The sequence below is a fragment of the Cebidichthys violaceus genome, unplaced genomic scaffold (genome assembly GCF_023349555.1).
Source record: "Cebidichthys violaceus isolate CVI_PGR_0920_01 unplaced genomic scaffold, fCebVio1.0.p SCAF_2, whole genome shotgun sequence".
NCBI classification, from domain to species: domain Eukaryota; kingdom Metazoa; phylum Chordata; class Actinopteri; order Perciformes; family Stichaeidae; genus Cebidichthys; species Cebidichthys violaceus.
The window spans coordinates 13,952,107-14,015,262 of NW_027176372.1; the positions used below are offsets into that span (position 1 = coordinate 13,952,107).

At 43.1% G+C, this 63,156-nt stretch overlaps 2 protein-coding genes across 2 annotated transcripts; one reads left to right on the top strand and one right to left on the bottom strand.

Moving 5' to 3' along the window:
• The first annotated feature begins 24,087 nt into the window (after positions 1–24,087).
• Positions 24,088–28,998, top strand: fgf16 (fibroblast growth factor 16). Its single transcript, XM_068715405.1, has 3 exons — positions 24,088–24,460; positions 26,099–26,202; positions 28,410–28,998. Exons 1-3 carry the CDS (start codon positions 24,157–24,159, stop codon positions 28,653–28,655), a joined length of 654 nt encoding a protein of 217 aa, XP_068571506.1. The 5' UTR covers positions 24,088–24,156; the 3' UTR covers positions 28,656–28,998.
• Positions 28,999–31,652: 2,654 nt separating this feature from the next.
• Positions 31,653–60,700, bottom strand: atrx (ATRX chromatin remodeler). Its single transcript, XM_068714571.1, has 34 exons — positions 60,525–60,700; positions 58,880–58,941; positions 58,684–58,730; positions 58,454–58,575; positions 58,288–58,368; positions 58,015–58,124; positions 57,826–57,893; positions 55,241–57,513; positions 54,373–54,442; positions 53,688–53,854; positions 53,430–53,594; positions 53,184–53,298; positions 52,961–53,072; positions 52,501–52,674; positions 51,854–52,004; positions 51,459–51,568; positions 50,996–51,142; positions 50,714–50,891; positions 50,011–50,148; positions 49,741–49,916; positions 49,531–49,648; positions 47,816–47,946; positions 47,426–47,520; positions 47,162–47,301; positions 46,716–46,866; positions 46,480–46,580; positions 45,558–45,666; positions 45,248–45,425; positions 44,975–45,166; positions 36,663–36,812; positions 34,956–35,072; positions 33,742–33,837; positions 33,457–33,585; positions 31,653–33,274 (listed from the first exon to the last, which is right to left on the bottom strand). The coding sequence occupies exons 2-34, from the start codon at positions 58,934–58,936 to the stop codon at positions 33,044–33,046; spliced, it is 6,399 nt and encodes a 2,132-aa protein (XP_068570672.1). The 5' UTR covers positions 58,937–58,941; positions 60,525–60,700; the 3' UTR covers positions 31,653–33,043.
• Between the last annotated feature and the right edge of the window lie 2,456 nt (positions 60,701–63,156).

Sequence of the window (63,156 nt, forward strand, 5' to 3'; positions counted from 1 at the left end):
TCTGACAATGAGGAACAAGGTTGTTCAGGGAACCAACTGCTTTGACTGTCATCACTGTTCAGTGATCAGCAACACACTTTTCTTTTCCATGAGCGCTGTAGCTCCAGTACACACAGTCCACATAGCAGCAGTCAGATCAGAGCAGGCTAACAGCTCAGCCTGCAAACACCTCAGATGGGCCGCGTGGACTCGCTCTGTCCACCAGTTCCCACAATTTAACTGCCTGGCGTGCAAGAAAACTCATTACACGGATGTACACTTGAAAGTTAATTTTGATTCCTGAGCTTCACGCGCACTGATTGCCTCATCTCCTACATTAGGGTCATGAGCAGTACTAAAACAGGCTGTAAAATGACAATGTGACTGCAATGTTTAATGCAGTTTCTGAAGTTTGCTGTGCAGTGCAAGACTAAATGTTTCCTTTCTCCGCAGCCAAACCTTCTGTCAGGGCATGCCCCAGTGATCACTTTGCATTTACACTCAGCAGAGGTTTGTTCCAAACACAGACACACATCTAGACTCAAACATCAACTGTGATTGTGTGAGCAGATGGAGACAGATTTTGTAAATTTGCAGCAAACGTAGAGAGGAAGGAAAGCAATGAAATGGGAAAATCAATCAACAACAACATCAATCTGAAGGGCCCAGGTTAAAGCAGCAGAGAGATGCTGACTAGCCCCCAGGGGGCACAGTTCTCTGGATGAATTCAAAACATTGTGTCTCTCTCTGTCTAATATTCTTCGTTTTGCTCAAATATCTCCCTTTCTCATTTCCTACTCTTGTCACTGTTAAAACTAATCTGTAATTTTCACCCCACCTACTTCAAAGATGCATTGACATGGCAGGGAAATAGTCTTAAAAGGGTAAAAAAAAAAATCCAGCAACACTTAATAAACACCTAGTAAAAAGAACGGGGGTGACTGCTAAGTGGAGAGCAGGGCCGCTTTTCAATCAGAGGGTCGGCGGTTCGAGTCTCATGTCATGTCAATGTGTCCTTGAGCAAGACACTTAACCCCAAAATTGCTCCCCTGGCTGCGTCTACGGTGTGTAGATAGATACTGAATTGTAAGTCACTTTGGATAAAAGCATCTGCTAAATGACTGTAATGTAATGTAATGTAATGTAAATGTGCGACCAATGTTACACGAAACTGATGACGGCTACAAGCCAGAAACTCTAGTGTTGGACCCTCAAAAGTCACATCCCTTTTAGACCACAACCCCGGTCATAGTGCATCTATTTACCAATGTATGCAAGAAATCCAGTCATCTTTTTTTCTTGTAAAACAAAATCCGACATGTGTTTACATGAGCTATACCAACCTATTTCAACCAATAATATCATGACACCCATCAATCAATCAATCTGCAACTTTTAGCAACAAGGGAGGTGTGTGAGTGGAGCCGCTGTCCTCTGTAGCTCCATATCATGTTACATTCTTAGCCTGTTGACTTTTTAGCGGTCCAATATAATATGAAGGATTTGATTCAAATCCCTCTTGTAACTGCACTGCTCAAATATTCAGTTTCACTGTAAAATACAGACTGCATCAATTACCTCGAATTACAGCAATGGAACCATGTTACAGTTTACATCCATGTCTCTCCAAAATGTCATCAGTTCCTAATTTGATCCTATTAAATGCTTGTGTTAAATTGCCATTGTTTGCATATTAATCCTTGAGATATGGTCACAAACGTGTCAGTCTGTCTTGAGTCAAAGTTGATGTCAGTGCTAAATTTGAAGAGATTTACTGAAGGCGTTACTGAGATATTACATTGGGACAGAATGGGACAGATTTGACCACAAAACTCTGATCAGTTCGTAGAAATTCCTTCCAGGCGTTTCTGATTTATCGCGTTCACAAGAATGGACCGGCTGTAGGGACGGACGGACAACCCGAAAACATAATACCTCCGGCCACGGCTGTCAGCATAATGAAATAATTCACTGATGCTATAGAGCAGGTATAAGTTAAAAAGACAAACAATTTGGTGTTGCCAGGTCATATAAAATCCTCATCCAGCACAACAGTTGTTTTGACTCTTTGTCTGTTTAGTCTCAATAAGTAAGACCCCTTGAATTAATTTAATACAAGAACTAAATGAGCTGATGTTGATTAAATAGTTAATAGATTGGTGGTCAAAAAGTCCATTTTAGGGTCTTGTTGATTAGGAACCTGGCAACCCAAAAGTCGAAAAAGCATTGGTGAATGATCTTTTAACCATTATTAAAGTTATTAATAAGTAAACCATTTGTAAAGAGTATCTTATCAGTAAGTGGTGACAAAAACTGCCTTGTTTGAAAATGTCAGTCTCGCATGAATCTGCTGTTGTCTTTAAAATTCACCTTATGATGGAGGATTTCATTTTACTTCATTGTGCCTGTGGGACCGCTTAAAATCAATTAACATATTAAAACAATAAACAGCTTCACATGGGCATTTAAAAGAAGACTACACCGATGGCCTTCATCAGTCCAGCACATTAAACGTCTAAACAGAAGGTTTCATACAGCACTCCGACTTCTCCTGAGTCAACGCAAAAATAACAGACGATTATCTGCCGAGGTTAGTCAAGGTCCAGGGGTTCACTTCCAGTTTGCTCTGCTGCCAAACACTAAGACTCTATTAGTTCACACCTTCTAGTGCAATGAAACATGCTTGTGCTAGTTTTACGAGTTTTGGCCAACGGTGCACTGTATCCACACTGACCAGTAAAAATCTCAGAGTGCACAGTGGAAAGACAAGGTAGTTGGCCCATGTGTGCAATCAGACCAGGACAGTCAGGATGGGAGCGATACAGGCTCTCACAGCGCACCAAAACACACAATAATGGCACACAACAGAGAAATGAATCCATGGAAAAGACACCTAATCCTCATTACAAAGGGTTTGGCTTCTCTTTTTATGACACATGTGACTGGCGAACAATTATGTATTCTCTAATCCCATCATCCAGTCAACAGGCAGCCGTCTGGAGGCTTAACCTTTGGCGTAATCAGGGAATCTCCCGATCAAAACAGGAACATGTCAGGTTCCTCACTCTTTTGTCTCTCACACTCGCTGTCCTTATTATGTTACAGCAAGCACCAGTCTGACAAATTAGCTCATGCATAGGCCGGTATGAGGAGAACAATTCACGTGTATCTGAATGCACTTGAACAGGGTAACAGTCAGGAAATGTGATGGTGTCTTGCAGGATTGTATTTGTTCACAGCTCTCTGCTTTCTGTTATTTTTGTGGTTTCTATGGCCACAGATTATTTGAGACATTTCTTGTCAGAATAATAAGGCGAGTGTGAGTGTCTTGCTTTGTTTTAAGGTGGAGTGAAGAGGACAGAAAGGAGAGGAGAGGCTGCCAACAATGGTGGAAAGAAGAAACAGTAAACAGCAACACACTGATGGGCCTCTGCACAATATGAGGATATGTACCGTAAGTATGTGCCATCCTGATAATCTGCACCAAAAATGCATGTATGAGTATCGTCTGAAAGGGATGGGTTTTGCTCAGCGACCCCGTGCAGGGCTCCTCCAGCAGCTTGTCAGGGTTGGCGGCTCCTTCTCTGGGACCTCTGGCTCTCTTATCCATATTGCAGTCAAGCTTCAAAAATAAAGAGCCCCTGAGACCCATTTGCCTCAGCAGGCAAACCCCACACCGACAATGCGTCACAAGCTCCACATTGACACTTTCATGGCCGATTCTTTTTTTCCTCTATTTTCATTTTCGCTCTCTTCTTTTATACATATATTTTAACAGTGCTTTGACCTTTGGAGGATTTTCCCAATTGTTTCCGGCCTCATTCCCTGTTTTCTTCTTCTACACCCCCCCATTATAGTTGTTTTGTTTTTCTGTTTCTTGCTCTGGATTTCTATGGTGACAGTGTGCTTCCCAGGAAATATTGGAGGCTGGGGGATTAGGAGGCGTGAAGGCGGATGGATGGCTTTCTCATAAATAGGTAGGAAACTCCTGGAGCTGGGCGAATGGGATCAGCAGATGTGTGACATGAACTCAGGCTCTAATTGGAGACTTTTCTATCAATCAGATGTAACCAGTAAACATTCACAGAAACAGAAAGAAACACGGGCACCCTCTTGTCCAGACCTTCCTATCATCTCATCTGACCTGAGGGGAAAACGCCTCTTTTACAAGCAAACATAAGGAATGCATGCACTGCATGCACATATGAAGGTGCACAGAAACATCTCCCAAGCTCCTACAGGTAATGACATCATCAGATGCTACTTGCATGTTTCATCACAGCGAGGCGGTGCATGCTGACAGGATCCCATCCAGTGCAGCTCCATAATGGTATGGGAACCACACACACCGCAAAAGCCTCAAGTCAAAACACATCAAAACACACAAGGCAGCAGAACGGGAGGTCGAACAGAAACAAGCTCAGTGTGTTTACAGTCTGATTTGACTTGTTTGGAAGAGAAGTTTGGCCTATTGGAGGGTTCACCGGGATGTTTCGCCGCAGTGTTCAGCAATTCTAACACGGTTTAATGAGGGAGTTGGATTTCGATGTGTGGTTGCGTCAAAGTAAATGCCAACCTCTGTAGTACAGCACTCTTGGCCTTTAGAGAGTGAGAGACAGAGAGTGTAGTGGCTCAGTGTGTGTGTGTGTGTGTGTGTGTGTGTGTGTGTGTGTGTGTGTTTCACAGAGAGCATTCGTGTGGTTGGGAGCCTAAAACATCCAGTGGCTGCTGCGCTCCATACTTGCCTGACCGCGGTAACCACAGGCCAGCCACAGCTAAGCCCCCAAAGCCAATTAAAATGTTATGAATCGGAGTTCCCTTTATTTATTTATTTATTTATTCCTCATGGCGGTGAATAGCCAGGCACTTACTGTAACTGCACGAAACTGGCTGCAAGCGTCAGGCCTCCTCCTCCTGCTGCTGCTGCTGCTGCTGCTGCTGCTGCTGCTGCCTGTGGGAAACATGTGAGTGGGGGTCCTTCTGAGGCCTGGCGGGCCAGACCAAACCTCCGGATTTTTGAACAAGCCTTCTGACAGACGGACAGCGGAGAGGAGAAGGCGTACGAGCCTGGCTGCCATGGAGCAGACATCAGACAGAGGCTACAGGAAAGGCCCCGCCGCGACCTACACGCAGCATAACGAACATATTGCGCAGTGACGCATGGTGCACTGACCACGTAACCCTGCGCAGTCAGAGCTAAAGCCTGTAAGCACCTGTGTGTGTGTGTGTGTGTGTGTGTGTGTGTGTGTGTGTGTGTGCATTATGCAGGAGGGGATCGCCTCCCTTATAAAAACATCCTGCAGGTCCAGCTGAACACACACCGGAGTCCCCAGCAGCCCTAAGCTCTGCACACTGGGCCGCATGGCAAACACCCCAGGAACACACACTTCTTCAGGCCTCACACACATCCCCACCCTCGTCCCCCCCAACATCCTCAAGGGAACCACAACCATGCTTTTCCCAGGCTTTGCTCATATCGTGTGTCACAGGTGTTTAAGTAGAGAAACAGCGGCAACAGGCCTACTGCCGCCGCCAGTCGCAGGCGTGAGGCAACACGCTTGATATTGCCTTGACAACATGTTTATTTCTTTGCTGTTTTGCCTTCGCCTCAACAAAATGCCTCTCCCTGGAGTTCGCAGCGTAAGTCCATGTACAACACCAACACCCTACAAATGACAAGGCATCACCTGAAGTAATACCCAACTCCTGATGTAATCCACCTGGCCTCGCTCCGCAGCACGAGTGTGTCTCTGTTGCCTGTGTGTGTGTGTGTCTGAACAAGAGGAAGAGCTTGTTCTTATTTCTTACACTGTGCGTGTGTGTGTGTGTGTGTATGTGTGTATGTGTATATGTGTGTAGGTGTGTGTGTGTGTCCTGCAATGCAACAGGAGGGATTACAGCTGATTGTCTTCACTGTCTTGGGAGGAAAGATACTGCTGTGAAATTATTCCTTTGTCTTTCGCTTCTCTCTCTCTCTCTTTCACACACACACACACACACACACACACACACACACACACACACACACACACACACACACACACAGAGAGAGACACAGACAATCCTTCAGGGCACCTCAATCTCCTGGCTGAGGAATGTTTTTCTCGCTAACCCATCAACACAGGGGGAAATTGTCCGTGTACGTGCGCATGTCTTTGTGTGTGTGTAGGTGTGTGTGTGTGTGCAGGCTCAGGGGAGACAGCTCGTAGAATACCTTCGAGTGGGGAGACAATATCTCATGTCTTAGCAGGTTGAGGAGACAAAGTAAACAGCAAGTAACATGACAACCTGTTCCTAGATCAGGCGGAAAGTTCCACCGCACACACATCGCTTTCCATCAATTAATCTAGATTGGTATCAGAAAAGATCAAATTCTCCATCATTACCACTTCCCTTGGAAGATGAATAGCATGGAAAACAAATCAGCTGCAAACCAAATAATGCAATGGAAAAAAATCTTTTTCCACATGTAATTGCTGAAAAGACACGCAGCTTGTTTCATCTTTTCAATCACATCGTTGTGTTTTTCGGTAACCACTAGTGGCCGTAGTTTGCTCTGAGAAGCAATTTGTCAAAACAAATAACACGCCCAAGGACGAGGTTATGAGAGGGATGCTCTGAAAGGAATGAAGGAATTCAGATTGCATGTTCGGAAAGAGACATCCAGCTTTATCCGCTCTGTCCTCCGCTGGGTTAAGAATGCCGATGTTAACGGCACTCTTGTGGGATGATGGATGTGTGAAAAGTTGTGTCTCTCCAAGGCCCAAGAGGTTCGCTTCCACACACTCCAAATCCTCCCCAGCCCTTTGATATCCTGTCTTCCTTGCAGCGTGTTTGACCCTGGCCAGTACAGCAACACTTATCCTCCCCTCTGGAAGGATTGGGAATACTTGTATTTGTCAAAATGGTGGAAACATGGAAGCCGGAGAGAGAATTATTCCCACAGACACTCCTTTAGCAACAGCTAAAACCAGAGTGGATGACCGAACTGTATGAGCAAATGCTATTTGGTGTGTCAATAAAGATACCGCTGATGAAAAACAGTTGGCGTCTGAAGAAAAGTGATGGATTGTAAAAGTGTCTGAAAGAGGAGGGAGTTCTTTGGGCTTTGGGACGAATTAAAAGAGTCTCATGTTCTCCAAAAACAGCTAACAGGAAATACCGCAAAGACATAAAGTTGTGTGAGGAGCTGAGAGGCTTCATGTATAATTTGGTCTGCCTTTTGATTTAACGTTCTTGGCTATTCAGGGAATTTTAAAAAAAGAAAGTGGCTTTTTTTTTTTTTATCTCAATACAGAGCTGTAAGTCTGAACTTTGACTTATTTCCCATAAATAAAGAAAGGTACCCATGGCAAAGCAGATATAACAGCTCATATTTTCTTCATAATTATCAAAGGGGGCGGAAGACTGCACCATTGGTACAGGGGGGGCGTAATTCACAAGACCATCTCATATAACAGAACCTCTTTGATCTTCCATGGTAAGAGTGGAGAGGTTTTTCCTTCGCTTGAAAAAACAAACAGTGGCATTCTTTCCAATCGAGTCTACTGTATGTGCAGGCGCATATTTGTTTTCCCTTTTCCTGCTTTTTCTCCCCCCCATCCCAATCAATTCCTGCTGGAATTACCGCATTATTCCATGGAAACTGCCTAACATGAGCAGGTGTTTCAGACTCTCAGGCTGATTGCCAGACAGCGGAGGCCGTGGTGCAGCTGACTGTTAGCGCTAATGAGAAGTGACAGCGCCTCTGAAGCCGGGGAAAGAATAGAGGATCATTCGACTTTCCGGAGCTGCTCTGAGAGTTATCAGGTTAAACACAGGTTAAACACAAATCAGAGAAAACACTTAGATCCAGCATTAATTGTTTTCATACTTGACAAGTTCAATTGAAGTTGCTTAAATGGACAATGCATTTAAAGAAATTACTCTTGCACAATTAAACAAATTATTATTTTATAGCCTCAACTGTGTATCATATTGTTCATTTTACAGATTCGATAACAAATGATGAAAAAGATGGGTAGGATGGGTGCCGGATCAAAGAAATCTGAATTAATAAATGAATTTAAGCACTTTCATCAGTGCTCGAAACGTTACAATACAATAAAAATCCTTCTAATGGGAGCTACTTGGTGCACAGATCCCTCTGTTTTAATTCATTTTACAGATGTAACACTTTATGCAGAGCTACATTTTCAGGAGGTGAAAGTTCAGCATTCTTTGGATCTGCAATAATAAAACAACAAGATAGATTAGTGATATTTCATCCCTGAGTATACTGTATACTGAAAATAGTATAATTTGTCAAGATAACACTTTTTATGAGACTTAAATTAATGATGAATGGGTAGCCTCTATGGCTCCAATGTATCTGTTTTATGAGCAAATATTCACAAATCATATGTCAACCAAGAAATATTTTTCACTTTGTTTTCTTTCCCGTAATTTCTTTTCCTGTTTGACTTTCTTTTGTACGGCGATGTCAGAGACGTGAGAGTATCGGCTTTGATTGGCTGCGGCAGGTGTTTTGAAAGCGGAGAGACACTCCATAAATCCAATGAAGAACATGTTCACAGGCAAACAAAATGTCATCAACCCGACCATCTACCAGGCTTTCGATCTAAAACAGAGACCGGCAAGAATCTCGCCCACATCTGTTTCTTGTGACGGACAAAAGTCATGAAATCACTCACCAGAGAGGCGGGGAGGGACGAAGCAAGAGAAAGAAACAAGAGTTAAGGTGGTTTCAATTAGAGAGCTATAGATAACCCTTCATTTATTTGAGACTTGGCCTCTAAGAACAAACGTTAAATTCACACCATTGGCTAATAGAGTCTTCCCTAATGAAAGCAGATACCTCTATCAGTCCTGGACATCATCAGCTGCCTGCTGTTTTTAGCCAAGTATCCAGCCATGCTGACAGGACGAAGGGTAAACACTGGGAAGGGCGCACGCAAGGCTCGAACCTGTGCACTCTGGACTGAAGCTCTGACAGAGAATAACTGAACGCCTGGAAGAGGAACAGAGAGAGGGCCACATCTGTTAGGCTCATGACTGGGCCGATCCGCAGCGAGTCCGTGCCCCTACGCGGGAGCTGAGACGAAATGCAAAAGTCAGAGCCACCTTCAGACTTCTTCCACACCTCGCCCCCTCATCCCAGCCCATCTAGTTCAAATAATCCTGCATTCATCCCCCCAAAAACATGATATCCCCCAATAAAGACCATGCTGTTTTTTAAATCTTACTGGCCGGTCACCCTGTTGGGACAAAAGCACCTAATATTGCACCACAGAGCAGTCTGCTAAAAGACGACAACACCACTCAGTTTAACTTTTTGTCAGCGTTTTAATATTCCGAGGCGGAGGACGTATGAGTGAAACCTTATGGGCCAGGTGCATCCGCAGAGCAGCGTCAAAGTCTCTGATTGAGACACTGAGAGAGAGAGAAGGCAGACAATAGACGGGCTTTGTGAGGACAATGAAAAATCCATGTGTCAACGTGGGCATTTACAGACCCTGGGGTCAGAGATGTAAAGTTTCATAATGTAGTGATCACTCGGCAAAACCTAAACAAGCCTGTGATTTTAACATTGCTGCTCTCCACCTTCTCTGGAAAATTACTTATGTCTGGACCTCTGGAATGTGTTTATAGACGGCAGTCCACCTGACAAAACCATCGGCAGATATATGAACTACTGTCACCAGTCACTTCAAAGGTTATGCTCATATCTTCCGAAGAAGCTGCGGCTGTGTGTGCGTGTGTGTGTGTGTGTGGTCCCCATTATCCTTATACTGAGTTCAACAGAGGAAAATGTACTCATTATCACCAGGCCTATATTGTCTCCTCTGTTTGCCACAACATATTAAAGTCACCCACTATCAGTACTTTTCTTTATTGCTACCCGACTCTCCATGAATCTCCTCCCATGGTTCCTGCTCTAACGTAAGCTGCAATCGTTAGCATGTCCAGCTAACTAGCTTACTAGTCTGACTCACCAGATGTAGACTGTAGGTAAGCCTACTACTGGCTGCATATTTCACACGACATTCTCCCACCCTTCTGCTACCCATGCTATCTATTTGGCTAAGGGCGCCGTCGCTGCATCCCAGGCTTATCGCCATTCCCAGAAGATTGTGATTCATGACGATTGTGTGTCAGGGTGTTTTTTTTCTTTCCCCAATACCAGAATAATAATGTTTGGATCCAGACCCTTCTTTAGTGCTGACGCAACACTGTTTAGTTAGTTCTTGCTGAGCGGGACTAGCATACCTAAGGTAGCGTTCCCTAATGTTACTTCCAAGGCCAATGAGCACATCCTAACTAGGTAACTAACCAGGTAATTTTCTGGGTAACAGGTTAGGTTATGAAAAACAGAAAGCCCAGGTCATGACTAGCACATCCTCAAAAAGTCACCAGATGATGTCATGGCATCATTTGCATAATGGTGACATCATCACGCATAACTTTGCATAAAGTTAGAGTTAGGGTTGCAGGAAATCCCTTGTAGCCTGTTGCTGTGTCGCTCTTAGAGGGAACACAGCATAAAGGAGTGAAGCTTAATTATCTATCAATCACACAGTGGGCTATGGTAGGGAAACAACTTCTGCACAATTTCTAAAAGTGTAGTAAAACCCAAGTAAATGTTAATCAATCAGGTGCTTCATCAACATCGATTGTCCTATTTCTTCTCAGTCCCTGAGCAGCTTGTGGGAAACACATCACTCTGGAAAGGTCTATTTCTGTCTCTCTTTATATACAAAGCTGCCTGCAAGTCCTCTATGAAATGCAGCTGTTGCCTTTACTAGAGCTCAGAGACTGTGAAAATGAATAACCTCACTTGTGCCTCACACACTTGCAAGCCAATACGAGCATGTTTAAAGTCAAAATACAAACAATGTCATTTCAAATAGTTCAATATTTCATCCATGAAGTTGCTGTTTTGGTCAGCGATGGCCAGCAGACTCTCACATCCAATCTGGTGTGGCTGGCGCGAGCTGGTGCGGAGGCTACTCTGAATTTGATTTGTTTTAACTTTTTGGAAACATCAACTGTGATCGATGATATCAGAGGATTTAAGAGGGATGTTGTCAGACTTTCTGAGCGTGAAAAGGGCGGAGCAACAAAACCACTTGGGAATTTGAGTGTCCTTTTCAGAGATTGGAAAAGCAAATATGCGGACATAGTCCCAAGAATGACAAAAGCAGAAAACATACACATGTATTCTACCTCATCTCTATGCCTTAAATTAGACTGGACTAGTTGTCAAAGGAAATACCTGCTGTCTTTTACCACTTTTCCACATTTTCCTACGAATGTACAGCAACATGAGTGATCGGTGCATTTGCACAAGCCCCTTGCAGTGAAGAACCTGTTTAGGCAACAAAACTAGTTGGTTAGGTTTAGGAAAGGATCATGGTTTGCTTGATAAATAAGTCATTGTTGACTTCTGGTTTCACACAGGACATGAACAGCTGTCTCCTGGGAGAAACTCCTATGCAGACTTAGTGGCTCTTTATACTACGTCACCTGTCACTACTTAACAGTCCTAAATACTTGTGCAGTAGAATCATACATCTATCAGGTCACAGTTTAATAATTAGACATATTGGTAAATACATTTACCGAAAGCTAGAGGAAAATATATGGTTAGCTTAGTATAAAGATTAGAAACTGGGGCAAACAGCTTTCTCTGTCTAAAGGTAGCAAGTTCTGCTGGTTGCTAAATGTATTTACTTTATTCTGATCATAGAAAGAACTGAGATGTAGAATCGTATGATCAGCAGAATATTAAACACTCAATAAAGAGCAGATAAAGAGCATTACATTTGTCATGAATATATGTTTTCAATTACATGAATTTGCATTATCTCTTGATATATTGAATTTCCACAAGGATCTTTTGCTCAAAGTGTTTTTTATTCTTTTGGGGATTGTCTTAATAAATCCATTTGGGTTCTATTAATCTCACCAGATCAATTATTTTTTAATCAATTAATTTGTGGGGGTGTTGAGGTTTTGTTACCTGTGCAAATACATAAACTAAATTAAACTTTTTCTCAGTTAAGCACGGCTTGATCCTAAAGTCCATGAAAACGCTAACCTTCTTGAACTCTCAACTAAACCAATAGTGCAGCATAAAGACACTATTCAAAGCTAAATGGAAAACCAGAACAACCTGCAGGTAAACCAAAGAGCCTTTGTTCCACCACGGTGTGTCTAATAACTACTTTTATCTTTGCCCAAATTCACCCCCCTTAATCCCCTGCACGTCGACTCAAACAAGGAAATAAGAAAAATTCTATTTGATACCATGAATCCATTTGGCACATATACAAGGCCTTCTCTCAGTGTGTGATCCCAAAGAGAGGCAGCGCCTCATCAAATTACTACAGCCATTCATATCTGCCTTTCCTCTACTGGAAAGATTTAGGTAGAACCCAATCCCATCTTTCCTCAACAATCTTCAGTCTCTCTTAATTGTCCACAGTTTAACTACTGGATTAAATAGCGTGAGTCGTACAGCCAGCGGGAGTGAGACAAGGCTTTCTGAATGTAAACTAACTCTAATAAAAATCCTAAAACGCAAACTTCTCTTTAGCAGTCTTTAAACTTTTGTCTCTTTGTTTTCATGGCTCCATACAAGACTAAAGTCTAATTTCCATTACTGATGTTTTGCAGTTGTGCTGTATTAAATGTGTTTACACCAGCCAGAGGGAGGCACAAAGTTTAATTGTAGATTACAATCCAGTTTATTGAGATAAATGTTTAAAAGGAAGTAGGAGAAAGATGCTCTAAAAGCAATTTTCCAACTGTCTAGTATGGACAAATATCTACAAAGCCCAACAAAGCTATTAAAAGATGCCGCAAACTGATGTTTTTTTTATGTATTTAATGCCATTCAAGTTTTAAACCAAACATTATCAAATTCGGATTCAATTTGTTGAACTTGCACATAAGCTTGCAAAGAAATGTCATCGTTGGCCTTCACGAGCTGGCGAAGCCTGGTTGCTGCTCCCCCGAGAAGAAACACAATCGACCAATGTTGTCCAAAAATAATCAATGAAATTACTGCACATGTCATTTCTCATAACAAGTCAAAAGTAAGGGGAAGTAGCCATGAAGCAAGCACCATGGTGTCTTTGCAATAGCAACACGCAAATATCATCTCAGCTTGGCTTCGCTTGCTGACTACAAAATGAATTGTCTGGAGTGTCACAAGGAAAGAAATACATTTCTGACAAATATGGTGTCCAGCAGGTCTTTTCAGCATGAATCAAAGCGAAGTGGTTTTGAAGTGGTTATCACTCTTCATTTTGACACGCTTGTTCAGGGTGGACCACAGGGACGGAGCAGCCAGAAGGTTTTGGAAGACTCCTTTTCTTTTGGAGTTGCACAAAACTGCTGTGAGTTTGAGGACAGTGAGTGCATCCTGGTGTCCTGTAGTTTTCTTCTTGTTTAGAAAATGTATTACTTTACTATGAGCGACTTACAGCTTAGCACTGCATTGGTGTCTAATGTGTGCTGAAGACAGACGGTGAAGGGAAAATCGTATTTTGTTCAAATAGCTTCACAATATTGTGAGGCCCGATGTTATAAATTGTGTGTAATCAGTGCTTTGGCGTTGTTCTCCAATCGCTGCAACTGGCCAAAAGCAAAACACAAGCATGAAAACACATGAAACTTAAAGTGAATACAAGATGGCAGTGTTTGTTTGGCTGCAAACACCTAGATTGATTAAGCCTTTGCATGAGAGCCGAACAACAGGTGTCTTTGTGCATATGAGGCTGCAGCGGGCAGAGAGCGACCGGCGCTTAGGGTTTCACTCTTTGAAAGTGATACGGGTGAGCTGCTTTTCTCAGGCCTAACCCCAAATCTGCCGTTGATGGACAGACCACCCAACTCTCAGCTCTTATGGGCGCACAGTGGGGCCGCTCGCAGCAAAGGCAGCCCCCTGTCATTCTCCTTTGGGAAGGAAATGGATCAGCCGACTGTTTGTCAAGTACACTGTCAGGGTCTCCTTCGCAATCAAACAGCCAGATTTCCTAAACAACGGCATTACACTAATGGATACCTCTGGAATACACGCAGTGCTTTACAAACCCAAACCTTACATCCGTCTTAAGATGGCTTAAAATGTGACAGCAGCGGCACCAACAGAAAATAAAGCAGTCCATGCCTTGGTCTTTGTTGAAGTACAGAAAGGTACCTTGTAGGAAAAGCAGGACAGTTTGATCAGTACAAGTTGAATCCTGGGATGATAAATTACATTTTTATGGAGATCTGTCCCTTTCCCCTGTCTTGTTTGACTTTATTGTGGGACTTTATAGGAAGTTTCTGCCCTGTATTCTGATCAGAGTAAAGATTCCCGCAGGACGTTGTAGTGCCAGAGCCGAGAATGCCAGAGCCATTGGTCAGAGGGCTGGGGGTTAGCCTCGCTGGGCTGCTCAACTGACCGCACTTCTTTGCCAAACGATTCACACCCATTCTCTTCTCTCCAGAAAGATCCCTTCCTTAAAGTCTTCCTGATCAGTCATGGGGCAAACAAAGCCACAGAGAACCCTTGGTTTTGGTTTTCTTTCCCTCAATGACAAGAAGTAAGACTCGAGAACCGCCAAATGTTGAATCAAACCCTGAGCCAAAAACTAGCTTCTCTACTTCTTGTCCTGGCACATCACACCCACTATCTTCTTGGACACAAACCCTACATCTATCTTTCTCCCAAATCTTTTCTGTCGGAAAACATGTTGCTACATACGTACTTGCGCTGCGCGCCCAGTTTGGGAAAGCACACAAGTCGTGTTTGGCTGGTGAAGGGGGCAACCCTGCATGAGTCCAAATCCTAAACATATGTTCCCCCCCTCGCTGGAGGAGATCTGAGATACTGATAATTACTTTCATGGCTTTTCTGTTGTGAGCACTTATGAGGGGACTCCTCCCCAATTAAACTGGGGCCCCATGTGTCTCTCCAATCAATAAAATGGGAACTGGATCGAATAGTTCGGCCAACAAACAACACTATGTAAGCCACAGAAATTAAAACCTATCCTCAAGAATAAAAAAAAAACACAATAGCTGGCCACTGTTAATGCAGCCTTTAGCAAAGTATATAATCCATGTGTTTATGAAAGCGGGAACAAAATATTTGAAGAGGCTTCAATTGGTGACTTTCCTTCAGTAATCCAGCATCTCTGCTCTGAAATAAATCAATCCATCGTCACATAAATCATACTGCATATTACACAATGTGGGTTGAGAAGAAATTAAGCCCATGATTAATTTCGCTGTGGACATTTTTGTCAAAGCGCTTACTTCATCCTACACTTTGTTCATTACTCAAACACATCTGGCTGACAGGTGCCCCGTCTGTTGAACGTTGAGTAATTTCATTCCAGCAAAGAGGAGCAAATGGAGAGGAGTGGAGGATAAGGTACTCTATCTTCTATCTGTGATGACATCAGGGCTTTGAGAGCTTGTTAGTGATGGAGAGTTAAGAGCGGCGTTGCTCACTTGCTACGGACAGTAATCCAGCCCACCGCTGTCAGTGCCCTTTCAAAGCACTGATTACTCCATTTCCAAGGGCCTAATCTCTGTAAACAATCTCTGTTTTCATTATCTTTTAAACTGATTAGCCCTATGAATATAACTTTCCAGCGCTGGACTCAGACAGAAAAAAGAAAAGCACTGCCATATTGATGCCAGCTGTAGCTGCATGACCTTACAAGAGAAATAAAGCTGTGATACAAACACAGATAGGGGAGTGGACTTGGGGGGGAACATATGTGACTAGACGTGCTTGAGAAGCATGACAGACATCGGATAAAAAAAGATTTCCTGAGGGAAAATCCTTAACCTGCTTGTGGTTTTGCACAATTTGCAGCTGGATATTATAGTCAAAACCTGGGAATAAACAAAGTCTCAACCATTTTCTATGAGACTAGATTGACAGTTACTAGACAAGTGCATGAAGAGGTTTTAGTGGTTGCTCTTATTAGTATAGATGATATTTTATTGCAATGCAAATATTAAAATAGATTCTTGATTGATTTCCCTATTATCTCTTTCTCTCTATCTCGATGTCCTTCGTGCCATTGTAAATTAAATGTTGCTTTCCTCCCCGTCATTTTTCCCTCCCCTCCTTCTGGACAAAGTGAGCTAACGTTTGCCAGTACATGTCTCCATCTGTTAACAAACACTTCCAATATGTTGAGAACAACATCTTGGCCCTCAACGTCCTCCATCAGGATGTGATGAACGCCGTGCACCTGTCTCAGCATCCAGCCTCGTTTCTGGCAGTGGAGAGACTCAACCGAACAACTTTACGCCCACATGACATCAAAGACAGAGAAGTTGAAGACTTTGGGTGAAAACAGTCGCTTGCTGTGCTTTCTTTTCCATTTCAGCCTCCCAATACGAATCACAAAAATGAACTCTCTGCCCCCATTAGTTCGTTTGGCGTTTCCTCATTTGCCAAAAATCACTTTGAGTCAATTAAGATGTCTCTGGTGGAGGACCTGTTTAATGTTCATGTGCACACGAAAGACATGCCTTCTGTTAATCCTATTTGGTAAACAAGTTTAAAGCATTCACATGCACAGGCTTACATAGTCACCCCAAACTGTAAATCACTCTAGACAGAAAATTACCTCCACTATTAAACCAGAGTGTTCACTTAAGTCAACTGAGGGGAGAATAACAGCAAAACTACGTCAGAAGCTAAGGAGGCCTTGATTACAAAAACTGAGAAAGAACTCATCCAATCACGCCAAGAGAGTCAGCGAGTTGGACTCTGCCTTCGTATCGTGACATGGAGGAATGTTTAAGAATGAATGTAAAAAAACAAAAAAGGGGACAACCTGTGTCACCCCGCTCTGAACTCCCCACTTTAATTAACTAATGCATCTCCATTTGTCATAGCGTGACATTGCATGATTCTGAGGCAATCTGAGATGTTGGCTGGGCCTAGAAAGGAGAAAACATCAGCACCCTCTACTGACAAGCCGGCCGGCTTCAGGGCCCCAGCGGACTTTGAGTTCATTTCCTTACGCTTACATCAAGGTTGCTTGTCTAATTATCGTCTTATGATAATGCTGCCACTGAGCTTCCTGCTAATGAGTACCAGATCCATCCTCTGAGCTAGAAAGCTCGGTGCTGTTTTGCATAATTTAAATCATTGTGACTGTTATTAAACCCCAAGGATTATGAAAATGGCAATAAAGTCAACAAAAAAGTGTCACAACCTCATAACAACTACACATTTAGGAGCTCCTAAGTGGATAAGTATAGTCTATTCACACTTCTTTCAACCACAATTTGGCTCCTGTTCCTAGGGACTATGTAGAATATTAGAGGGAGGGATGGGGATAGGGTCAGAAAAGGGGGAGGGTTATGTATTTTTTGTTTTAGGGGAGTGAAGGGTAGTTTATATAATAACATATATATAAAAATGGATATGTGAAAATTATTCCTATATTCACATTTAGTAATCAGTGGTGAAAATACCTGTACCATTTTAAGACTGTTATATTGTTTTCAGACATCAAGGGGAATTTGTTGAGGAGGGTCCAAAGAACATATATTAACAATGAGGAGAGCCTTTCTGTTTTATAAAGAGAAACAGTCAGCCTCTCTCTCTCCTCCCCACCCCTATCATTTCTGCACAGTCCCTTAAGTTCTCTGAACTTGAAAGTGAAATCAAATTCAATAACTGACTTTAACAAATGACTTTCCTCCAGCTATGCACATATCAAAGGCCATTCGGGCTAAAATAGAAGTGAAAAGCATTTTATATCAACTCACAAGATTAGTGAGCAAGCAAATATAAACTCCGGTTATAATTATAAATCCTTCCCCCCACATCTGCTTGGACTAGAGGGGACAATAAGTCAGCGTAGCAGGTAGACAACTTTGGGATATATTTGGCTTTTCTGTGAAAGGGAATGACTAAATATAAAGTGTGGGGTAAAGGTTTACGTCAGGACCAAGACATCCTGAGGTACGGGACGCCTGGCCTTTTTCATCTCTGTGTAACTGAACCTGCATCAGTATGTCACTGTCTCCTCGGCTAAACAAATTAGTACATTTGATTGATCAAAGTTTATACGAGAGGGGGTATTTGATTTCAAACAGTGAGGGGAGCGAAGAAGGGAGGAAGAGCGAGAGGGGGAATGTAAATGTAAAGACACAGGCCGAGTGAGAGGGCAAGGGAGGGGGTGAAAGAAAGAGAGGAGAAGAAAAAAGAGACTGAGCAGCTGGATTGCCATGTAAATAGCTGTGCAGATAGGTAGGGTTGGGCTCCGTGCCAAAGACTCTACAAAGGGCTCCTAACATCTGTTTGAGGGTAGATTCCTGCTCTGTGTTGTTGTAAGAATAATAGTCTCGCTCTGAGGGCCTGTTCCCTCATCAGACAGGATCATGATCACGCATATACACTCTCTAACATCAGACCACAGCCCTGCAGAGCTGAGAAACACGAGTCGGGCTGTTATTGATGTTATTACACCGCACCTCAGTCATCAGCGTGGATGGACAGGTGGAACATCGCTCACAAAGCGGAGGCTCCTTTCAGCTAGTCACTTATGAAGCAGGAGCAGGCTAATGTGAGGCTGCAATTAATTAGACAGAACAATCCTAAAGCTGTAAATGCATTGACGACTCAGTCGCAGTGACGATGATCAGAGGAATTAGCAAGTAAAAAGTATCGAAATCTCATGGTTAAGTAGGAAGTTTACACCAAGAAATACAGCATTTAGTGTTCCAGTCTATATTTAAGTCAGCCGACTAATGAAAACAGCAAAACCACAAGTTTGGAGTACGGATAATTAACTGCTAAACCAAAATGTTGGAGACAAACTTAAAATATTCCAACCAATGTTTTCCCATTGAGTAAAAAAAATTAAATCAGTGGGACATCGCTGTTAGTGTGTCATGACAAGGATCCTTTTCCCTCTCCCAAGAACATATGCAAGCAATTTGTACAACAAATGTTGGTTTTAGACTGTGTTCCTTGCATACTAGTGGCTTCTCAAAACCTGCAGGGCTCCATTCGTTAGTGCTTGAAAGCAAAGCAAACAAATTAATTAACACTATCTTTACACGGGGTGGCCAAGGAAAGCAGGCGTTGAAATGTTACACCATTACCTAAATTCACATGCATCTGTCTGTGTCCCCCCCTTCTGCGTACCCCCCCCACCCACCCCTGCCCCGGCGCACACAGTGCCCTTGAACAAGGCCGAAGGACCACCTGCGTGAAAGAGGAGACCCTCTCTGTTATGTCTCTGCTAGGGAATGAAATAACACGGAATCCAGCTCTGCAAATAACTCACAGTGAAGATCATTTTCCACATGCTGCTTGACAAAAGGTAAAATAAGAACAGATGATGTCTCTCTCTCTCTCTCTCTCTCTCTCTCTCTCTCTCTCTCTCTCTCTCTCTCTCTCGCTCTCTCTCTCTCCTCTCGCTCGTTGCTCTGCAGCCATACACTCAACAGTCCTTACGCTCTGTTGTGCTGCTTTGCCAACCGGGAGATGCAGGGGTCTGACCTTTTTAACCGGGTGGTATGAGATACGAGGTCTCATTCCTAATAGCTGCTGACATCGAGTCAGCCGTTTTTTTCATGCCGTCACTTGACTGAGGTTAAGAGGGGTTTGAGGAACCCGATCCCAGATCGGATGATTATGTGTGAGCCATCAGGAGCAGCAGGAGGCCTTCTTCTAAACTGGGCATCCATCACATGAGAGGGAGGCTGCAACTGGCTCCACCATAACCAGTATGAGGGGGTCCCTCTTGTTTCAAGACTTTCACATTCTTTATATGCGGAAGATAACACATTTTTGAGTATCTTTTTGAGGGATTTGCACAAATAATATGCAACGACATCACAGAAGAAATTGCTTAACATTTTGGGAAATACATTTATTTGCTTTCTTGCCAAAAGTTAGACAAGTGGATCGATACCACTGTCATGAAGCTACGGCCAGCAGCTGGTCAGCTTAGAGAGCTTAGAGAGATATGACTTTCTCATCAGTGAGCTTTAGAGATGCTGGTGGGAGCATTTTGTTCCCTTCGGACTGAACCAGGTGAGCCATTTCCAGTTTTTTATGCAAAGCTAACTGGCTGCTGGCTAGCTTCACATTCGTATCGATCTTGTTGTTCAACTCTTGGCAAGAAAGCGTATTTCCCTCAAAACTATTTTTTTAACTTCAACAATGAGTCTGCCAAATACACACAAGCACCTCCATCGTGCTCCAAAGTCAAATCAAACACACCTCAGTCGGTGCAACGTACCGACCTTTGCTCAACCCTCTGAAGAGGACACGTGAAGTTTGTCTAATCCAAATAAACAGGTGAGGCACTTATTAGCCCCCAGTTCCCGCTGCAAGTGTAACTTCATTTTCAATTTTGACTCTGTGGCTGTGACTCATGGGAGAGCAACTTCAAAGCGGCAGCCATGCACTTGAGGTCATTATCTTTATTTCTATATCCTCTGCAGGTTCTCAGCATATGGGAACATTTTAACTCTTTTTTTTTGTCTACAGCCATAAATCTGCCATGTTAACTATAAAATACAACTGACCAGCAACAGATGTCGCTCTAATAGCTAGCAAAAAAAGAAGAAATTAAATCAAAATTTACCACTTCTAGATTTTTATTTTAATACTTAATAGCCTTTAAGATTGATTTCAGTTTTGAACACAGGAGATGGACAGTGAGCAGAAATCCGAACACGCTCAAGAGGAGGGAAGAAAAAGGGGGTTGGGTGTTTCCTTTTCATTTTCTATGACTCTGGTTCACTTGCTCAATCCCTTTCTCTGTTTCTCCGCTTCTCTCTTTTCTTGAATCCCTCTCCTTCCACCCTTCACTGAGACGAATCCTCCTTTCATCCTCTTCTGCAGCGAGGGTCCTGGTGTCCGTTCGCACAAAGCCTGACCATCCCTGACTCCTCGTCAACCCCTTGCCCAATTCATCAAGCTGAGGCCCACGGGCATTCATCACCCCCACCACCTTTCATATCCCGCACCAGCTGAAAGCCACTGTCCCTCCTCTGACTTCAATGCGGCCGTGACACACCCGTAAGATTTATAGTGGCATAATTAGTAGCAGTGAAAAAGGCCTGCGTGCTTTGAAGGGTCAATCATACTGTAACCCGCTCAGAGGAGCTCTCAAAGAAAGTCACATCTGCTTCTAAATAGATGCATAGAATGCACCGCCGCCACATGAGTTGATGAATTAGCCAAAAACAAGAAGCTGAGGGAATTCGTCAAAGCCTCACAGTGACATCAAAACAATCATACATACTTTGGGTAATTTGAACATACTATTTGTCACCATTCATGGAAGAGAGACACCCTCATAACTCCCATTGCTCTGCAGGGAAGCTGCTGCTGCTGCTTGTGATGAGCCGCTCTGAGGAGAGAACTCCCCCTCAAGACGGGGGTTTCTGAAACAGCTTGAAGGAGGTCTAAAATAACATGCCTAATAGTTAAACGGTGTTATTGATGTAATCATGCCCTCCCCTCCCACCCGTCCTGCTGTCACTGATATCTCAAGAACAGTGAACTAATTAAAACGCTCCCGGAGTTTGTTTTCATTTCGCTCTTCACACAGAAATAAAGTCTTCACTAAACAGCTGCGTTTTTCTTTTTTTCTCCCCCTCAAAGCCACAAGTTGGGACCTGTTGCCCCACTGTGCACAGAAGAGATGCAAAATCCCCATTCAATCATAAATTACACCTATTATTTATTATTCCTGTTGTGGTTTCTCTGTGTTCCCTCTCATGTGCATGGGGGCACAGCTCACTGTGCAACTGAAATCACCTGAGGTCAGCTACTTTGGCTTCAGCTGACATTAGATGTGAGGTAATTAGCTCAGTACATTTACTCAAGCAGTATGTTAACCTACAGCTCAGAGATAGGCTACTTGTACTTTACTTGAATATTCAAATGGTATGCCACTTTATATATTATATTCAACTTTATTTTCAGACACCAGTCCAGACAAAAAGTTAAAATTAAAAAAGAAATACAACAACAAATAAATACAATACAATACGAGGGCACCAAGACACAGGTATAATCATTGCAGTTCAAAAGCCCCTCGTGGTTAAAAAAACATAGACATTTGTTCCAATGTTTCCAAACACAAGAGGAATACCTTGTATCACTTTGTGTTGGTTCAGTATATATTTGATGATGTTACTATTACTTTTCAGATGATGTTTTTACATCCAAACAAACTGAGAGCATCGCTCTTGCCTCTCAACCATAGACGGTATGCTCTCTGCGGCTCTCAACATGGCTGGTGCTAACAGCGCTACCAGGGCAAACCCCAACAGTGCTGTCAGCTAACAGTGCTTACCTGAGCAGTGACCCGAAGGTGGGCTTATCAGCTGTAACCACTAACCATTGGGCGACACTCACCTGCACTAACATGCACTGAGGGTGGCCATCCGGGCAGCTGAATTACGAATCCTGCTCAGTCAATTGGCTAGTACTCGTTACCTTGATTGGTTGGATTGGTTAGGTTTCGGCACGTGGAGTGAGATTGGTTAGGGTTTACGGTAAGAATATCGGAGTAAGCCAATCAGAGGAAGAGCATTGCGGTTCATGCCTTTGGTGTTGTAGGATTCGCAATATCGCAGACCGGCTATGTAAACAAAATACAGAGAAACTCGGATTATTATACACAGAGGGAGAACAATGTCATTCTCAGGTAGATATTATTCCACTATATCTTTACATAGCAAATAGTTGTTTTGTGCATTATTAGGCCTTGCATTAATCAGCTTTTTTAGGGTTAGGGTTAGGGTTAGGGTTAGGGTTAGGTTTGTTTTTTTCAACTACTTTGGTAAAATGTTGAATGAAGGACTAGTATTCTTTCAATGCAGTATTGCTACTTTTACTCAAATAAATGATCTGAATACGTCCTCCACCACTAGTGCTAATTCAGGGGGACATTTGTTGTGAATTATAATGGTAAAGTAGTTAAATGTACACTTGAATATCTTTATTTTTGGCAGTGTGGTGCGCTGTCTCTCCCGTTTGATCTAGCTAATTACCCAGTAGCATAACTTAAGCAGCATCTTATTTGTTGCTTTGCACAAAAGTCAGTGGGGTAAATCAACATAATGGAAGATAAATGTCTTAAAAAGAATACATCTAAAAGAACCTCTGATGCCTCCAAAAGTTCATACAGTCTCTGCAGCAGTCAGATTTGATACTACACGTCATCAACATTTGGATTTTCCTTTTTTTTCCCCCCCTTCCTTGCCAGTAGTACAAGTGGTTAAGCTGCTGGTTTGCTGGAGCACATTGCAAACGTTGTGCAGAGGGGCGAGGAAGCACCTGCTTCCAGCAAGGAGGTGGAGAAAATGCTCTCATGAAAAACGTCCAGTGGTTGGCACTGATACTTGTGCAAGAGGTTGGATTGCTCTGAGAAAATGCACAGGTTATTCTGATAATCTAATGGGCTTAAACGTTAGCCTGATGCTTTGTGGTTGTCTTTCTATTTGTTTTTTTGTTTCCAGCAGAGGACATGGTGTGAGCAAAAATCAGTCAGAGCAAATTAAGGATTGCCTTTGTGGTGGAGTGGTTGTTAACCTTTATGATAAATGTAAACTTCTCGGCTTCGCGTCAGCTGCCATTTGTGTTTGAGCAATGATGATATGTGGTTCTTCTACATCTGCGTCGCATTTTAATGCACCACAAACTGTTGCCAGAGTTTCCTGCTGAGAGGATGGGCGATGAGGTTTTATCAGACAGCCTCGGACCGCAAACAGAAGCGCAGAAGCTGTGAGAAGACACTGCTGGACTCGGATTCGCTCAGTCGGGAAGATAGATACGGCTTTCTACGTGAGCGGTGACAAGAAAGTACAGACAGCGGCATCATCGGTGGTAAAAGTTGGACTGAAAGTACACATTCAGTGAAGAAACTGATGCGCGTAAGAAGGGATGCCAGCCAGGCGTGGCTTGTGTGTTTGAATATCCAATGTGAGAATGCGTGGGGAGCATGTATATAATAGAGTCTTTCCATCTGATAAACAGAGATATCAAACTGATGATTATAGCAAAGGACGTCCAATAAACTGAGAGGACGCTGCCTATTTCGGAGGAGCACGGCGCGCCGGGTACGCTTTGGACTTGGTGTAAACTTTTCTCCCAGCTTGAACCACCGAACATTTTAAATGCCGTCGCTTAATTTGACAGCTGTGCACACGATGGCAGAGGTCGGGAGTTTTCTGGGGACACTCGACTTGGATTTACAAAGCTTTCCGGCACTCGGGAATATGCCTTTACCGGAGTCTCCAGTGGGCTTGAATGAGCGGCTGGGGCAGATTGAAGGGAGGCTGCAGCGGGGGTCGCCGACGGATTTCGGGCACCTCAAAGGGATCCTGAGGCGACGGCAGCTCTACTGCAGGACCGGCTTTCAACTGGAGATATTCCCCAATGGGACCGTGCACGGGACAAGACAGGACCACAGCAGATTTGGTGAGGCTATTTCTTCAACATTTTACTTTTTTAGTAAGTATGAGAATTTCTAAATATGGAAGATTATGTCACATAATTTGTCCATCTCCACTGACAGAAATAGGTCTAGTTTTTTTTCATTAATTAACCATCAACAACTTATCAAACACAATTATTGTTAGATACGTCTATGGCATCCAGAAATGTAGAGAAAACAATTATCAATTTCCAAAATGTAATTACAGTTCTGATATCTACTAACACTTCAGGTAGTGGGTGAAGTGAGTTTAATTAAGAGGCTTTTTCCTGTCGCACATCCCCAATGAATACTCATTCGTGCGTCACTGTCACCTGGCGCGCAGGAGAGCAGAGCCACACACCTTTTTCTGACAATCCCCGCTGCGCGTGGGGGGCAGGTGTCTCTCCTGAGGCACAAACAAGCAGTACGCGCGCGCGTCTCGCGGTCACAGTTACAACTAGCGCGCGCGCTCAGCTCTGAAGATTTGGTAATATTAATGTAAATGGAGCGAGGTGCGGCTCGCGGAAGAACGATAAACAAAACGAGGTCGGGGGGGCATATACGCACATGTCTCGCGCCTCATATCCATGCAGTCATCTCACAGGTGCGGGCCGGTCTCGCTCGCTGCGGAAAGAGCCGAATAACCCCAAATTAAAGCATGACCACTGCGGAATTCAGGGAAGGTTTAACGTTCAGACTTCAGCCAAAACAAGCCGGTTTACAGGGATGGGTGGTCCGCGTGTTTGTTTCTGGCTTCACTTAGTTTTTTCAAATGCAAGGTCTTTGTCAGAGCTGCAAGGAAGACATGGATTTGATTAGAGGGATATGAAACACACTCTTCACCCCACAAAAAAAAAAAAAAATTAGAGGGATCTTCTCTGTCATCCTCTGGCATCACATGAGGTCGGGGAGATGGGGACCAGGTGGCTGCACGCTGGCCTCTGCCAGCCGGCACAGCCAGCTGGATCCTCTGACTAACCTCTGCATCACAACAGCCAACAGCTTTTAATTGTACTGGTTGTTTCCCTGCCTTTGAAGTACATGTTCACTTTACTGTAACTTCCAGTGAGTCAGCATCCCACCAAACAACTTACGGACAACTTATGGATCTCAGCTCCATAAAAGTGGCTTCTCAGTCTCTATTAGTAGCTACTGGGAAGTCCCAAAAGACAGGTTGCAGACATTTATAGACACCCACAAACTTTTTGTGATTGATGTATGTTCTTAAGAGCAGACTTTTAAAAGCAAGCTATAAAATCAAATACATCTTTCTCTGATGCATCCAGTCCATGCATGTGTCTTTTCTGCTGCAATCAATGACAAAATGTATGTTATGTAGTGGCCTTAAAACAGCAATTTTTCAAAAGTAGAATGGAGATGCAAGCAGTTTTTTTAACATATAGGAATAATAGTGACTAAAAAGCCACATGGCAGGATTTATTGCGACAATGAGCAGCAAAGCAAAAATTAAGCTCCCAAAACCAGTCAACGGATGTGTAATTTTGACTGGTCTGCTGTCACACTTGTTGCTGGGGAGGGGTGTCTGTTTGTGGGCTTTCCTCACTATTTTTTTTTTTTTTAATATATATATATATATATATATATATATATATATATATATTGTGTGTGTTTGACCTCAGGTATCCTGGAGTTCATCAGTCTGGCTGTGGGTCTGGTCAGCATCAGAGGGGTGGACGTTGGACTTTACCTCGGCATGAATGAGAAGGGAGAGCTCTATGGGTCGGTGAGTCAAAAAACCTCCTCCTCTCATTTACAACTCCGCCCTCATCATGCAGCCCGGGGTCTCATTCACAACATGTCTGGCACTCGACACATGCAACTTGTTTTACAGTCACTCTCACAAAATGCAACTTTCTTTTCTCTTTTTTCTTCTTCTATAATATACGTCAGTACTGAGCTATCAAAAATAAGTTTTCAGGAGCAGTCTGAGAGTCAGTTTGTTATCAAGGTTCCCGTACGTGGCAGATGGGAAAACCACAGTGAGACAAAACAAATATGTTTCTTTTACAGGGTCTCACACTCTCTGTCACATACTTCCCTCTCCTGCGGCTTTCCTTCACTACAGGGAAATTAATAAAGAGAATAACTCCAATAAATAATGACCAAAAACAACAGTAGAAATGTAAAAAAAAAAACTTCACTTGTTTTTTTATGTGAAGGGATTCAAGGGAAAGCAGATTTAGCAGCTTTAGAGAGCAAACCAACCTCTTCATTTAGTTTTGAGATATGCAGAAATATTTACATATTTCCCTAAAGTGGAGACAGGAATGTTTGGACTCTGGATGTGTGTTGTGGGTGAATCTATTGGCGATTACCTCTCTGTGCGCAGCTGGACTCAAGTTTGGACTACGGCGTTAAGCACAGAAGAATATCCTGTGTTCGTAGTATCTAGAGAACATTTAGGTTCATGTCATCCTGGCTGACTTTCTGTCATTTGTGGATGGTATCTGGAGACATGGGAGAGAGGAAAGGGAAGAGATAAAGACAATGAAGGGGAAGTATGCAAGGGTTACCTGTATCAGGTGTCCCAGGGCAATACCTGAGGGCCTCTCAGGGCCCAGACTCCCAGAGGCTACTTTTAAGCACGGCCATTATGTTGAAAGTGCAGATATTGTTACCGCGTGCTATCAGAGTCTGGCATCCTGGAGCTTTGACCCTGGGGGAGGCGGAGGGGGTGTGGGGGGTTGATGGTGGGAGTCAGTGATTTGTGGGGGTGGGGGTAATTGCACACCTGACTGAGTCACCTGACTGACAGGGGGAGCTCCAGACACGTCTGTCTGGAGCTGAGAGGCCAGGAGGTGGAAGGGGGAGGGGAACAGGTAGAAGGGTGCTTCCGTCCCACAACCGCCAGACCTTGACAAGCTTTTGATCCAATGAGGTGGGTGTGTGTGTGTGTGTGTGTGTGTGTGTGTGTGTGTGTGTGTGTGTGTGTGTGTGTGTGTGTGTGTGTGTGTGTCTATTAGGATGGAGCTGGCCCAGTCATGTGCCCTCAGGGTTGTGTTTACAGACAACAGCTTCACCACATAGCCGCAGCCAAGCAGAGCCTGACAGCTCATCAACAAAATTGCTGCTGGAATAAAAACCGAGACTCTTGCAAAGAACACTTGCTAAAACTGTAACGTGCGCTAACGACAGAGACCGATCATGAACATTATCTTGCTTTGTAGAGAAGCCACATCGTACTAACCAAAAAAAACAAACTAGTCCAAGGTGGGAGAATGTGGGAGAGTGGGAGATAGCGACACCCTTCGAAAGGGGCTCACATTTGGCCTTTTGGTTCCTGGGTGATACCGCTGACTCGACTGAGGGTCCAACCCCTCTTGCTGCATGACTGACTGGTCTTGGCAGGAGAGCAGCTCCAGCACTGCTGTCTCTTAATGTTCTCACACACTCACTCAGCCAGCACACTCTCACCTGCTGAACCTGCAGCCATAGCTCACGCTGCTCTGTCAGTGTAGACCGAGGCTTTGAGAGCTGGTGTGTGTGTGTGTGTGTGTGTGTGTGTGTGTGTGTAACAGTGTGAGAGAGCGATGGAAGATTGTACGCCCGCTCGCTGTTGTTGCATCACAGGGAGGAGAATAGTTTTCCATGCACAACGAGAGGTTAACAGGTCTGAGGAATATGTGTGGGGCGTAAAGTGGAAAGCTGCTTGTAATGACTTCCCCTCTTTTGTCATAATGAGCAACCTGCCTTGATGAGTTTCTACGGGTTCATTTCAGTTTTCAGGCACAGTCTGCAACACATAAAGAAATACATAAAAGAGCTCATCAGGAAGAGAGGAATCTGGCATCATCCGTTTCATTCTCAGCTGCATTTTTTTTTTACGTCTATAAAATCATGTCTCTGTTGCAAATGTTCCTTCTTTTCTCACTCAGTGGCACACAAGCAGGACCTCAGTGATTGACTGATGTGTTGTTTTCTCTCCTGCAGAAGAAGCTGACAGCAGAATGCGTGTTCAGGGAGCAGTTTGAGGAGAACTGGTACAACACCTACGCTTCAACTCTGTACAAGCACACAGACACGGGACGCTTCTACTACGTGGCCCTGAACAAAGACGGCTCGCCCAGGGAGGGCAACAGGACTAAAAAACACCAGAAACTCACCCACTTCTTACCCAGGCCAGTGGAGATTGAAAAGATCCCTCAGGCGTACAGGGACCTGTTCCAGGACAGGTGACCAGTGCTTACAGTTGGAGAACTGATTACATTCAGAGGAACAGAAATTTTAAAAAAAGAGAAGAGGGAGCTAGTTGTTGTGGATATTTTGGACGTGGTACAGAACTGTTTACCCTCAGCTCCCCCTGACGTCACTCTGTTTGCGCCTCGGCCCACTGCCAAGCACTGACATAAACATTGTGCATGTTCCTGAATGTCGGGGGGGGGGGGGTTATCTTGTAAAACCACTGCATGGACATGGACCCCGCTGTGGGTTGATCAAAATCAGGTGGCGTGTTTTCTCAATAACCACTTTTTTAGAGGTAAATGCGTAGATACTGAAGCGACATGTGACGACAAATGGATTTGAGTAGCACTAAGCTGGGGGGGGGGGGGGGGGGGGGGTGAATGGCTGACTGTGAGAACACCAAGAAGGGACTTTTACGAGACCAAAATTACGGGGAGGACTGCAGATTATCATATTGTGCATTTGCCGTGCACTGTTAATTGTAAGAAAGTGCACATTCCACGTACACGGCGATAGATGGGAGAAGAAGAAACTATGTTCTACACGCATGTTAAGTGACAGGTCGGGATTGGTCAGGTACTAAAGAAGAAGAAGAATGTCTGTGAGTCAGAGAACAAACTGTTACAAGGCGACCTGGAGTTTTATTAAGTCGACTTCAAAATCAAAGATGAAAGAAGGGAATAAAATCTCTAAGAAGAATGTGTGAGAGATGAAAGAGCACTTACTGCACATCCCCAGTCCCAGCTGTGGGCTCACTCGGTCTCCCTTGTAATCATCGGAGTCTAACGATCTCATTCATCACATTGAAATAAAATATCAAGCGGCGTCGTGTAGGAATTGTATGCAAAACAAGCGACTAAGCTCGGGACAAAAGCACTTCTCTGACTGTGGTTGTAAAGAAATGTGATGGGCTTTTTAAAAAGGGTGGCGACTTGTAATGTTATCAGGAACATTACTAGAAATGCAAGCAGCTGAGGTGTACATATGGGCGATCCTATTTATGAGATGTACAATATATTTATTTTCTACATATAAAGTATAAATATAAATCTATATATTTATTTATTGCAAAGACTTTATTTTGTAATGAACTTGAAGTTATCTGGACTGTAGATTCTACTGAAATTACAAAAAAAACAAAAAAAAAACTGCAATGAACATGACAATAAAATTGTCCTGCTATTGAGAACTCATTGTGAGAGACTATTTTTGCTTGGATGAAAAAAATCTGATGTACCAATTAAAACCAGATATAGAATCTATGTGAATGTTGCATTTCTTTACTTTGATTTTCAGCCATGCTAGCTAGCAGGATGGCCAGTCGGGCTTTGGTCCAAACAACAGTTGGATGGATTGCCATAAAATCTTGTACAAATATTCGTGGTCCCCAGAAGACAAATCTAAATGATATTGGTGATCGTCTGACTTGTCCTTAAGCGCCACTATGAGGTTGACATTTGTGGTTTTCACCTGATAATGAACAGACCCAGTTTAGCGACATTAAAAAGTAGCTTTCTTTTGTCTGGACAAAAACGCTTTAGTCTTTGCTGATTAGTTGTAAGATAAAATGATGTAAGACCAATATTATGCTGCATGCTCATCGAGATTAAAATACCTCAAATGCAATAACTGCGTTTTCTCCTGCTCTCTAAAAGATGGAGGTAAAAAAATACAGCATTTTTTTTTCCCCAGAGGAGAACACAATACAATGCCATGCCAATTTGCCCTCATAAACCCTTTACCAAGTAATGTGCACAGGCCCTCTCTGTCTCCATACGGTCTTAGTCAGCCTACATCCACCGTACAAAATCAGATTCCTTATGCAACTGGATCCCGGCTCCTAATTGGCTTTACACATCAGCATGGGTTTAGCGCAGTGATTGGTTGTTCACTGCAGGGGCCTCACAGACTCCACTACAGACTTTTCAATGGACAGAAACAGCTGCCGGCTGCACAGAGAACCAGCAGGGATGTGCCTGCCGCAAACCTGGAGTGGTGGTAATCTGGGGCTGAGAGGGGATGGGATCAACATTTCAACATCTGCAATAGTTGTAATGTTTCTCCACTGGCAGATATCTGTAAGCTGTGAGAGCAAGCTCCCCTGGGGGGGAGGGAATGGAAAAGTCAAAGACATGCAGGGGAAAACCCTGGCAGACTGAGAAATGAAAACAATACCAGGAGAGGGAAAAATAGATGAAAGATTGAAGGGAGGAGAGAGTGGGACAAAAGGCACTTAGTGCTGTGGGAGGGTGTGAAATACAGGGACGCTGCCTCAGGACGTATCAGCTATCTGCCTTCCAACTGTTAGAGCGTTCTAAATTTTGGGGAAATATGCTTTGCTTTCTTGCAGGGAATTAGATGAGAAGATCAATACCACTCTCTTATCAGTATAAATATGAAGCTGGAGCAAGGAGACAGTTAGCTTAGCTTAGCATAAAGACTGGAAGCAGGGGAAACGGCTCACCTGGTTATGTTGGAAGGTAAAATAAAGCTGTCCATCTTGTATAAATCCTACTCAGAGCACTGAAATTTCCATTTTAGTCTCCAAATGTCCTGCTCTTGGTCCCAATTCTTTAATAATCAAATCAATAGGACCAATATGAAAAACTTGTATTTCGTGTGTCCATGTCCTGAAGGTTTAAAATACTGGCTGTAAACTACAACATCCCTGATATACATCTGGCTTGATTCCTTTGCTGAGTATCATTCCACAGCTCTCTCCACGCATTTCTTCTCATCTTCATCTGACAACAGTCTGATAAAAAGGCATAAAACGCCCCCAAAATACAGGAAAATATTTGGTTATCAGATATTTTTAGGCCCTTAACTACCAATATGTGTATCAGCTTTCAGACATGTTTTCATACAGGTGTATAAAACCGTTTGTGTTGCTAACCAGAAAGACCAAATCTCCCACCAACATTCCTCTTAATACATTCAGTCAGTGCCGAGGAATGCATAGAATACAAATGACTCAAACACAGGACTTGCTCATCCTTTTGGTCACTTTATTAAATGTTATATTAAATACTTATCAAGATAATAGCAGATCAGATTCATGGCAAATAATGTTGGTGCATTTGCTAACACAAAAACATTCTTAGAGGGCAAAAAGGTTTCTTTACGTTTATGAAATACACCTTGTGCAAACACAGGAGCCAACTAGAGACAACATCTCTTTGTGAGAAATGTACATATTCCTCTGGATTAACAGCTACACCAGTTTAAGCATTTAGAAGCAAAAATGTGCCAAAGTAGAATACAGATAGTCTGGGTGCATGCCTGCTGGGACTAGTGTCCAGAAGGCATTTCTCACAAAGCAGAGGACACAAATCAACCAGATATAGAATAAGATTTCCTTCTTTACTCCATCAGATCCACCGGGAAAAAAAAACACATAACTCGAAACTTGACAGACGACGTAAAGGGAAAACATTTGGGCCCTGTGATATCTGGCTGAACTGGTTGTGCTCTGTGAGACCCAGTCACTCACCCAAACTTGGGATCAACACAAGTGGAACATAAGCAATGAACAGGACGCACAGTGCTATGCTAGACAACACGTGACAATGAGAATGATGTTACAAAAAGGTCATAGGAAACCGGGCAGGCAGTTTTGAACAACACAAGCATTCCATTACCATGTTCAGTGACAACTAATGTAAACACTTAAAAGCATAATAGAAAATATTCTCAACCAAATCTCAAATCTTTACAGAGCTTTTTTTTTTTTTAGGAAATGAATATAAGGCCATATTTTTTTTATGCTTTTGTTGACTTATCAATTTCTTCTAACCTCTCCAAAAAAGAGCAGGACTTAGCAGCACCATCAGCGGTCTGCTTTGTTAGAGATTGGTGAAGGAATCTACTGGGGCTAATAATCATTACATCAGTGAGTCCCGTCACCGACGACACTGGTCCCACTCAGGTTTACCTCGGCATTTAAAACAGTATAAAAAACTGAATTCAAACCATAAGGACACCCTCTTTTACGAGAAAAACAATACAATGCTTAAAGCACTGGGGGTAAAATTTGTCTTTAAATACATGAAAAATGAAGATATAGAACTTGAATAACATTAAGGCGGTATATACATTTTCTTCCTGTTGAAATGCCTAATTGACCACTTTTCACACAGTCATTTATACACTATATTCCACCTCCTCTCAGTGAACTACAGAATAAAGAACTGAGAGTCTATCCCACGTGAGGCCCCAGTGGACAGCAGCCTAGTTTCAAAACTACTCCACCCTCTCTGCTTGGTGCACCGGATTGAGCTCTGAGCGGTGGTGTCACAGTGCGTTTGTCACAGAGAACTGGGCCAGCTAGCTGACTGGGGGTGGGGGGGTGGGGGGGGGGGGGAGATGTGGGTCCCTCTGGCCTACAGGCCCTTGGAGGGCCCAGGATTCTTGCCCATGCCTTGAGGGGCGCCCAAGCCGTGGAGCTGCTGGTAAAGCCCCACCAGGTCCATCTGACTGAGCCCGCCGCCTCCCACTCCCATCATGCCGTTCTGCATGGCCAGCTGGTTCAGGTAGTTGGCCTGGTTGGCCATGGCCAGCTGCTGCTCCTGCACCTTCCTGTTAGTCATCAGCTTCTGCACGTACATCATCAGCTGGACAGACACAAGCATAGAGGGACAGGTCAAGTAACTACAGCAAGACAACTAGAATTAAATTTGTAACATGTGAACAATCAAGATACCCCATGTCCAAAGTAAATGTGAAGATAGGTCATGGTGTTCATAGTACTGATCATACAATAACATTTTCTAACGTATACATATGTCCTTCTTACCGCCTGTTGCCTGGTGAGGACTTCCCGGTACACAGCTTCCCTGCGCTTAATCTCCAGCTCCACACTGGCCTGGTGACCCAGAGCCAGAGACTGGACCTGACTCTCTGTGAGTGCTGGGTTCTCCTTCCACTGTGGGGAGAGAGGGGAGCCCACACATGTTAACCTCAACCACCATAAACTATAAATCACTACACTTGTATACAAAAACGTGACCTCATTAAAAGGCACTTCTGTGGGACAAATAAAGATTCCTCTCTAAGAAGACTTATGAACTATATCACTCACCAGTCTGGCGATTGTATCTTCCAGTGACTCTCGTGACACAGTCTTCAGCGAATTTGTTGCTTCAATGACTTTCTGTCGTCCCTGGTTTATAAGGTCCTAAAGACAAATGGGAGGACTGGTTAGCTTTTCTCATTTTTACCAAAAAGCAATGGATACATAACTGTGGCTATTAATAGAAAAACATTTTCTAAGAGTTAACACATTATCAGCCTGGCCAATTATTGTCTTCAACATTCATGATCAGAATCGTTTTTTTTCTCTTTCAAATCCTATTGTCGTTAAAATTAACGTATTTTGAAATGTGCTACTCTAGCTCTGTTGCCTCATTAAGTCTGTAGTCTCCACTCTGTAGTCTCACAAAGTTGCAAAAATGCCCGGTGTTTCCAGTGGAAACATTCTTACTTTTAAAATCTTTTTTAAAAATGTAAAGAGGTGAAGATGAGGGTAGAAAAGAGCGTGGAGATACCCGGCATCTGTTGGCCATTTTGTGCAAAAAATACACTGGGCCTCGTATACATTGCTGGGTACCGGTTTCAGTCATGCTGCAATATCTTGGTTGAATTGTCAATTTTAAATTTGCTTACATGGCATGACAACAATGGTGGAATGAACTTCCCACTGACATCAGGACAGCAGAGTCGCTGCCCATCTTTCGGCGCAGGCTGAAAACCCACCTCTTCAGGAAGTTCTACCCTGAGCCTTCCACTCAGTACTTATTGTATTCATACTAGCTTGTTGTACTTGTACTTTGGCTCTGAGTTATGCTCTGATTCATGCTCTTAGATGCTTGTTTGGAAAAGAAGACGTACTTATGACTTCTGGTGACTAGTAGTTCTTTTGATTACCAATGTTGAATGCACTTATTGTAAGTCGCTTTGGATAAAAGCATCTGCTAAATGACTGTAATGTAACAAGAATTGAAGTCAGCAGACAGTATTTTTACATTTCACCGTCCTCATTGAAAAACACATATTCTTGGAACGTTTATCCGTTCCGTTGTTCAGATGTGCCACAGTGTATAAATAGCTGCTGCCCCAGACACGGCGTATTACGAACTGCTGGTCAGAGGAGCGGGGCAGAGCCAGGAGCGCCGGCTCAGAGACTGTTGTCACAATTAGCAGTTGGGACTGAGGAATTTGGGGCGCCATGCCGTGGGGGGAAGGAGGGGGGAGGAGTGCGAGGCAGGAGAGGGGCATGTGGAGCTCATTACTTACCTCCAGCTGCTGGTTGGTCATGTTGGCCAAAGCCGCTATGTTGAAGTTGAAGTAGTTGGAGTTGCCCATGTCCATCTGGGGGTATGCCGACTGGTAGTTGTTCCTCATGAACACACCCTGAGAGATGAAAGACGGAGACAGAGGGGGGAATTCAAGAGAAGAGCAGGATTAGTGCATTTTGATTGGACAGGTGTTAAGAGCCACCAAGGGCATGATGGGAGAGGCTATGTGCCACCACTGAGTTTGACCTGAGACGACAGATCACGTCAACCTGAGGTAAACAGACTTGTCCCAGTAAAGGCCAGCAGGATGCTGATGTTTGTGTGTAATTGAGCTTCTGCTGCAGATGGTTTTCCTGTGCCCTGTAATCTGGCCATCCGGTATGTGTGTGTGTGTGTGTGTGTGTGTGTGTGTGTGTGTGTGTGTGTGTGTGTGTGTGTGTGTGTGTGTGTGTTGGGGGCCAGTGGGGGGGAGTTTTGGACCTGGTCAGATAGACAGGTGTTCAGGACTAAACAGTACAAAACAACCTCAAAAACACAACACACACACACACACACACACACACACACACACACACACACACACACACACACATACACACAAACGCAGAAACACACTCACTTTTGCGTTTGCTATTAACAAGCAGCCACTCTTGGACCTTAGCTGCAGTCTCAGATGCTCTGCAGACTTCATACATCTTCAGACAGACACAAAATCATTTCCAAAACCAAAAATTTATGACATGAGCCTCTCTAAGCTCTGTACCGAGCTGAAGTCATCCCGGTGAGGTCGAGGGCTCCCGGGTTCAGTTTAGTTTTGGGCGCCTGATCATGTTCTCACAGTTTTTCCCATTTCCTGAGTTGAAAATCTGATATTCATACACATAGCTTTTCCTGGCCACTGTCGGCCAACCCTTAAGTTGTGAAGACATTAGCAGAGGCCAGGTTACTTTCCAGTTGTTTCTCATACAAAGCTCAGAGTATACAACGTGGCTACTTGTGCATCTTTAGTGCACAAGTAGTACATTAGCAAACGTACAGATTGCAGTGATGCAAAGGCAAAGATCTCAGGTGACTGGGAAACCTCTGTTCTCTTGAAAAGCAGAGGAGCTCTGAGTGGAAAAGCCGCTTAAGGCACACAGAGGGCAGAGGAGGGAGAGTGTGTTGGAAAAATAATCATTAGGGTGAATTAGAATCTAGGATTACACAGGGAGGGGGGGGGGGGGACCTGCTCCTGGTCTCTTACAACATCAACCATGTCTCCAAATAAACCCCACTAATTGCTCATTGATTTGTCTCACCAGAAGGAGGAGGGGACAATGGGGGAGGAGATGGAGGAGGAAAGGGGAGAGAAGTCCCTCAGGTCGGTGGACCTGCGTACACTGTTTGGACAACCTCTCAGGGATTTGAATAGTGGATCTCTAGTTTGATGGTGGTCAAAATGACAATCACAGCAGTGGGGAGGTTAGCCCTGTCATCTGCTCTAAGTGATGAAAGGATTGTAGAGATCCAACACACACACACACACACCTTGACGAATAACAGCGGGGCCTCGCTTAGCTCACCTTGCACTTTGAAGTCAATGATTTGGAGAATGATGGACACGAGGGCTAAATGCTGCACGTGTGTACCTTTGATTAAGGAACTGGTGGATATGCTATACGTGTGTGGCATGCACGTCTGTCTGTTGTTTTTTGTCCTCGCCTACCTTTTTCTCTGCTTCATACTCGGCCCAGGCAGCCTTGCGATCCTCCTCGCTCAGGGCTTCTGACTCTGTGTGTTCCAGCAGGGAGTCGTGCTCATGGTAACACACAATCTGGTCCTTATTGTTCTGCAGCATCTCGGCCAGGAAGGGGTCCTACAGCAGAATGATGACACAAAGACAGAAAGGGTCACGGTGTGTTTAAAGCATAGACTGTATATAAGAAGTGGACGCAGTCATCGTGACATCACCCATTGGTTTGTGGCCGTTTTGAAGCCTCGAGTTCGGCAATTTTGCAGTCGCCATCTTGGATTATGGCTGTCGCCACCTTGTTATTTTTTGCTACCGATAAACGGAAGTTACCATAGTTGGAATGCAGAGGAGTGACGTACTGACGGCGTACACGGCTCTAGTAGTGGCAGCGACCTGTCAATCACAGTAGGCCCGCCCTAAAGCATACTCTGCTTTATGGTCTATTTCACTCTAAAAGGAACCATAATTTATTAAATGATCATCATGCTGTATTGAAGAAGACTTGAAACTAGAGATTGAGACCATAAACTCATGTTCACAATGTTTACTGAGGTAATAAATCAAGTGAGAAGTAGAGTCATTTTCTCATAGACTTCTATACAATCGGACTTCTTTTTGCAACCGGGGGAGTCGCCCCCTGCTGGTCAGTATGCATGTTTTAAGACACGTGGCCTCCCTCGGCAGAACCGGAGGTTGCAGCCTGGTTTAATGTCCTCATTGGGACAAGGAGAGATGGCTCTGAAGGAGAATCTAAGTAATGGCGGTTACTGTATATTTATTCGTTCATGACGTTATGCTTCACTTAGTAAATATGCCACCAGTAACGTTACTCAAGTAAAACGGGACGTTTTGTGTGCAAGAAAAAGCACATACCGTCACTGATCTGTCTGGCTAACGTTATGCCGCTAATGGCAGCACATCAATTTAAGGACAGGTTCCCCCCCAATCACTTTAACTGAAAGCGCATTAGGAAGTGATTTCTAAATCGCCAGTATGAACAACTTTGGGTAAAACTGCCCCTTTTTAACACGGGACAAATACCACAAAGAACAACCGTCACGTTCTACATGTGAAAGTGCTAAAAAATTTTATTCAGCAAATTCGTAGACATAGATTGGCAAGGTCTCTCTCCCTACATGTCTGAGCCTTCCCTTCCTCCAGAGCAAGTAATCGATCTACCTTGTGCCAACATTTTTACTGCCCCGGATATTCTGTATCATAGCAACCAGACTCAACCAACGCTGTGACAGCTCTACCTGAGACGCACATAAACTTTTTAACGTGGAAAAATGATTTTAGCTCAATACATAGGTGGATTGAAACCCAACTCAAATTTCTCGATGTGTGCCTCAATATTTCCTCTCAAGACTTTAAATTGTCATTTTAAAATCAATTCAGTTAAAAAAAATTCATTAGTAGTCAAAAGTAGAAAGAAGACAGGAAATGAGGGATAAAAAAAGAGAATGACAAAGATCCCCAAAATGAACTACGGATGTTGCAACCACAGTACATGCGTGTCTCAACAACTGGGCAACATTGCTTTGGTTTAAAGAGCAACAAGATTTTAGTTCTGTATCCATCCTGCACATAGCAGTTTCACGTTCATATTAAATAATGAGGCACCAGTTAGATTGTGTACACCTGCATTGTTACTGCAACAAACACCACAAATAGGTCACCAAGACCTGAACACACAAATCCAACCTCATCTCGCTTCTAATGTTTGGATTTTAGAGAAAAAAAACAAAACATCAGACTTCCCTGTAAGGAGGATTAGAAGGACCTGAAGAATCAACCACATAAAACTAAACCACATAAAACTAAATAAACAAACAAGTGAAGTTTCTTTCTCTGGCTTCCATGACTACAGTGTTATTGAAAAACAATACCTGAGTAAAATTAGGAGAGCTAGACCAGGCTCTGCTCACGCAAACATGGTTTAGATTTCTCCCCCTGCAGCACGTTTGCTTTTCTTTGTCTTGAATTTACATTAAGCTGAACCTTTGCAATCTGGAAACATCGTTATACAGAAGTTGCATCATTAACCTCCACCCCGGCCAACTCACAGACGGGCTCTGCTTTCCTCTCTTCATCTCACTTTGAACTGTGACAATTAGTGAGGCGTTGTTAACTAAATTAATCATAGATGTCGCTGGTATTAAAGGAGGAAAAAAAGAAACACCAACACTAGAAAATTAAGCAGTGATTGCAGACCTCTATTGAATAAACTGAAAATAAACACCAGACAGAGGGAAACTGGATCCCTAGAATAAGGGGGGGGGGGGGGGGGTGAGCTGCACTAAAATAGAAGAACTTATTTTTAGGTCTTACAACTAGACAGTGACAGATAAGGTGGCTAAAACAGGCAGGAGCAGCACACTTGCACACCTACATACTGAACCTGATGATGCTCCTCACTGACGCATGTTGATGTTTCTCTGCCATCACACTCAATCAGGACAGAACCAGGCCACCACTGAACAACCAGACATTTCGGAGCAGCAGCACTGCAAGCAATTCAACTGCTGCTTTGCTCTCTAATTAGGGTATAAAAGCACACAAGAGCCCGTTGGCATCAATCCTGTTCTTTTCTGCCAACACAGGTGAGCAACAGGTCACATAAAGGCCACCGTAGATGCCAGCATAGGAAACGGCAGAAATTGTTACGATCGCATCGTTTGACAAAGTTCAAATCTGACTCTGCGGTGACAATAACGATAATAAGATGACTAGTCAGTTCCCCATAAAAGATACCTTGCCTGTTGTCTGGTCTGAAGTAGGAGAGGGTTGGCAGGTACTTTTGACTACGACACAAAAACAAACAGCCCTCTACGTCACTGAATTAGAAACTTCCATCGCTTGAAAATGATAAACCAATTGCTGCAATATTTTTTTCAGCTTGCAGTTGATTCCTAATTAAACAGATTGAGCTGTATTCATTTTAAAATCAGGTAGAACTACAGCCAACAGACACAACGCCACAACAAGAACTGGCAGCTTCTCCATAAACATCATACTGTGAAAAATACCCCAGTTGCTCACCTCATCTGTAAAAATCTTACTAAAGTCAGACTTGGTAAAAAAAATTTGGTTAATGCTGTAGTTTACTGTTAACTACTAACATTTAAACTATGTATGGAATGAAAGCTGTGTGTAGGTTGTATTCAAATGCATGAAAGAGGAGCACTTTTGACTGTGCACCTGGTCACGGGTCAGTGGAGCTGCAGGTCAAATGACAGTACAGATGCTCACACTGGAACCCAGTGCATTCTGGGATACCCGGGTAATCCCCCACCAGCAAAGGCTCTCGGGTGGTCCGGTCCTTCTCCTTTACCAGTGTGCTAAAAGTGTGTGCGCGTGTGTCCTGAGCCAGCACTAATGACAGTAGGTAAACTGACCTGGGCTATTGTCATCCTTATGGAGCGACACGTTGAAGCCTCCCACTTTACTGCAGGGGAGGAGAGAACGTCAGAGATGCTGGGTGGGCAGACGCTCCGACAGAAAGAGGGAAACTACCCCCTTCAACTTGACTCTGTATTTCTTACCCCTCTTACAAAAACATGGGGAGCAGCACGACTGAGGATAAGCTCTAGACTCGCAGCTAAGACCAAAGAATCTCAGCAGCTTCAGTCTCAATGATGGCTGATAATCTTCTGTCTTGACTCTAAACTGCACTTTTGTGCAAATAGAATGCCTTTTATTCAACAAAGGGTCTGCAAACGTGCCATCAAGTCTTGACTTCAGCCGACTGCTAAACAAAGCAAAAATAAAGTGTCAGCAGAGAAAAAAATATATAATTAGTATACTAATCACACAAGGCATCAGACACTCATGACATTCACCACAGTATGAAATCCTTTCCATTGAGAGAACAATTTATTCACTCCTTCAGCCAATTTCTTGTATACATTATGAAAATGTCTAAACTGCCAGCAGTCCATAAATGATGTAAAGCAGTTTTCAAACTCAGCAGCTCTCACATCAAAAAGATGAAAACTTGGGAGTCAACAAAAGTGGGCCTCATGTAGACTTTACAACTTGGCACGTGCACCGACGTGTACTCTACCAATAGACTTTAGGTGACGCTTAACTGTAAAAGGTCTGATGCAATTAAAGAGCCAGGGTTTTTGGCATCCATATCAAATATTTTCTCGCGCTGAGAACATTCTCAACCATGTTAACCCAATTTCCTGCACCTAAACAGCCACTTATTGTGCAGAGACTGCTTTAACCGTGCTTCTACAGCCATGGGTCTATTTCTGTCACTGCCACAACAATAAACCTCTACTTTACAGAGAAAAACACTACAAAGAAGGAATTAAATGTGCAAGTGTGAAAGTTGGGGAGATGGGATAAAAAACATATGAAGAAGAAAATCAGCCTGAAAGTGGCAAAGTGACAGAAACCCCCACTCGTCCGACTATAGCAACTAGTTACTTGTGTTGTCCAGGAGTTTCTGAATGTATTCAAAGCGTCTGTCACTGCCAAAAACTGCTTTTGACGGACAGGTGCGTTAACCATAGCAACAGTGGGGGACAAAACAGGATCCCGACAGCAGGAATGTGAGTGGCTGAGATATTTGTAATACCTAAACATAGCATGTCAAAACTCTCTCTCGCCCAGCAGCACACCAATGATACACATAACCCTACTGGCCCGCTCTTAACAGTTTCTCAGAGACGCACTCAACTACAGGCGCTGTGCCCGACATCAGGAGGCCCCTAACCTCAGGACCACGCTGTCTTTACACCCTCCAGGACCTGCATACAAGTCACGGGGTTTATCTAGCTGTCAGTCAATTAACAAAGAAACAAAATCATGCATGTCACAAAGGGCTAAACAAAGACAATAAACATAGCACATTCCTATAAAAACAAGCCTCAGCTAGCAGCAGCAGTAGGGGGGTGTATTCCTACAAGAGCTCGCTACCAGGACCAGCCAGACGAAGCTGGACGGGCAAGTCAGGGGGGATTCACAGAGAGTCCATTAGAGCATAACAATGGAACTTTACTGGGAGGCGAAAAGTAAAAACAGAAAAAGGAAATAATTTTGTGGCTAAATCTTAAGTGAGAAGCAGGCTGTGCACTAGTTGTAGTTGATCACAAGGTGTGGGAGTGGAGAGGTGGCGAGGTGTTGTTCCCTATTGACTGGCCAGGCTTATAGTTGCCAGGTTCGGCTGTTTCTCATGAGATGTGCTACAGACTAAGGGCCGCATTATGCTTTAAAATAAGTGGTTCATAAGTTGTGATTGTTTATAGCTGCTACGAACGGGCACACTGGAAGGCGGGGTGAAAAGCCTGCCGTCATAGAGAGGGGGAGATCCAATATTGCTTAAATGCGGATATAATGCCACACAGTTTCAGACAGACAGTCTCTTCTGGAGGGTATTCACAGTATCTGCACAAATGAAAAGTGACAGAAATAGTTAATAAGAAAAGTAGAGAGAGAAGTTCAAACCCCGGCTACTTTCTCAGCCCTGCACAGCTGGCCAATTAGGACGCAAAGTGGGTGTGAATGGCGAATTGTTGGTTTCAGAGAGGATAAAGATATGGGTCGGATACAGAGCCCCAATTTCAATGACGGAAAGGTGTGAGGGGATATCAGAAGGTGTGCGATCATCAGACAACTCCGGAGTATACTGCCGACTTAAGACCCATCAAAATGTAGGCATCTTTGTAGGGCTTCAGTTCAACAACACTGTCGACTGCATTTCTAAGTCCATTTTATTATCTTGTGATGCGTTTCACTTTTTTCTGCTCACTGACAATAAAAACATAAAAACAGCATAGCTAAATAAAATCGGCAACAAACGGTACAAACAACCCCCACTTCACATTACGAAGTTCAACAACCATACAGAGATTCATCTTATACGAGCCAGAGACACCGATATCTCCAAAGGCGGTAGTCTGAGACCAGAAAGCAGGAAATGCTGGGCCATGGCAAGATGAGGGTGGGGAGCCCAGAAAACAAATTTACAAAACTTTCAGCACAAAATAACCCCCGTGATCCACTGAACATCATGGACTGGTATATAATGCTGATATAGAAAGCTTTGAGGATTTTTTTTTTTCCAGGTCAAAGTGACTTCCTACCCCTAATGAGACAAGCATGGTGTGGCTTATTGCTCCAGTCTGCACTGTGGTTCGAGTGCAGCCTCCCCACAGCCCTTCAGCGTACCTGACGGAGCCTAACGACCACTGCAGCCATCACCTGCTGAGAGCACAGACACTGAGCTACGCCCACAGCCTGCCAGCTTGACCCACAAAAACACAGAATGCAGCAACATTTGTAAAGAACGCTGCAGAGTTGTTTCAAAAATTGGCCAAAAACTTTAGTGGTCCCATGCTAGTTGGACGGGACAAGTGTGATTAACTAGAAATGGGTGGGTGGGTGGGTGGGTGGGGGGCTCAGGATGGGTGGGGAGTCAGAAGTCTCATGTCTGGGGCTGCGAGGACCTTCTTTGTCATTAGGAGGAAGTGCTCCTGCTTCCTTTGTCTCCAATTAGTTTTCTCTGAAGAGTGCAGAGACATCTTTAAGAGAGGGGTTTAAATAATGACCCTTCATCATGCAGGCTAGGCCAGAGGGAGAAAAAAACAACTTTACCGAGCTCGCTTTGAACATTCTGAGAGAGTGGCGAGTTAGGCCAACAGATGGTGTAATGGTGGACGGGGAAGAGAGTGAGGACATCAGTAAGGACTATGGGGAGGAGAGAGAAGATAACCATGGCAGGATATTGGCAGGTAGTAGACATAAAGGGGGACCGAAGAAGAGGTAGGTGATAGAGAATCTAAAGAGCTTCTTTACTACAAGGCTTTACACAAGTAAAAGATGGGACCAAAAATAAGTGCTTCTTAAGCGTAAATATCAAAAACTGCCTTAGCGGCCTGTGTGACCCCAGCTTTAGAGTAATATTCCCCGTCTGGAAGGGAGAACAGCACTTCCCAGTGAGAAGAGTTGAGAAGAAGTACAAAACTCTCTCTGCCGTGGCTCCGATCATTCTCTCCTTCTGTGCAGAGCGCTGTTGGCTGAAAGTGATGGAGGGCGTCTGACTCATCTTCACATCATTCCAGACGGCAAATTCCTTCCGTACTACTACAGCCCTGCTGCCACATCATAGTTAACCCCGTGGCCAAAACAGGTCAGCTTGTTAAAGAGCTTGTCAGCCTCTCCGTCTTTAATACTGTGTCACATAAATGTCACCGGGCTCATTAAAAGATCATACACATCTAACAGGCCGCGGCTCAATGAACACATCTTTCCTCTCGAAATCTCATACTGTGCTCCGCTGCACAGCGAGTAGAGCTATTCCTGGTTTAAAGGAATATGGATGGTGAGAGCGATGATATCGGCTGCCGGCTGAGTGGATCCATGCAGCGCTCCTACCTGTTAATGCCCATGAAGGGGATAGCGGGAAAGATCTTTTGACAGTGGAAATGGAAAACAGATTTTCCATCAAGGTGCACCGAAAGGCCTCTCGACTGTCCGTTGAAAGAGCGAGCGAGTTTGATACGCAGTGTTTCTTTTCACCATTCTGTTTACAGCTTTCAGGTCAAACCAAAACAAAGAGTTAAATGATGATGATCTGAATAAGCTCAGGGAATGAAAAAAAAGGGAAGAAGTGGGAAAGGATGGGAGTATTTCAAAGATCAACAGAGAAGTAAAAAGACAGCAGGGAATTAATGAAAAAAAGAGGAGTGCAGGTTTATAACGGGGCAGAAGCAGTGTTGCAATGAGAAGACTATTTAGTAAATAGCAGTAAACACACAGATCTTTGCAGCTGTGCGGGGTTGGATGGCCCATGTAAGGGCTGTGTGTTCTTATTAAACCCCAGGGGGCCCAAATAGTGACACAGCACCTACATTAAGGGGAGAAAAGGTGAGCGTTGGATTATGAAAGGAAACGGATCCCGGACAGGTCAAGTTGGATACAAGCTGGCATTGTGTTTATCCCTGAAGTTTATCACAGAAGTGCTGAACTTCAAAAAGGAACAACATACTGCTTGGTGCAAGTTTGGGAAAAACAAGCTTGGCATTTAAACTGGCATTCTGTGCCATGTTTGTTGAAGGGGAAATATTTTACTACTGTTAATAGGTTTCAGCCTTCTATTCTGCATTTCCTTGGGGGATCAGTCTAAAGAAAACCATGAAATCTCAGTCAATGGTTCGTCAAAGCCCAATAAGATGTTGGATTTATTCAAAATGTAATGTAAAAAATATGCTCGGTCCAACAGCGAATTGAACAATTTAAGAGCATACATGGCATATATGTATGTACATGTTTACCTTAGGGAGCATGGGTGTGGCTTTCTTGCTCTTCTTCCCTGAGGGGTCATCCAGCATGTCTGGCTCAAAGGTGTAGAGCTCTGCCAGCTCCACACCTGTGAAGTGCCTCTCAATCTGCTGCTGGTCCACCACCCGGAAGGACAGAGACTGTTTGGTTACCTGCCGGTCATAAATCTTCTCCTCCATTGTACCCTGGAAGAAGAGGATACAATGAGAAGACAGCCAAGAAAGAAGAATTACAGCTTAAGTACCAAAACGGGTTGAGAAGCTCACCTGGGCCAGGAACCTGTACACAAAAACGGTCCTAATCTGACCAAAGCGGTAGACCCTGAAGATACTCTGGATGTCGTAGGAAGGGTTCCAGGAGGCGTCAAAGATGATGACCCTGTTGGCTGCCACCAGGTTGATACCGAGAGAGCCGGCTCGCGTTGAAATTAGGAACAAACGACCTCTGGGAAGAGAGAGCGTAGAGTTAGTGCTTTTAAATGCATGATGAAACCATTTTCATTTTAAGCATCAAACATTTGGTAATTTGCCATTATTATTGTTGTTCTGTGTTGCTTAAAATTAAACAGTATAATACCTGATGTTAGTGGTGTCGTTAAACTCTTCAGCCCACTTCTTCCTGGTGGTGGCGTTGGTGGAGCCGTCCAGACGATAGTAGTCAATGTTCCTGAACCACTTGCCTTCACCTTCACAGACATATTACAGTTAAGAAATCTTATACGGCTGCTCATCATCTACAGCTATGCTTCACAAAACCTTCAAAACCACACGTGTCACCATCAACTTGGCCTTTTCCTTGACAAAAAGACTTGGTTTGGGTATTAGTAGACAGCGGATAGACTGTTGTGTTGGTTAGAGGCCAGCCGTGTTTAGCTTTCAAGATGGCCAACCCCCTACCAGCCTTCATAACCAACATGTCAGTATGTTTCCAATTACGGCACTGTGATCTTTTCATTACAAATTACAAACCCTTGAGCAAACATTTTTTTGTAGAATAAAAAGTCAAGGTCTAATCATTTTCAAAATGAAAGTAAAAACAGCTGCTGGAGTTTAATTAGGAACATGACCTTACACCAGCGGCGGTGAGTGTGTGTGTGTGTGTGTGTGTTTAAGGGTAATAAGCACACCAGCGTGTACAAAAATACATGTTGCATGAGGTTTCTCTTACAAGTGTGAAACCTGCATCTCCATATGAAAATACTTCTCCAAAGCTAATGTTAACGGGGGGTTTTTATATCTCACACATAGTTGAGTCAGTTCAAAGACAGTGTAAAACCACAAAAGTGAACCGTGAGACACAACTGGGCTCCACAAGATCCATAAGTCAGTAGCTGGCTTAGAATATTGAAAATTGCTGTATGTATTTTAGCACATCATGAAACCAAAAGCAACCATTCAAATCATGACATTAAAGAGGGAAGTTGATCATAGGCGTACGGTTAACACATGGACTGTGTACAATGAGAACTTCTGGAATTAGAGGCCCTGCAGACATTCACCTTTGTATGGAGAGACTTTTTCATCATCTTTAGCTCTGCAAGCCAGCTCCAGGAAGTCCTCGATCAGGTCCAGAGAGATGAGAGACTGACTGAACACCAACCTGATGACGAAAGAGGACAGAAGATGCACCAGTGTCACTTCACCAAAGCTACAGGTCCCTCTGATTAATCCAAACACTGTATAACATAAAAGGCTAAAAAAGGATATTATTTGCATGTAGAATACAGACACTTACACTTTTTCGTCCAATTCCTCTGCCATGCGCAGGATCTCAAACAGGAGCGTCATCTTCCCAGAGTGCTCCAGGATCTCGGCGTCGGCGTCAACGACAAACTCCTTGTGCCAGTCGTGAGTGGGACTACCTGGTGTTGAGCTAGCGGGCCGGGCTGTTTGTGATGCACGGATTAGTTACAGGTTAGTCTTTATGCAGTCTGTATTGTCTCACAACACACTTCAAGGCATCAAGCTTACAATACAGAGCTTTACTATTACATGTTCCTCTGCTGTGCTACAGCTGCAGTATGTGCAGATGTTAGTTGCCAAAACAAGAATGTCATTAATTAAATTCTTTGTAATTTCAGTGAAGTTCCTAAAACCTGCTGTCTTGATTTTAGTTTACGTTTACGTGTTTAAGAGTAATCATTCTGAGCAGATATTCCTGTATGTGTGGAACAAACTTACGTTCTTCTACAATCTCTGGTCTGCTTCGACTCTCTCCGTTTTTGCCCCGAGAGCAGGTGTTCCACTCCTTGATGACCTCCACGTCATCACTGTCCGAGTCATCAGAGCCTCTCTTTTTTCCCTTCCCTTGCTTCTTTTTCCTATTAGGAAGGAGGAGCGGTGGAAGAGACGGGGTCAGTGAGAGTAACAGAAGGGCAGTTAAATGAGGTCATCAATGTATGAATGTACAACAAAAATGGAAATGGGAGTGAAATCTTATTTTACTTTTTGGCCTTCTCGTCCTCAGAGGTCATACTCATGGACGATTCTTCTGTTTCTGAAGCGATGAACTCGTCCATGCTGTCCTCGTCAAAGAAACCCTGCAAGAGAGTGTACGTGTGAGTCTGTGCGACGATACAGGTCAACCCAACAGAGCTGGATCGTGGGCAGCAGAAATGATGCATATGGGAAAATTTCTGCTGCAGTGTCAAGAAGCGTGCCGTTCTCCCCTGCTGCACGACCTGTCAGCACTAAGTTTCTATTGTTTTCCCGCTGTGTGTGTGTGCGTGTGTGTGTGTATATATGTGTGTGTGTGTGTGAGAGATTTGCGCTAATGTATTCCCAGCTTTTGAGTTGGTGTTTAGTGCGGTTTGGTCTCGTCTGCCCGAGCCCTACCCTGTTTTCTTTACTGATGTAGTCCAGCTGAAGGCACCAGGGATGGGTCCAGATTCTGCTGAGCACCTGGAAATCCTGGAAGAGTTTGGTCCCTGCGCGGCCCCGGCCCCCCTCCAAAGCATTCCCCACACCTGCACATGAGGAAAAGAGTGTGAGGAGGAAGACGGATGCAGGTTTGCATTATGAACTTGACAGCGTGTCCTCAATCTCTTCTAACATTTAGACTTATGTGGAAAATGTAATGCAACAAAACTTGAACATTGATATCTGCCTAATCAACTTACTATGGATAAACTGGAGTAAAGTCTATCATTTACACATTCAAATCATAGCCAGTCAGTCTTTGGACTGCAACTACAACCAGACAAAACTACAACCTGTCTAATCTGATCTGTTTAATCAGCGGATTCATGAATTTAACTTAGTGGCAGCTGCTGAAATGTTGATGTTGCAACTGCTCTGTGTGTTGGCCTGCATTGAGCCAGGGATGTCAGAAGTTACGGTAGGTTTACATAAGCAACAGCAAAAGGAGCGAACAATCGTGGCTTTTCCCCTCCTGCTGACCGATTGGTGGTCTTGAGTCCAAAAACACCATTGTGGAGGTCCAGAGCCACAACTTCAGCACTTTGCCATGTGGACAACCTGGCCTAATGAGTCACAGCACACACCACCAACCCCCTCCCAATCACTCCTCTTCATAAATACCGACTCCCCTGTTCTTTGTTTTCGCTTTTGGTGTAAAACCTCTAGCCCCCTTCTCATTCTAAATTTCTTTCCTTTTCCTTTATGCCCCCACATTCCCCCTTTTACCTCCCCACCCTGTTCCCTCTTTCCCAGAGCTCTTCATTAGGGAGACGTGGGAAACTGGGCTTAAACCCTGCCTGCGGCACTCTGCCAGCTGCCACTCTCTCAAACACACACACACACACACACACACACACACACACACACACTAAACGACTTAACAATACAGCATGAGAAAGCGAGACCAGAAAGGCCTTCCATTTATCTCAAACTCTTGTCTTGAGTAAAAGACAGCCAGTCAAGAGAGCACTTTTTAAGAGAAACAAGACTCCTGCAGAAGGGTTTAGTCTAGTCCTAGGCTACGCATGTTTTCCAGTGGAATTCTCAATTGAATTTTGTTCTAGTCTGAGACTCGGCTAAATTCCTGTCTGGGCAATCAGACTTGACACTGTTAAAGCCCTGCTAGCAGCCCCTAGAGGCCCAGCTGCTCCTAACACCTAAAAAGATCAAAGTAGTTTGAAACAGGCAAGCAAGTGGCACTGCCCTTCAACACCTTTGTTACTTTCGAGGCAACACAAATTATAACAAGGTGAAACTTTATTAAGGAATACAGCTAGAACATCGCCTTTTTAGGAACTGCAAAAACTGAAGGGCATAAACTTTGATTGTGTATCTTATCTTATATCACTACAATTTATGAAAACAAAAAGGAACAGTTACATTTGTAGTGAGTCCTGCCATGGTTTGAGATTATTCCAGGTGTGTCAAGCCTCTTCTATTTGCCACGGATGCACAAGACTTCCATAAAGGATACACTGTTTTTCCTCCCCTATAGCTCCTCTAGCAAGCCTCCTCGCTCCCCGACCTAGAGATCTGAAATCGATTTCCAGGTCACAAGCCAGAGCAAGGAGACACAGACTCTGGAAAGGAGAACGGCCCCGTGTTCCTGTTCATAAGAGCGTGGTTCTCACCTGTGAAGTGCTCCAGGTAGTACCTGTAGAGTTTACACTGAATTGGAGTCACTCTGATCGACAACACATACTCGTGTTTAGGTGGCAGGAACTTAGTGAGCGCTGTGTAATCTTTCCTCTGTGGGAAGCAGAAAAAAAATATAATTTTTAGGAAGCAGAGAGGGAGGTCAAAGAGAGCAAGAGTCAATTCTTCCGGACATTTTTCTTTACCTGGACACAGCCGGCCAACATCTCATAGAGGATGTGAGCCCTCTTCTTCATGATCCGGACATCTTGTAGCGTGGAGTCGGCACACTGACCATTTTGAATGGGGTTTATGAAGCGGTTCCTGAACTCCTTAATGGACCCAAGCAGGTTCTCCTTGATGAAGTTCACCATGCAGTGGTCTGGTAAACAGAGAAAAATCACAAGTTTTAGATACATTCACACCACCCCATGAAATGTTGGTCTGACATCACCTATATAACCAGGCAGTCTCACATTCAACAAGGTTATTTTGCAGAGGCGTTCCAGTGAGCACAATCCTCCTCCTCGTCCTGATAGAATTCATCGCTTTGGACACAGCAGATGCCTCGTTCTTCAGGATGTGACCTTCATCACAGATCACCAAGTCTGGACCTGGAGGGAGGAAAAAAAAGAAAGAAAGTTTAACACGGGTGGAAATACAGCCTGAGACAGAATTGAAAAAACTGACACACATGTACCAACAACAATATCAAAGTCATTTCCTCTAGCAAGTGCATGCAGATGAAACAAACATATCAAAATGGAGACTAATTTGACCAATGCCACATGAATGTATAATGGATGCCAGCTGAGAATTTGCAATAAAATTATAACAAAATGCTTTTGAACGCTGACCGGCCCCATTTTATTTAATCATTAGTTGGAAAAACTTTCACAGCTGTCCATATTTTTTACTAGCACAACCAATATTGTGTATGCTGAACCAACAAGCAAGGAAGTGTAATGAAAGTAATCTTGGTGGGATTAAAGTTGCATCAATTAAAGATGTGACTGTTCAGACTGAGACCACCATGCTATAAAAGTGAAAGTGTCACCCATCAGCATTGAAAAAAATGTTTTCCGTTCACTCTCATTGGGAAAAAAAACAACTCGTACATAAGAGGGATGTTTTAAATTGATGTCTACTTAAACTTGCAGTTCAAACACAGCACTGTACCTGGATCTACCAGTGACTTCTGAAAGATCTCTTTGAGCTTCTTGCTCTTGATGTTCCTGCCCTGCGTCAGGTTTCTGTACATCTCGTAGCCGATGATCATGACGCCGCCCATATCTTGCCATCGCTGGAGGGCATATGCTCGCTCCTGTGGCCTCTTCACTGTGGCCAGCTCAATCACCTGGTAGACACAAGATAGACAGAGAAACCATACATCAGGAGTGAAATGGAAGCACACAAGAAACAATGGCACCGCTGTCAAATAGTAACAAGGCAGCTCCTTACCTCTAAACTCTCGTCATCCTTCAGTCCTACTTGCCACTTCTCAAACTCGTTGAGCCAATTAAGGACAGTGTTCAGAGGACAAACCACCAGTGCTGTGGTGAACTCGAGCTTCTCACAAAGCAGCAAAGTGTGAAGTAACGTCACCACCTACAGGGCAAAAACAGAACTACAGTCAAATGTGGCTTACGGTGTTGAACCACATAGGTCTGCAAGCACCAATTAACTCATCAGGGTTTAAGAGGCTCATGGTGGCAGATTATATATACACAATTCTTTCATGCACTATCGCAGGTTTGAGGAACCCAAATTCATTCACTGAAAATTAAATATACAATTCCAGGTACATCAATATGTGCCAAATTGTGTGAGAGGGGTAGAAACACAGCCCTAGTGTTGCCTTTTTTCATATCAAACAGATTAAGATTCATATTGCACAGCTTTAGTGTTGCTCTCTCCTGCATACCTGCAGAGTTTTCCCCAGACCCATGCAATGGGCGAGAATGCAGCCGGAGCCAGAAGACTTCTTGATCTTCTTCACAGATTCACAGCAACAGTCCCACATGAACTGCACCCCTGAGATGAAACACAAAGATGGAGGGTGGACATTAGTCCAGAGCCTCTCTGTTTCACATGCAGGCTCATTCTGGCTCATATGAGGCCCAATCATGATTTCCATGATGCAGAAAACAGACAGAATTGTGGAATTTGATGATAAAAAATTAAATCAGAGACATAACACAGAATGTCATGGAATTTCCCAAAATGTGGATGCAATTATGAAAATCAGGGTTTTAAAAACAGAAAACAGGGCCTAAAAAAAAAGGAAAGAAAAAAAAAAAAAAGGTTTTGTGACCTTACCGTCAACCTGGTGAGGTTTGAGTTTTGTGACCAGGTTCCTGTGCACCTGCACCAGCGGCTCCTTGGTCTCTTCTTGCTCATCCAGAACCAGTTTGGTGGTGATGGGACAGGGACAGACTACGTGGGAAGACTCCTCCCCCACCACAATCACCTGATTAAGGATAAGCAATAGAGAGAGAGCAGAGTCACACACACACGTCAGGTTCATTTCAAAAGTCAAGAAAAATATCTTTTACAACTTTTCAATAAGCGTTTTCCATATCCAGGGATACGCAATTTTTTCATATAGCTTTAATAAGAATAAGAAATTGGAATTTCGGATTTTTTTAAAAGTCTGACCTGTTTCCAATTTTCTATATTAAGAACTATTATTGATAGCGAAGCTCCAGACTAACTTTTTTTTTTACCACCGACTCAGGGCCGTCTTAAAACATAATTTCCACCGTCAAAACTTTTAAATGTTACCTTTGCATAAAAACACACAATTCATATGCTTAAGAAATAAATTATAGTATTTTTAAATAAATGTAAATACTTGCATTGATTTAAAAAAAGCTGCTTAGAGCTAGTTTTATTAAGTTAAACTTCATAATTCCTTGTCTAACATCTACTTTTATTTTGTGTGCTTCAGAATTGTTCAGTTTTACCTCTCGAAGTTTCTCCCTGAGTGCCTCTCTCTCAGCTATACGTTTCCTCCTGTCCTCCTCCTCTTTCAGCGCATCTCTCGTCTCCGTCCGCAGCTTGTCGTCCTTCAGGATTTTGCGGATCTTTTTGCGTTGTTTGTGGTCCTCATCATCCTCATCACCGTCTTCCTTTCCACTCTGTGGAAATAAGCATTAAAGTCAGCCCTCTGATCTTCAGCCCTCAGAAGAAAAAAAAATTCACTGCCTCTGATCAGGAGCCCAGCAGCCCCATGATTAAGTTGTGCCCTCAATATTCCTCACAACACACTCCAGGGGTAAGTTCAAATCACTTTTTATGTGTCATGCATGACTTGACTACTAAAAGTTATGTGGATCCATTTTGTCCACCTGGCAAATCCTGCTGTAGAAAAAGAAGAAACTTTGGGGCAGTTCAAGACTACCGAGTGCTCTGCATTTCAAACACCTTCTCATTGCTGGAAGAGGAATCCTGAACTTTGATCCTGCGTCGCTTCTTCTTCTTCTGCTGCTGCTGCTTGTAACTTCTCTGTTTTGCTTCATCCTTCTTCTTAGCAGCTCTACAGAACCACAAAGCAGAATCCATTCAAGCAAGAGCAGCAGGAGATCAATCCAGATCGGGTGGCAGTAATAAGTTACTATTGATTGATTGAAGTTCTCTCTCTTCTCACCTGGTCTTTCGACGTTTCCCATCGTTCTCTGATTCGCTGAGCTCCTCGCTTATCCCCGACCCTTCACTGGACTCTGACTTCTCAAAGTCTGAGTCTGAAGAGTCATCGCTGCGAACTGAGGGACAGACAAACAAACAAACAAAAAGACAAACAAACAAAAGTCACGCTCCCGGTATCAGAGTTCAGGATATCGGTGCTCGGGCTGTTGGACATGACACACGGGGAAAATAAAAGATTCTAAATTACCTTTCTGCCCTGACTTCTTCTTGCCCCCCTTCTTCTTGTCTTTACTGGTAGCTTTCTCCTCTCCGGATTCACCCTCGCTCAGGGAGAGTTTATGACGAAGCAGTTTGTGGCGTCCTCCACGCTTCTTCACTTCAACTTCAGAACTGGAGGCTTCTGAATCCTCATCTTCAAAAGAGAGAAACCAATAGTTTGAGATGATGCACAATAAAAGAGGCTTATTTATATCAAAACCAGGTACGTCTAGTTCTGGTAAACTACCTTGTTGCTCTTCATCTTCATCATCATCATCTTCATCATCATCATCTTCCTTTTTAGCTTTCTTGGAGGATTTTTCATCCTTATCTGCTCCTTCATTATCAGATGAGCTCTCTGCTCCAGAAGAATAGTTGGATTTTATTTGGGCGAGAAGCATTTTCTTTGCAATCCTTCAGGAGAAATGAGAAGAAAGTCAGACAAACAAAAAAAATAAGGAGGTTCACATCAATCACATCAAATGTGCTTCTAGAGAATTAACTCAATGAACGCAGAGACTCACATTTTAAATGATTTCTTTCTTGAATCAAGTGACTTCTGAACAAATAATTGATTATCTTTGATGAAAATATGACAAAAATGTTACATTTACTCACAAGTAAATACATAAAGAAAGAAAAGGCTCTTCTGCACTTTACTATTACATCACAGGAATGTGATATCAATTTCTGCTTGGAGCTACTCAACACTCTTCAGTGCAGACCAGGCTGTGGGCCTTCACACTGTGCTTGGTGAGTCAAGTATTGCAATAAGCTGTCAGAGCTGAGCTAATATATTAGATTAAACAGCTCTACCTGATTTTCAAATCATTAAATTTCCTACAACACCCAGTAAAAATAAAACGTTGATCAATGATGTAGACATGCCTCTTGATTGCCTCCATCTTTACAATTTGTTGTTTTGCAAGTACCTGTTTTCAGGATCATCGTCATCGTCTTCACAATCCTGAGAGACTCTCTCTTTATCATCCTCTTCGTCTCCTATACAACAAAATAGCACACGTGCGGTTAATGGAAGGAATAATTTGACATTTTGACTGATGCTTCGTTCACACTACACGACTATTGTTCTGACTATACGTTCCCCGTACAAAAATAATAAGTGAACATGTGCGCCAATGACAACATCAACAGACATGACTACGAGCATGGTATTACATGAGGAGTCACAGCTCAACTATCATCCCTTTGGTCTTTTGTCATGACAGTACTATGTTAACACACTCACAGATCTGTTGGGTCTCTCTCTGACAAAGAATACACATCTTGAGGGCTGGTTTGAATGTCTCTGTACATTTCTCAGAAGATTAGCTTAGTTCAGCCCACGACTTTTGTTTAGCCCATTGTTTCCTGTAACCCTGTACATAATCCTGCCCATAAACTCACTCTGGTCAGAGAGAAATCTACAACTTTGTTGTAATCTCTGGGCTTCCACTGCGCAGTGCAAAAAGCGTCTATGAACCAGCCGTAGAATTCATATTTCTTTCTTTTACACAAGACTCTAGGAAGTTACTTCATAAACTTCGGGGGTTTTTTCAACAAAAAGTAGATGTTCAGAGTGATTTTAAAAATGCTGGTAGGCATACGTTGTTACCTTTGGACAAAGCCAGGCTAGCTTTATGCTAAGCTAAACTAACTGCCTGCTGGCTCCAGCTACATATTTACCTACAGACATGAGAATGTTCAGAAGGAGAATGAGCGCGGTTCCCAGAATGTTTAACTTATAACTACGTAACTCATAGACGCTGAGGGCCACTAAACTCTTCTAGAAAGAATTACCCGAGGACTGATGGAAAGGTCCACTTCCTCCAACCACGTTATCCTCCACAATGGGCTTGATCTTCTGCTCGTCGCTGTCCTCTCCAGAATCACCTTCAGCCTGCTGCTCCTCCTCCTCCCCCTCCTCCTCCTCGCTGGAGGACAACTGCAGCTTGGAGGCTGCTTTGGGGCTCCTTCCCTTGCGCTTTACTTCGTAAGACCGCCTCCGCTTGGCTGCCTTCCTCTCAGGTGAACTTTTTTCTTCTTCTTTGGCTTCATCCTGCTTCTTCACACGGCTAGATCTCCTCTTCGCTGTGGTCGATTTACTCTTAGTCTCCTTCTCCTGGTCAGAGTCAGAGTTGGTCGAGTCGGAGCCATCCCGTTTCTTATTCTTGGACGTCTTTTTACTTTTGTTCCCCAAGTCTGAATCAGAGCTTTCACACTTCCTTTTGCGTTTGGACGCTTTGTCTGTATCCTGTGTGGATGTGTTTTTTAGTTTGAATAAACACTTTTTAGCACTTGTGCTTCCCTGTTCCTCATCTGTGCTGTGGCCTGCTGCCGCTTTCTCCAGCAGTACATTAGGAATTTCGTCAGAGTCAGAATCCATTGTCTTCATCTCTGAATCCTTGGTCTCCTTCACATTCTCTTTGTTGCTCTTACTGGATTTCTTGGAGGATTTGGCCTTGCCCTTACTATCTTCCTCTGACTCTGAGGATTCTTCCTTGCCCTTATTCTCAGCCTGCTTCCTCAGGGGAGTGGTCTTCAATCTACTAGAGCGACGGCTGGGTGGTGGGCTGGCTGTCCTATCTGCTGCTCCTTTAACAGCGTCGCCTTTCTCCTTCTCACGAACTTCTTCACACTTTTTTTGCGTCTCTCCAGCCTTTTCTTTGTTTTTGGAGGACCTTGAACCACGCGTTGTCACGACTGGCACAGGAGTCAGTTTGACTATGAGGTTCTTCACCTTGGGCTGGGAAGGTTGAGAGTCTTTTGAGTTTCCATTTGACTTTTTGACAGCGTCTGTGACCAAGTCAGTGTCAGACTGTGAGAGCATGGTGGAATCTGCAAGACTCTCCACCATCTGAAAAAGCTCTTCGGGAACCGAAGGAGGCACAGACATAATGTCGTGATCTAGAGACATTTCACCAGCCGACACTAGCCCATCGTCACATACTTCAGTTTTAATTGTCTTTTTGGTTACATCAGTTTCTGTTTGGTTGTCTTTCATTTTAGTCTCATCCGACACTTCCTGCTCATTATGCTGCGCTGTGTCTGCCTCCGCCGCCGCGTGGTCAGCCTCCTCCGCCTCCTCCACCGCAGCGTGGTCAGCCTCCTCCACCGCAGCATGGTCAGCCTCCTCCGCGTCCTCTGCCACAGCGTGGTCAGCCTCCTCCTCCACCTCCTCCGCCACAGATTGGTCAGCCTCCTCCACCGCAGCGTGGTCAGCCTCCTCCACCGCAGCGTGGTCAGCCTCCTCATCTTCCTCCGCTTCTAAGTTATCAGCCTCCTCCACTGCTATGTCAGGGACCTCCTCCGCCACTACATCGGCATCCTCCATCGCTACGTCGTTGGCTGTCTCCTCCGCTGCTAGGTCATCAGCTTTCTTCGCTGCTAGGTCGTCAGCTTCCTCCGTTGCATCAGTCATATTATCCATGTGGTCGTTTTCTACAGGAGACGCAACACAAGTGCTCTTTCTCACAATGTGTTGCCCTTCGTTACCATTCTGCAACTCCATGTTTTTGAATTCAGGCCCCAAAGCCGCATCCAAAGCACTGTGGGCTTTTTTCAAATCAGCAAGCACGGCCCTGAAGGCTTTCAAATGCCGATACCTGATAGACTTATCTCCCTGCTCCTCAGCTGCCTGTTGGATGAACTGGATGAATGTATTGTTCAGACCAGTTGTAGTTTCAACAAGCTTTTTTGCTTTCTTTATGAGTTCTTTGGGCACCTGCAGTTTTTTGTAGGAGAATGTCATGGTCCCTGAGCCTTCGGTGTGTTCTTTCCCATTGACAATGGCTTTGTGCTCTTTGACTGCTTTGTTCTTGTGTCTCTTGCTCTCGCGTTCCTCACTTTTGTCTGGTTTTCGTTCCTTGAGTTCTTGTTTTTCCATGATGCTGTGGCATTTGGAGACCAGATCCTGCAGGGGCTCTGACCGGCAGACATAGCAGTGCCACTTTGAGTTCTCATCAGTAATGACAGACAGCTCCTTCCTGCCCAGATTGCGCAGGATGCACTTCTTGCAGAAGGCATTGTTGCAGTAATCACAGCAGATGAGCTTGCCACCTTCAGCACACCACCTGGGTAGGAACAGTTCAACAAAGTTTAGGGCATATAGCAATTGAGGTTTTCACATATGTTATATGTTCCCTAAATTATTGGCACTTGGATAAGGACCAAGCCAAAACATATGTATAAAATGTCAAACACAACAAAAAACAAGCTTTTGTGTGAATTCCATGTCAAACTAAAATCATCATGGTCGCCTAATGCAATGTCATGTTCTTTTGAGATCTCAAGGCTGTCCGACAATATTAGTCTTCATATCTTATTACTTCTATTGTGCTTCTTATTACTTTATTTTAACAAAGAAAATGTGTAAAATGCCTTACCTGCACTGCTCATCCATCCCATCAGAGTCCCTGTTGATGTCATCGCTTGTGTAATACTTGTAGCATGACTAGAGGGAGAGGAAATAATTTGGTCAGACATCAAGAATGGAAAGACCGAAAAATTTCAGTGTGGAACTTCCCCTATAATGGCTATGAAAATAGTTGGAAAGTATATTTGAACTTTCCTACCTTGCAAATCAGTACTTTGAGAGCAGGATGCTCGTATACAGAGTTGCGCTGAAACTGGGTTACTTGTTTACCACAGGCAGTGCAGTTTACCTTCTTCTGCAGGGTATCATCTGTGATAAGGAGGAAAAAAGAAAACAATAATTGTCCCTTTCTTCATTTCACTTTTTCCTCTTACTTTCAGGCTATCCAGTTCATTTACATTAAAACCATATGCTTGTTCTCATCATCTACATACTAAAAATAAATAGTTTCCTAATAATTGAATTCAGTCACCTGTATGTTTCGGTTTGAAATCTACTCTGAGCTTCATGGCACCTTTATTATCATTTCCAGCTGGCCTCATCACTAAAGTGCCTAAACAGAGGCAAAAGCAGAAAAGTCTCAAATCAGCATCAACAATATCTTGATTAAGACCAACAAGTACCTCCATAGTTCATACCTTTAGATACGCTGCTTGTATTATTGTCTGAAGGACTGTCAGAAGTGGCACCTTCATTTTCACTCTCAGCTGAGGCGTCGGATTCTTTCAGTCCAGTGTGCTTAGATACAGTAGTGGGCTTCCTAAAATGAGTTGACACACAGCTTTAATATTTCAAGCAGTGTCTTTTGAGAACATGCAACTGCAAACAAAACAATAACAGCCACATTTAAGAAGATACGGCTCCTCACCTCTTGTTGCGAGAAGAGGGCTTCATAGTTTCTGTTGAGCTTCCAGGCTGAAGAGAATACAAGACATATTTAAATAGCTTGACAGGTAAAAACAAAAACACTAAACAAATGCCTTACATTTTTTTTTTTATCTGTATAAAAATAACACAGGAGGTCAAAACACATTGTTTGACAACCAAAGAAGCTGCAGACTTACCTCCTCGGCTTTTTCTGACATTTGGTCTTGGTGCGATTCAGAAGAAGCCAGACTCATTTTACCTGGAGAGACATTTGAAGATTTGTTTCCCGATAAACACACTGGTAAATTAAGATGTTTTACAATGTCGTGTCTGAATTACAGAGATTTTAGTTTGTAAATATATGTAGATAAGATGTTTTTTTTTTTGTTTTTTTTTTACAGAGACCAAATACAAGCAAGCAGTGTTTTTACAGCCTATACCGATCAGTACTTGATATCACAACTCCACGATTTCTGTATTACCATAGCCTGTGTTTAAGGTTCCATTGTTTGCGTATTTAATTGAATTCAAAGCAGCAGAATTTCTAAAATACATTTGATAATTTTATTCTTTTCTCCAAGCTGCCTGGCACAAGACTCAATTCTTCTACTAAACGACAAGCAAGAAAGACATACATATTGTGTAAAACAGCAGAGAGAGCACTGATACAAATCTAAAATGCCATGATAAGCCGTAAAATACACAGCAGCCCTGGATGAAATTACCAAAAATAATTCATTAATTATATATTTTCACTATATACACAATAAAATTGCATTAACAAAACAAAGCTATGTGAATATTTGACATACACATTTCCTAGACAGAGTAGTAACAATAAATACACATAATTATATTTACTATGACCTACTGGACATGTTTATACTGGTTAAGTCAAAGGTTCCAGACAATGTTTTGGTTGTTTTTAGTCTATTGGGGGGAAATACTAGACTTTACTTTATACAGTTAATAAGCCCTTAATATTTGCGATCAACCGATTACATCCCGTGTGTGATTATATATTCATACAATTAAATATGTGCATCGCCTAACGTTACATGCTTTTACGCGCGTGTATTTGGAGACAGAGGCTGCACTGTTTATTGTGCCGTTAGGCGTCATCATAATGTGCTGATTAGATATTAGCTATCCGCTGTGTTGAGCCATCACTCAGTCCTGCCAGCAGCAACCAGCCCTAAATGCATCCAAAATCCAGTGTCAGTGCAAGGAGCGCACCCTTCTGCATCTAACAGCTCCGTGCTGCTTCTTTATCCTCAACGCAATCTCCATGTTTTGACAACACAGGAACTCCTGACTATCAATGCCAAGTTCAGGCTCGCTATCATTAGCAGGTTTATAGCGGTCGCCGTTAATTCGCAACTACTTATTTCCACTGCCCTGGTTAAATTGAAATCTCGACAGTGCATTAAAACGTCCAAATGCATGTGCATGCAACGGAAAAATGCACGCGCAGGCCTCCCTTTTGGTGATGAACTGGGACGAACCAGCGCGCTAACGACAACCTGGTAGTAACGTTACATAGAAGCATCCAAAGTAGCACTGTAACATGTAGCCAGCTACAACACAAACCGAATAATTGCGCTTTAAATGGTTGTTTACTTTAACAAATATTCTGTACCACATATAACGTTACACATCTGAGTCTACATGTGTACGAATTTAAACCGTGCCGGCTGCGCAGCTAATGGCTACAACTCAGCTAGCCTAGCTTGCTAGCCTAGCTTGCTAACTAGCAATAGGCACCAATGGCCCGGCTCGCAGTTACAGTAATCAATGCAGAATTGACATCGTCTAAACAAACAAGCTAAACTGTGTTCCTACCTGCTTTTCACCGTCGTCATTTCTTGACTTATACAGACACCTTTCGTTTTTGTTATAAGGGGCGAGTTCAATCTAATTTGCAGATGTATGATGGTGCAGAAGCAGGAATAGCCTCAGAATACCGAAACAACTCCGGTCAGGTTGAGACAAAGCAAAGGGACCATCTTGCCGGATGGCTGTGGACGCAGCAAAATGGCGCACTAGCCTAAATCTTGTACGCTTGCCTATTGGCTGACCGCCGCTGACGCGCTCCTGCTCTGTTTGGCCCACGCTCACTGGAGCTTATTGATTCGTTTAGCCAACGAGGGAAGGATTTTCTATGGGAAGTAAAACGCTGCTGGCCGGGTTCATTTGTTGATACAGTAAAAGGCGCGCTGTTTTGTTTTTGGGAAATTCCAGCGAATCATTTCCATTTACATGTTGTAACATTTCAAAATTAAACTTCTTTCTTTATTTGGATGGTAGCACTGCATCTAATACCAGACATTTATAACTATAACAGCGCTACACTGTTTGTTTATTTGTTGTTTGGTTAAATCTTTATACGACTATTTAGTTAGTTAATTTAATATTATTCTATTTCATTGTATATATTGTGTATTCGATATTTGCATTTTATATTTAATATTTGTACTCTGTTATTTTATTTACCTGTACCATAATTGCTGCTGTGGTAAAAAAAAATCCCCTTGTGGAATTAATAAAGTAACTATCTATCTATTTATCTATCTATATAATAGTCATTCTCAGGCCATTTTTACAAGTTTCTTTTTACCTGGAAGATGGTTTATATGAGCCATCATGTGGTTTACCAAAAAAAATAAAAAATAGCATCTAGAAAGATTCTAATCATATTTCCTGATGAAGTGTAGTAATGTCCTGGGGACGGTAAAGGTATTTGTCAGAATCACCCTCTCTTATCCAAGCTCAGAAATATTATTAAAACGTAGATATTTTGTGTTTCTTAAAGCATAGTTGGTCAGTTACCACTTTTTCTCAACATAATCTTGCATTATTAATAGATAGATTAAAAAATAAAATCATAAATAACCCGTGGTTTGAAGAAGTATTCAAATAACTTATGGAAGGAAAAGTAGGAACACAACAACATAGGCCTTATGTCATCATTAGATTGGTAATACTGATTTATCAGTGTGTACGCAGCAGTGGTTGAAAATATCTAAGTACATTTACTCAAGTGCTGTAAATTTGAGGTACTTGTACTTTACTTGAGTATTTACATTTTATGTGATACTGTATACTTCTACTCCACTGCATTTCAGAGACAAATATTGAACATTTCACTCCAATATGTTTATATTAAACATGTATTACTAGTTACATTGCAGATTCTGATTAATACTACTAAATAAAATTAACAAATACATTATAATGTGTTATTATGGATTAAGATAAGACTTGACTGCAACCCAGCAGTGTATGATCGTCAGTATTGTAATATCATTTTTTTTCTCTGAAATGTATTGTTCTGCCTGAGTACTTTCATTTTGTTTTCATTACTTCTAGTATATTTTGATGCTTATACTTTTGTACTTTTCCTTAAGTTAAAATGTTTAATTCAGAGCTTTTACTTGTTACAGATTATTTTGTTGTTTTGCTACTTTTACTTATGTAAAAGTTCTGAGTACATCTTCCACCACTGGTAAGCAGCACTTTACTGTTAGCTGGTTGAGGTTGAGTTATTTTCAACTACTTTTCATAGAGTAGTGTGGGCCAGTGATTCCCAACTAGGTGATTGAGCTTCTTCCAAAGGGTCATACAACACATCTGATATGTCATCAGATGATTAATGGAGTAAGAGAGGGAAAAACGTTTCCTCTGTCTTTGCTTTCTGTGTGAAATGCAGGATCATTTTAAATATTTGTGCCTCAAACAGTTATTTAACTGAAAACAGAGAGTGTAGAGGGGGCATGTCTCTTTTAGTGGAACAGCTAACAACTCATAGGCAGCTAAAACATGACAAGGCAAAAATGAAATAACATGATTATTTAGAGCATTCCTGACTTTTCTGTGGCTTGGGTCCCTGTAAAAACAACTTGCTCTGGTTTCATTGTGAAAAGTTACAAATGTCACCTGAAGATGGGGCTGCTCTACAAAGGTTATCAGTGTATGTAAAATGTGGAGATTTGAATGTGTTAGTTTAAGTGAGACTTTCAGTCTCTCCTCTACTCTGCAATCTTGTCAACTATTAGTTTAAGAACTTGTCGAATGACATATGCTGCAATTTTAATTATGTACTCCTCAACTGGTCTGTCTTTCAAATTATTGGTATGATTGCTGGCAGCCATCACCAGTAATATTTTACTGAAATTATTTTAAGTAACATTATTTTGAGTGAAGGTATAGCTTGTTTGTTCATTTTATTTCAATAATAATAACATAAATCTCTGTATTATAACAATGAGAGTAAAAAGGAAACTGAAGCAAGGCTGGAATTGTCTGTCAGTCACAGTTTCCTTTTTCTAATGTGTGGGATAAAGCAAGAAGCTTGACTCAACATATTTCCTATGTTCTTACTTCCCGCAGTCATTTTGACTTGTCATAATAGACAAGTCAAAATGACTTGTCTATTAAAGCGCAAGTGTACCTAAAAATATTACTGACATTAATA

Coding starts and splice junctions, on each gene's coding strand:
- fgf16 (XM_068715405.1), top strand. CDS start 24,157: ATGCCGTCGCTTAATTTGACAGCTGTGCACACGATGGCAGAGGTCGGG. Junction 24,461..26,098: donor ACAGGACCACAGCAGATTTG/GTGAGGCTATTT, acceptor GTTTGACCTCAG/GTATCCTGGAGTTCATCAGT. Junction 26,203..28,409: donor AGGGAGAGCTCTATGGGTCG/GTGAGTCAAAAA, acceptor TCTCTCCTGCAG/AAGAAGCTGACAGCAGAATG.
- atrx (XM_068714571.1), bottom strand. CDS start 58,936: ATGAGTCTGGCTTCTTCTGAATCGCACCAAGACCAAATGTCAGAAAAA. Junction 50,892..50,995: donor AGGATGACGAGAGTTTAGAG/GTAAGGAGCTGC, acceptor TGTGTCTACCAG/GTGATTGAGCTGGCCACAGT. Junction 49,649..49,740: donor TGTTGGCCGGCTGTGTCCAG/GTAAAGAAAAAT, acceptor TGCTTCCCACAG/AGGAAAGATTACACAGCGCT.